Raw genomic sequence first — 72,089 nt, 5'->3', positions numbered from 1 at the left:
AGAAGACAGGTAAGAAGACAGTGACAAATCCGCTCAGCACCTTCCACGCTATTAAATCATGCCCCCTCTTCCAAATCTGCTGGTCAAATTTTAACCTCAATATTAAAAAGAATCTATGTGTAACTGGAGAATGATTGAAAATATTGGTCTATTTTGCTCCTGAATCAAATAAGCAACAATGGTCCTTTATCATCAGAAACATTCTGCACCTTCTCCAATGAATTCACATCCTGCTAAAGTTTGGTGGGCAGATTACACTTCAACACAAATGTAGCCTTATCGGGTTCCTCCTAATCTCCCTCTCTTTCAGCTAGTGCCAGCTAATGGCCTACCTTGTTGAATGACCAAGGTTCTGTGCTGGCAAATCCTTTGCTCCAATACTCAGGGTTATAAAATATTTGATGTATGATGCCCATTGCGAATTCACAAAGTGAACTGTGTACTGGAGGAAATCAAAGAAAGAACTTTTGCTTCCTTAGCCTTCACCCTACAGCAGCTGGAGTTGACCTATGGGAATGCATGACCCTCACAGGCCATGCCTAGAACTCCACCTATCCCACAATGGCCTCCACCCGCAAGAACCTGATCTCCTGAGAGGTAAAAGGTTTCCTGATGCTACAGCACCTGATTTCCAGGGAAGAGAAGCCATGTTGATGGGCACTAACACTGTGACCTTGTGACTGGAACTCACCTATCTCCACCTTATATCATCCTCACTTCCTCCATCTCCCTTAATCTAATCGATATCACCCTGCTTCTTTTTCCAATTATCCTGCAGCTCTGACCATCACTGTTGATCCAGAGTCATTAATCCTGCAATTTCCATCACACTCAATGCTTACTCTTGATCTTTCTACAATCATTTAACCATCCTTCTCCCTGTCCTCTCTTGTTTTCACTATCTCTCCTCCATTCCTTAAGGACCAATGATCTCAAACACCCCTTTCCTGTTGGAACTGCTGTTTTGATGTCGCTTTTCCAAATGATGGCTGTCACCTATTGTGCCACTACCTGCCTTAGGCATACAGGATAAGATGCTGGAAAGATAGACTTCACTCTAATGACTGAAGTCTGATTTTCTTTAGACACTTCCTCTCCACTAATCGACAAACATATTACAGCCTTACTGTGCTACCGCTCAAGAACCCAAGCATAAACACTTCTGTCATCAGTCGAATTACTGCATTTTTTGAAGACCAGACCACAATACCTTTTCTCCACAGTCCTCGCCTGTTCTACTGTAATGGGATGGTCGAGATTCTGCTCCCTGACTTGTGTCACTAAGCTCAACAAAGTCAAAAAAACTTAACATCATAATGAAAGATTAAACAACCATGCTCAGCACACAAATTGAAGCAGTCAGGAAACAGGAGACATAAGTTTCCCCTTTGTCTCTGACTTAATCTTGAAGGTACAACTTAATTCGCTATCCAATTAATGAATATTAATTTTATTTAAATGATCAGTAAATAGAATCCTATCTCACTAATTGGTTATTCCACCAGGCTGCACTTCATAAATTCAACCGGACTTCAGGAAACCAGAATTTTGGTTCCTGTTGAATTAAATCCCTTTGCCCTGATGTTTCCTGTTTTTGCATGTCCCATTAAATATTGTCCTGCCATTACAGAGTTACTTTAAGCTGCAGATGGTGCCACTATTTAAGAAAGGTGGTAATGAAAAGCCAGGGAACAATAGACTGGTGAGTCTGACATCAGAGGTGGGCAAGTTGTTGGAGGGAATCCTGAGGAACAGGATTTACATGTATTTGGACAGACAAGGACTGATTAGGGACAGTCAGCACGGCTTTATGAATAGGAAATCATGCCTCATGAACTTGATTGGGTTTTCTGAAGTAACAAAGAGGTTTGATGAGAGCAGAGAGGTAGATGTGATCTATATGGACTTCAGTAAGGAGATCGACAAGGTTTGTCGTGGGAAACTGGTTGGCAAAGTTAGATCTCATGGAACACAGGGAGAACTAGCCATTTGGATACAGAATTGGCTTGAAGGTAGAAGATAGAGGGTGGTGGTGGAGGGTTGCTTTTCAGACTGGAAGCCTGTGACCAGTGGTGTGCCACAAGGAATGGTACTGGGTCCACTGCTTTTCGTCATTTATAGAAATGATTTGGATGTGAACATAGGTTAGTAAGTTTGTAGATGACACCAAAATTGGAGGGTAGTGGACAACAAAGGTTACCTCAGATTACAACAGGATCTTGATCAGATGAGCCATTGCACTGAGAAGTGGCAGATGGAGTTTAATAAGATAAATGTGAGGTGCTGTATTTTGGAAAAGCCAGTCAAAGCAGTACTTACAAACTTAATGGTAAGGTCCTGGGGAGTGCTGCTGAACAAGGAGACCTTGGAGTGCAGGTTCATAGTTCCTTGAAAGTAGAGTCACAGGAACATAGGATAGTGAAGAAAGCATTTGGTATGCTTTCCTTTCCTGGTCAGAGCCTTGAGTATAGGAGTTGGGAGGTCATGTTACAGCTATACAGGACATTGATTAGGCCAATTTTTGGAATATTGCATGCAATTCTGGTCTCCTTCTGATTGGAAGGATGTTGTAAAACTTGAAAGGGTTTAGAAAAGATTTACAAGGGTTGGAGGATCTGAGCTATAGGGAGAGGCTGAATAGGCTGGGACTCTTTTCCCTGGAGCTTCAGAGGCTGAGGGGTGACCTTTTAGAGGTTTATAAAGTCATGAGGGGCTTGAATAGGATAAGTAGACAAAGTCATTTCCCTTGGTTGGGGAGTCCAGAACTAGAAGGCTTAGGTTTAGGTGAGAGAGGTAAGATATACAAAGGACCTAAGGGCAACTTTTTCACACAGGGTGGTGACTGTATGGGATGTGCTGGCACAGGAAGTGGTGGAGGCTGGTACAATTACAGCATTTAAAAGGCATCTGAATGGGTACATGAATGGGGAGGGTTTAGAGGGATATGGGCCAAGTGCTGGCAAATGGGACTAGATTAGATTAGTATATCTGGTCGGCATGGACAAGTTGGACCGAAGGGTCTGTTCCATGCTGTACATCTCTACGACTCTATAAGTGAATTAGTATCATGTGCAGTAGTGACTTAGGCCTCAGTGTTCGTACAATGTTGTGTGAACAACTGAGATTTCTGGATGCTTTCAGAAGGATTTTGGGAATGTCCATTGCAGAGAAACATTATCCAGTGTGATTTACTGTTGTCCTGAAATCTGCCTTTGTTTCTCGAGTAAATGGTAAATGAAACTATGTTTTTTCTAAAGTAATCTACAGACCTGCTGATGACCAATCTTCTAGATAATCACAATCTCTACTCTGTCAGACTGTACATGGATTTATTGCCAGTTCCTGATGTGCTTCCCAAGGAATTGATACTAAATATTGTCAATGTTCAGTAAACAACAGAGCAACAGTTCTATGCCCATTAGACTCCATCTCCTCTTCAAGAAGGGCAATGATTGGATATTGAGGGAACTGGTTTAAATCTTGATAACCCTTGGAGTTGGATGGCCCTCTTGTGGACAAAGGATGTCCAATAGGGACAGTCAACCACCAACAGCAGCTGGTGTCAGCCAAATAAGTTGATTTGCAATAACTGGTAGCTGGAAGGCTCAGAAGATTCCCAGTGTTAGGAAAGAATTTGCAGATGGGCAGTATGGTCAGTGACTGGAATAGTCTGTGCAGGTAGTACTACTTCTCAGTGCACCAAGTTAGCAAAACATTAATGTTAGCATCCTAATAAATATGACCCCTTGATAAATCCCACAATGATCTTGTGCTGTCAAATATGGCACCAAATAATAAGGCAGCATAAACATTAAAGCACATGTAAATTTACAGCCCTGAGCCAAGACCCCAGCATCAGCTGGACCACAACTGTCTTGTTTCCTTTTCTGTTTCTGCACAGTCTTTGCTCCATTCACAAACAAGATGATTCTGGGATGAACCTGTGGAGTATATTTGTTTGGGGGAAAAAAAATTCTGTTCTTATGCACCATGATGCACATGGAGATGAGGGAGAGAAAAATCAACCACAATACTATATACTGGAGTGCACTGTGAACCTACAGAAGGCCCTGTGATCCCAACAGTGTTCAACAGAACCTGGACTGTATATGGATTTATTGCCTTATGAACTTCCATTAATACCCAAGGCATCACCCTCATGGGCTACAATCATTAAATTACCATTTCATTATTTTCAGAGAGCAAGGTCTCATTGCATGACATCAGGAGGCCTCGTAACAAAGGGCATTACCAACAAAGTCATACCCTAATCCTGACATCACAAGTTGAACATTCATCCTTTGAAGTCTGTCTTTGGCTCAATGCAGGCAAGTATGTTTAAGTACCTTTAAGTCACTTTAGACATTCACTTTGTTCAACTTTTAAATCTAGATCTCCTCCCCAACACTCTAGCTCCTACCTCCCGGTCCACCAAAGAATTTTTGAAAATACGCAATAATGCATCTATTTTAAGACCCAAGAATGGTGTCTGTCAGAATCCATGGACCTGTAACTCAGAGTTCCATTAGTTTGCTCATTACTATTTCTCTAATAATTGTAAATTCACCTCATTCCTTTAAGCCTTCTACCACCTGTTTTACAACTATTATTGATTTTTCTTATCCTCCAAAATAGAGGATGAAGCAAAATATTTTTAATGACGTTTTATTAACATCTACTCTTAGCTCCTCATCCTCACTCTAAAGAACATTCACTTAACTTACTTTTACTTTAAGTACCTAAAGAAAATCTTGCTATATATTTTTCTACATTTCTAGCTAGCTTCCTCGAATTCTAGTTTCTTTCCTGATTAATCTTTTAGTCATTCTCCATCCATTCTTTATATTTTCACTTATCACCTGACCTTATGTATAATTGTTCTTTCAAGTCTTATACCTTCTCTAGCTACTTTAGTTATCATTGATGGTGGGTTCTTCTCTTGCGGTTTTTCTTCAAGTAGGAATATACTTGGAATATCTTGATATAATCCCTTAATGTCTGCCACTGTCCCTGTTGATCTATTCCCTCGACTAGAATTCCTGTTCACTTCATCTAGCTCAGCTATCATGCCCACATAATTGGCCTTGCTAGTCTTATATCCACTGTTCTTCCTTACAAACTGGATGTAAAAGTCATTCATATGATGGTTGCTACTACCTAGGGATGCTTTTACACTTAAGTAATTAAGTGATCCTGTCATATCATAATACCAAGTTTAACGTAATCTGCTTTCGGTTGGTTTCAAAATGTGCTTACCTAAGAAAACCATTCTATGAGCTTTTCATCCAGGTTACCACTGCCAATCTAACACTTCCATTCTACATGTAGATTAAAATAAAGTATGTTTATTGCTGCCCCTGTATTTCAAATACCTAATAATTTACATGTATGCTTTGTCCTTCATTATTGTTACGATAAGGGAACCTGTAGTCTAATCCCTTAATATTCATCATCACAGGGCCCTCTTGTGGTGCGGTGGTATTGCCCCAACCCCTGACTGGGTAGCCCAGGTTGAAGTCCCACCTGCTCCAGAGGTGTGTAATCATACGTTTCATCAGGTTGATCAGAAAAATAGGTTAATGAAAAAAAAACTCATCATCACTACAAATCAGTTCTATATCCCAAACCAAACATCATTGCAAGCTTTAAGAGTGCTACTCCTACACCTTGTATCTATTCCTCTTACATGTCACATATCACTCAATATTCAAGACCCTGTGACATCATGCAGCCAGCTCTCCATAATGGCTATCATTTCACATTTATTTTCTCCCACGTGAATACTAACTATCAGATGGATTCTAATACATAGATATGAGAGATGGTGTACTTTGGCAGAACAGATGGGGTTAAACAATCCAATTGAAATAGTAGGACCACAAGACTCTGGGGGTGCAAATTCATAGATCGTTGAAAGTAGCAGGACAAGTGTTTAGCCAAGGATCCTGGGATCTTGGGCTTCATGAGTAGAGGCACTCAGTACAAAAACGTTATGCTGAAACTTTATGAATTTGTTTAAACCTCAAAAAAAATGCATTTACTCCTGTTCACCTGCTTTCTCCTGTGAGCAGAGGCTCAAGCACTCACTCCAAACTCATGGCCGACCTACGTTGCTCACTGAATTAGAACACCGCTGAGAAGGCGACAGCAACAAACGGCTTGTCAGTCATCTGAGAGCACCGCTCAACTCAGACAGGTCACGGGAACTGGGTGTTTCAATGTGAATGGAGGTAGCCACTCATAGTCCATTGTCTAACTCAAACACACGGCCCCGCATCCCGTGGGTGCCGTTTAGAATTGGGCCTCTAAATTCGTGTCCACTCCTCAGCTGCTAACTTTCTCGGTCATCTCCAAACATTCTGGCTGCCGACGCAGCAAGTTGGGGGAGATGGGAAAAGATCCGCTCTCCATTCCCTCGCCTCCAACGGAGACGTCAATAAACTTGACAATACCCTCGGGCTGCATCTCACTGACCTCCTTTCTAATGGACCCTGTACTCCTCACCACTCAGAAGGCAGAATGCTTCCCGCTCTTCGCCAACCAACCGTTAATCACCACGTGCCCATGGACCCGGATGACCCAGAGAAGCGCGTGCCGTCGGCTCATTCACGCCACGGTAAAATCCAGGACTTTCTGGAAGTTTCCGTCATAAGACGAAGACATTTATGTGGAAGATATTTAACGAACTTAAGACTGGAACTCACTTAAGTTAACGTAAACAAGTAACTAGTTTGAGAAAAAAAGGCACCAAAGATTAACAAATTCCGAAAGACTTGATGATTTGCAGCCAAAAATTTTAAAAGTAGAAAAATAAATCTATAACTAAAGACAAATTTAAAGACAATGTTTAGGAGGGTTTAGCAAACAAGAATGCAGCAGATAAGTAACAGTACTTGGACAACGCCAGGCCACTAGAGGGGAGCCAGCACAGCCATCAAAGGTAAATTGTAATTGCTTTGAGGTTTTTGATTAAGTCTCAGAAGGTGGATGAGGAGGTACTGTTGATGCAAATACGTTTTCAAATGACATTTGACAAATACAGCCATACAGATCTATAGCACAGAAAAAAATCATAGAATCATAGAGATGTACAGCACGGAAATGGACCCTTCGGTCCAACTCGGCCATGCCGACCCGACGTCCTAACTTAATCTAGTACAATTTGCTAGCTCTTGGCCCATATCCCTCTAAACCTTCCTATTCATATACTCATCCAGATGCTATTCAAGTGATTGTAATCGTTCCAGCCTCTGGCAACTCATTCCATACACTGCATGAAAAAGTTGCCCTTAGGTCCCTTTCAAATATTTCCCCTCTCGCCTTAAACCTAAGACCTCTAGTTCTGGATTCCCTCATCCCAGGGAAAAGACATTGTTTATTTACCCTATCCATGCCCCTTTTGATTTAATAACCCATCAGCCTCCTTCACCCAACTGGGTTTGCACAAGTCAAAAACAATTTCCTACCTCTTCTAATCCCATCCACCAAAAACTGGCCCATAGCCTTGCATGTCTTAGCATTGCAAGTGTACATCTAAGTTACGCAAGGATTTTTGCATCTACCATCCTTACAGGCAACGAATTCCAGATGCCCACCACCCTCTAAGTGAAAACAAAAGTCCTCCCATCCTCTAATAACCTCCTGCCCCTTACCTTAAATCAATGCTTCTTGATGACTGATCCCTCCACAAGGGGAAAAGTTTCTTCCTGTCTATCCTACCTATGTCCCTTATAAGTTTATACATTCCAATCATGTCACCCTCAGTGTCCCTTGCCCCAAAGAGAATAGCTCCTGTCTGTTCAATATCTGTTCATAACTTAAACTCTCTAGCTTAGGAAACATCCTGGTAAATCTCCTCTGCACCCACTCCAATGCATTTACATCCCTCCTTAATGCAGATTCCAGACTGCACACAATACTTGAGCTGTGGCCTACAGTTTCAGCATCACCTTCCTTCTCTTAAACTCTCAACTTCAGTTAATAAAGTTAAGTATCCTATATCTCTCCTTAACCACCTTATATTGGTGGACATGCGCATTAAGGTCCCTCTGATTCTCGGTGCTTCATTATGTATTGCTTTTCCTTGTTTGTCTGCCCATGTGCACCACCTCACACTTATCCAGATTGATTTCCTTTTATACTGATCAGCCCATCATTATCCTCCTGCAATTTGAAGCTATCCTCTTCACTATTTACCACCTACTAATTTTCATATCATGCTCAGATGTACTGATCAACCTTCCTAGATTAGATTAGATTACTTACAGTGTGGAAACAGGCCCTTCAGCCCAACAAGTCCACAGCGCCCCGCCGAAGCGTAACCCACCCATACCCCTACACCTACACCTACATCTACCCCTTACCTAACACTACGGGCAATTTAGCATGGCCAATTCACCTGGCCTGCACATCTTTGGACTGTGGGAGGAAACCGGAGCACCCGGAGGAAACCCACGCAGACACGGGGAGAACGTGCAAACTCCACACAGTCAGTCGCCTAAGGCGGGAATTGAACCCGGGTCTCCGGCGCTGTGAGGCAGCAGTGCTAACCACTGTGCCACCGTGCCGCGTCTAAGTCTAAATCATTCATATATACCACAAACAGTGAGAGCCCCAACATTGATCCCTGTGGAATCCCACTGAACACAAGTTTCCAGTCACAAAACCCCATGAGAAATATCCTTTGTTTCCTGCCACTCAGCCAACACTGTATCCAATTTTCCAAATTTCTGTTGCTGTCATGGATTCTTTGCTATCAGTGTCCCTTGCAGGACCTGATCAAAAGTCTTGTTGAAGTCACAAACTACGAAGATGCATTGAAGTCATCTCCACAGCTGGTTACCTCTATATAGGAACTATAGAAACTGCATATCATGCCTGGATACAAAAAGAAATTCACACAACCAGTCAGCTTATAAAAAGGATGGGAAATAAGCCCAGAACAGTAAATCTGAAAGTGATTGATAATGAAGTACAGAGGAACATCATCCCACTCAGACTATACTAGAAGATCTTTCCCAAAAGTTTGGAAGAAAGTGGTTAAGGCACGGTGTTCAAACAGCACACAGGGGAACTGAGATTCAACAGATTGGAACAACCCAAATCAGAGTGACAAAGGAAAAATTGCAAACTGTATGCACTGCATCAGTGAAACAAACAATCCTGCTATCCTGGGGTTGAGCAGAAGTGAAAAGCTACAGATTATCTCTATTAATCATGAAGTGAAGAAGGTGATACTGAAGGTTGAGAATAATACATTCATGAAAAGCACCCTCTGGTCAGAAACAAAGAAGATCTGGTGCAGATTTATCCAGAGTGTTACGATGAGACAGCTGAATCTGAAATTCAGACCAGCAGTGACTCAGCAATGAAACCAATGATTCATCCTCTCCATGTAAACTACCAATAGAACTAAAAGGAAAGATCCAAACAGAGCTGCAACAAATGGCAGCAAAGGTAATTCCTGAAGTCACAGAACCAACAGTGTGACAAAATTGCCTCTTGATGGGAAATATCATAAGAAATAGAAACAGGGGCTGATGGAAGAGGATATAGAATATCAGTGATCAGAGTGACAAGACAGGAATTTCAAAAATTCAAACAGCCAATATGCCAGAAGGCAAATCTCATTTAATGACTGAAATATACTAGCCACTATGCAAATAAATGTTTCTACAAAAGCACTGGGAGCAGCCCTGGTACAAAAAGGAAAGTCAATAGTATTCACACCCTCAGCTTTAACCTCAGCTGAGACCAAATATGTCATCTTAAAAAGAGAGCTTTTCATAGTCATGTATGGCTGTATGAAGTTTGCTAAATATCTGTATGGGAGAAACTTCATAGTGGAAAATGATCATCAATCACTGGAGAAAATCAACAAGATGAATCTATACAAAGCATCGGTATCACTATAGCGATTACCCCATTTCAGTTGTCACCATGGGAGAAACACAAGGGAGAAGGCCTAGATTTAAAGATTTATGAAGGTAATGCCACTAAAAGTGAACTAATTAGAGATGAGACCTGCAAAGATAATAAATGTCAGATGCTTTCTCTGCAAGTCATCCATTGATACAGGAAAGATAGCCAGTAATATGGAAGCTCTGGTCAATTTGGGATGACAGAATCATAGAGATGTACAGCATGGAAACAGACCCTTTGGTCCAACTTGTCCATGCCGACCAGATGTTCCAATTCAATCTAGTCCCACTTGCCAGCACCTGGCCCATATCCTTCCAAACCCTTCCGATTCATATACCCATCCAGATGCCTTGTGGGCGGCACGGTGGGACAGTGGTTAGCATTGCTGCCACACAGCACCAGAGACCCGGGTTCATTTCCCGCCTCAGGCAACTGTCTGTGTGGAGTTTGCACATTCTCCCCGTGTCTGCGTGGGTTTCCTCCAGGTGCTCCGGTTTCCTCCCACAGTCCAAAAATGTGCAGGTTAGGTGAACTGGCCGTGCTAAATTGCCCGTAGTGTTAGGTGAAGGGGTAAGTGTAGGGGAATGGATCTGCGTGGGTTGCACTTCGGAGGGTCGGTGTGGACTTGTTGGGCCAAAGGGCCTGTTTCTACACTGTAAGTAAGTAATCTAAATGTTGCATTTGTACTAGCCTCCACCAATTCCTCTGGCAGCTCATTCTATATACGTACCACCCTCTGCATGAAAAAGTTGCCCTTAGATCTCTTTTATATCTTTCCCCTCTCACCATAAACCTGTGCTCTCTAGTTCAGGACTTCCCCACCCCAGGGAAAAGACTTTGTCTATTTATGATTTAATGATTTTATAAACCTCTATAAGGTCACCCCTCCGATACTCCAGGGAAAACAGCCACAGTCATTTTACTAGAAGATAATGTTCTGCTAGTTGAATCCAGAATAATCAGACATAAAACAATGCAGAAAGAATTTCTCCACAAGATAAATGAAGCCTACTTGTGAATGGAGAAAGGTAAGCTCAGATCAGCTGTTTACTTAGAACCAATTGTATGTGATAGCATCAGCAAACCCATTGAAAGAATGGTTTGTACATGCAATGTATACTAGAAGTACAAAGGTACACTCTAGAGAGGTAATGTCAGTACTTAAGTACTTTCCTAACAATGGCAGTCTATAGATGTAGATTTATTCTCAACAATCAAGAATGGTATATCATAATTGCAGACTATTACTCAAAGTGCCTTTTTGTTTGGACGATGAAAAGGATGAGAACTACAATAATCATCTTAGCAGTACATGTTCATTTTACTAAGCAAGAGTTTCCTGAAAGATTGATTGGTCATAGTGTTGCCCAGTTCACATTTGGAGAACTTAAGACATTTGCCAATAGTAGGGGTTCACAATCATCACTTTATCGTCACATTAAGTTTGAATCATAGAATCCTTACAATGAGGAAAGAGGCCATTCAGCCCAGTGAGTCTGCATTAACCCTCTGTAGAGCATCCCACACAGGCTACTACTCTTCTTTCCCCGTAACCCTGCATTTACCATGATTAATCCACTGAGTCTGCGCATTCCTGGATACAACAGGGCAAGTTAGCATTGCCAATCCACCTAACCCTCATATCTTTGGACTGTAGAGGAAAACAGAGCAACCTGTAGAAACTCAAGCAGACACAGGTAGCATGTACAAACTCCACATGGACAGTCACCTAGGCTGTAATTGAACTTGGGTCCCTGATGCTGTGAGGCAGCAGTGCTAACCACTGAGCTACTCTTTGAGCACATGGATTTATAGAAAGGCATGTCTAGATGGTCAAAAGAATCCTCGAGTAGTGCTGAAAAACGAAGCAAGACCTCAGCCTCACCATATTTCTACTCCCAATCACACATCTCAAAGCTGACGTGAAAACACATCCAGAATTGTTGAAAAAACTTATTTTCTAAGCAAAATAATCTTCCAAGTGAACAGAAGGACAGGAACACAGGAGCGAGGATGCCAGCACTTTAATTATGCCAAATCCTATCTGTCCTGTTGAAAGCTCAAGCAGTTTGTATACAGAATCCAGTCACAAAAGCTTGGAGCCTGTACATAACTGACACTAAAATGAGAAAACAAAAGTGAAGAAACAAAGTCTATATTTGACATACACCGGAACTGGAAAATCAAAAAAATTTCAGAAACATCACTATCCAGGGAGACAACATTAATCCACAGAAAATATGCAACATCAGAAGCAATATGCTCAGCATCACCAATTCAAAGTCCCAGCTCACTGCTGTGAACAATGAATGCCAAATTCACAAGGTGGAAGAACAAAATCTTATTATTCATGTTATGGACCTGGGTAATATGTTTACAGAAAAATACATACTATAAAAAAAACTCCAAAAGGGGCATGTTTATTTCCCAAAACTTAATAATCGTGCAACAGTTTAGAAAAACAAATGACTAGAATAGTTATATTGTTGGGAGGCATTATGGTTTTTAACAAAGAAAGATGCTGTAAATTGTTGTATTGTCTGTAAAGATCTAGGAACTAATTAGCCAGGAACCAATTGCAGATGTAAGTATTCTAGTGGTCAACATTCACAGCTGTACCTGTCCAAGCAGTCTCATAGCCAGCCAACATAGCAAGCTAGAATAAAACAGAAATTGCTGTAACCTTTACAAGCCTAAAGTGTGATTACTTTCAAACATCAGGAAGCCAAAAGACAAGCAGAAAACATAACAGAGACAATACAAGCTAAATTGCTGAATTTTAAAGGGAACAGAGGAAAAGAGTGAATGAATGATGCTAATGAACAACCTATTGAAGATGACAAGAAAGTTAAAAAGAAGCAAAGCTTACGGGATCCAGGTCTTTACAAATAGATATAAGAATACAGAGAACAGAAACTTATGCTCAACCTGGTTAAAAATATTAGTTTGGCCATATCCAGAGTATTATACCCAATCTGGGCACCTTTTAGGAATGAGATAAAGAATTTGCAGAAAAGATAGAACATAGAACATTATAGCGCAGTATTGACCCTTCAGCCGTCCATGTCGCACCAACCATGTTGACCATGTCTCAAGACCATCTATCCTACACTATTCCATTTCATTCATATGCCTATCCAAAGACATTTAAATACCCTTAAATTTGGCGGGTCTACTGTTGTTGTAGGCAGTGTGCTCCACAGCCTTACGACTCTGAGTAAAGAAACTACCTTTGACATCTGTCCTATATCTATCACCCCTCAATTTAAAGCTATGTCCTCTCATGCTAGCCATCAACATCTGAGGAAAAAGGCTCTCACTGTCTACCCTATCTAACCCTCTGATTATCTTGTATGCCTCAATCAAGTCACCTCTCAACCTTCTTCTCCTTAATGAAAACAGCCTCAAGTCCCTCAGCCTTTCCTCGCAAGGCCTTCCCACCATACCAGGCAACATCCTAGTAAACCTCCTCTAAATGCTCTGCAAAGCTTCCACATCCTTCCTACGATGTGAACAGAACTGTACGCAATACTCCAAGTGCAGTGACACCAGAGTTTTGGACAGATGCAGCATGACCTCGTGGCTTGGAAACTCAACTCCTCTACCAATAAAAGCGAACAGACCATATGCCTCAACAACCCTGATCCCCTTTCCAAAGTGAATCACCTCACACGTTGCTGCACTAAACTCCATTTGCCACCTCTCAGCCCAGCTCTGCACTTTATCTATGTTCCTCTGTAACCTGCAACATCCTTCAGCACTATCCAAAACTCCACTGACCTTAGTGTCATCCGCAAATTTTCTAACCCATCCTTCTACACCCTCATCCAGGTCATTTATAAAAATAATAAACAACAGTGGTCCCAAAACAGATCACTCGTGACTGGACTCCAGGATGAACATTTCCTGTCAAGATGTCCTTGAGTATTTCCAGGATGATGAATTAAACTGGAGAAGGAGGGATTGTTCTTCTCTTGAAACAGAAAAAAAGGAAGAGATTTAACAGAGAAGTTTAAAATTATGAAGGATTTAGATAGGTAATGAAAATTTTTTCACTGGTTAAGGGATTGAGAATCAGAAGGCAGATATTTATGATAATTAGCAAAATAACTGTTTTTATCCAATGAGTAGTTAGGAATTAAATTTCATTGTCTGATGGGTTATTGGAAGCAGATCAAACAATTGCTTTTAAAATAGAAATTGGAAAATCTGCAGGAATCTGGAGAAAGAGCAGAGGATTGGAAGTCCTATCCTGCCTCATCTTGTCATTCTATAGTTCTGTGAAGGGAGTAAAGAAATTATAGATGCTTCTGTTATTACCTTCCAAAATGCTGTCAATTCAGGAACCGCGCCTTCAAGTTGGAAAATTGCAAATGTTAGTTCAATTATTTAAAGGTAAAAGAGCGAAACAAGGATTTATAGATCAGATTCTAAAGTCTGCTGTAGAAAAAGTTATTGAGGTTTATGGAATTGAAGGCAAATTATTGAGAATTGGTAATGTAGTAGAAGACATCATAGATAATGGATGTGTCTTTGAATTAGAAGGTATTGATAAACGTCCCACAAGAATTTCTGCTGGGTCAACTGTTCACCATATTTTTGATATGATTAAATTGCAGAATAAAGAGCCTTTTTTCTGATGTCACAAAAAATTTCGATATTGTTAGCAGTCTAGGTGTGAGCATCACATTACAAAGAGAAATTAATGTTTGAGTGAGTGAGTAAACCCCTGTCAAATAGACTTCAACACGGGTAAGGGCAAAATCATCCATTTCAGACCAAAAAAAACCCAAATTTTATTTCAAAAGAGACCAGGCAAGAATTAGTAGACCACAGACCAAGCTGCCACAGAACTTCCAAACATTCAGCATATACACACTGCAATGACACACTATTGAATGGTTTACCTAGTTTCTTGAAAATTAATAAGTGCTGTTTAATGAGAGTGGAGCCAGGGTAACAGGCAGGAAGCGGCTACTGCAACCACCACATGCTGTTATGTTCAGAGTAAAGAAAATTTCCTTGAATTTTCAGTGTTTCATGCTGCGGACAGAAATATCAATTTAATGAGACTAGCACCCCTCCTCCCTTTATCAATTCATACTCCTCCTTTTCTATATAATATTTTTTTCAATCTTTCCATCCCACACATGTCCTGTCTTTCTTTCATCCCATTCTTAAAGCCTTCTTCTGCCCTTCCATAATACCTCATTCCTTCTCAGATTTTGCTTTCCCATTCCTCTTCTCTCCTCTCTTTTTTGCTTGTTTTTACAAAGAGGTTCAATGCTTCAGGATGGGAGCTGCTAATATTTAATAGGGATTGAACAATCTTCACGCTACAAAAGGAAACAATACTACTTTGGAAGTTAACTGTAAAAGGAGAATTACTTTAACCGGATGCTTTGGGCATCCAGAGGTGTGATGGACTAGCTCCCTTTTTGAGCCTCTTCTGTGCAGTTTTCTGATAATTTGCATTCATGCACCACCATGTATAACAAGCACATAAATCACTAACACACAGATGTAATGAAACATATTACATAAAATGGCTGGTGTTTATGGTTACATGAGCTTCTTCTCACCCTGCTTCACCACAACCTACTGTAAAGACTTTTCTTATTTTCAGTATTTTTAGTTGTGGATTGAAATAAGAAAATAACTGTTTCAAAACCTAAAGATGACTGAAAGATTGCTGCATGCTTTGAAAGCAAGTAATCTGACATTCATAGTATGCATCATTTATACAATTTTGTAGTAATTGGAAGTTTAGTTTGTAAATTAACTGAAGCTGAAGGGTTGTGTACAAATACAACTTTGGTTAGGAAGTAGAAGATTGGTTTGTGGACATCACTGAAGGTCTTCCACCTTCAACAATTATCTGTGATTAGTTAACAGGATACTTTTGTGGATGAATCTTAGGTGACGAAGGTTGCTCATAAAATACTTGGCTGCTCATTCTAATATAGAACATAGAACATTACAGCGCAGTACAGGCCTTTCAGCCCTCTATGCTGTGCCGACCTGTGAAACCAATCTGAAGCCCATCTAACCTACACTATTCAATTATCATCCATATGTTTAACCAACGACCCTTTAAATGCCCTTAAAGTTGGCGAGACTACTACTGTTGCAGGCAGCGCGTTCCATACCTACTACTCTGAGTAAAGAAACTACCTCTGACATCTGTCCTATATCTATCACCACTCAATTTAAAGCTATGTCCCCTCATGCTAGCCATCACCACTCAAAGAAAAAGGCTCTCACTGTCCACCCAATTTAGTGGAGTCCTGTTGCACAAAGCATCAGACTGGAAATAAAAATTACTCAGTGCATCTCTATGTGCAACGAGTTGCTTTTACCCCAAAAGTTTCTTGGTGCTTGTTTGCTTTGTTCTCTCGATACCTGGATCAAATGTGGATATAGGCTTATTTTTTGTTCTGGTGTATGAAGTGCCAGCAGTGGATGACCTTTGGGTTGTGGAACTAGGGGGGCCCAGCACAATTTGAGACATATGCATATATGTTGTGACAGTCTGTCTATGAAGCTTGCAACAGTATTTTACCATTGATAAAGAGAAGTTTCAATGTCTTAAATGCTTTGATCAGAATGTCGATAGTGTTCAGACACCAGCTCTTTGACCCTGTCGAGGCCAACCTCCACTTTCCAGCTTATCAGTAGTGGTTGAATGAAGGAAGCATCATTAAACCTTAGAATAACCCTTCGTCTACTTCTAGCCATTCATCTACAGCCTCCTTTCTATTGTTGGCTTTCCTCTGTTTGGCCTATATGACAATTGCATTCAGGCCTTTATACGTAACACTGTTCACCTCCCTGCCAGAACTAGCTCCCTGCTGTCACATGTTGGCCAACATCCCAAGCAAAGGACACTAATTGGTCACATAGTGGATGATCACCTTGGAAGTACCGCAGTCGTCTATGTGGTCATAGAAGTCACAAATAACCCCAGAGTCCGGACTTTGAGCCAGTTGTAGAATTCAGCTCGTTAACGTTTTCTATACTTGCATGCTGGCTCTCTGATTTTTTAAAAATTGCACTTTTTTTTAAATCTCCACTGTCTTCAGTGCTCGGGGTGAGGTCGGAGGAACGGTCAGTCGATCCGAAATGTAACCCTGATTTCTCTCCACAAATGCTGCCAGACCTGCCAAGCTGTTCCAGCAACTCGTTTCTATTTCTGATTTACAGCACCCGCAGTTCTTTCGGTTTTATTTTGAATGTTTTTTTCTCATGGAATGGAGTTGATATTCGCCCATCTCCCTAGCCTGTGTGCCTGGGCTGAGTCCGACCTTAAATATGTACACACCCCTGTATGGTTTGCTGATGGGGACTGGATGCAGGAAAAGCACAGTGTTGTTGTCTCAGAATAGATGTGATTTCCAGCCGAGCTGATGTTTAAAACTGAAAGGGAACAGCTGGAAGTCTGGCATGGACCCGTGCAGGCCTGGTCATAGGCTATAGTTTGGCTATCAGCCACTCTTCTTTCACGCCCCAAGCCAGCAGTAATCAACAACCTTGTTCCTGAATTCATTCCAACAAATATCCCGACTTTCCACACGGGGAAAGGAGATGACAGTTTCAAAAATTATTACGAGAGTTTGTCGGTCCAGAGTTTGCAGGTGGGTAACCCAGAGGAGTTGCTCCGTATCTGACGAGCTACAAATTCCAGAAAAAAACTACTTGTCCACTCAGTGCTTCCCTGTCTTAGAGGTGTCACTTGTCCACTCCGCACTGTTCAGCAGCTGTATGTCCCCATCGAACCGACCTGCCCCAGGGCAACGAGGAATTCAGATCTTAATCACAGGACATATGGAGTGTCATCTATCACTTTAAGTAGAATAACCCTCTCTAAATCACCTTCTAGCTCAAGCACAATGTCTTTGCCGATGAAAGATTACCTACCCTTCTATAAATGTGATTTCTGGTTATATTCGGAGGCAGACGCTCCTGTGTTAAGGAGCCCTAATTTTGGCCTGTCCAACGTTTCAATGCTATAGCAACAAGTTCTCGTTAATGCCCAGCTGACAGCTATAAAACACGATTAGGAACCCTTCCTGTTTGATAGAAATGGTTGACTGGCGCCTGGCAGAATTAGGTTGTGACCAAAAATACTCTGAATGGTCTTAATGAGTATACGAATGCTTCGGGTGTGAGATGGCTCAGAGATTGTATGATGAAGGGGTTTGAAGATTCCTGTCTCAGGTGATTCCGGATCGGCAGGCTGAAACCCCTGTGTCTGTGTCGAACACGCTGTGGCGTGGTCCGTTTCCCGGAGTCCCTGCTGATGCTTGAAGTATTTTGTGTTGTCATTCTCCATCTGTACATGGACCAAATGAGTCATCGATGAAACTATTTCAAAACCACCCGTCATTATTCCCAAGTTTTGTTTTTACCTAAGGTTTATTTCCTGCTTTCAAATAACCTCCGTTCAATGTGGAGTCCTTAACATGTCTAATGTGGGGGTACGACGCAAGATCACAAACACAAGCCACTAACTCTGTACAATAATTTCAACTACATATTTAAATAATACAATATTTAAAAGTATACTCTCAGGCGTACTCCCGATTGAAGATGCTGTTTGCCCTAAGTACAGATCAATGGTCAAGTACAACTGTCCAATGCTGTGTCTATCTTTCATCAGATTATTCGGCAAAGTGACAATGTTTAACCAGCAACGCTCTCAGCTGCTAGGGAGGGAATTCCAGGTTTTTAACCCTGCAATAGTTCTGACTTGTTTCTTGGCGGTAGTGGACAAGCTTTGGACATTTAGGAGGTGAGTTAGTCACCAGCCTCTGACCTAGTACCCCAGCTCTATTAGCCACAGTTTTTATATGGCTGGTCCAGTCAATGGTAACCCCAAGATATTGACAGTGGGAGATTCAGAAAATGGTAAAGTCGTTGAATGTCAAGGAGTAATGGTTAGATCCTTTCCTGATGGAAATGGCCCTTTCTTGAAGCCTATATGATGTGAAGTTACTTACTAACCATCACTCCTAATCTGAAAATTGCCCAGGTCTTATTCATGTAGACACAGATTACTTCAGTATCTGAGTGGTTGCAAATGGTGCTGAATATTGTGTAAACATTCCATTTCTCATCAAACGATAGGGTGAAAATCTTTGATGAAGCAATTGAAGCTGGATGGGTGAAGGATACTATCCTGAGGAATCTTTGCAATGATTTCCTGCAAATGAGATGGTTAACTAACAACCACCAGTATCTTCCTTTGTGTTTGGTACAAATCCAACCAGTGAAGAGTTTTCTTTTGATTCCCAATTACTTTAGTTTTGCTAGGGATCCTTAGTCACTCTGACTTCACCTCAGGAGTTCAGTTCTTTTGTCCATTTTTTGCACCAAGACTAAGGTTGTAATAAGGTCAAGAACTGGGTGACCCTGACCATTGATGCGCACATCATGCAAAAGAACAAAAATAAATGCAATTGTTCCTCACATTTGATGTAGGTGAGGATGAAGGCTTCAGGAGGTATTTCATTGAACTTCTCACAAATAAAACTAATTTAATGGGAGAAGCAGTTAGTTAGTGAGTAGCTGTGGGTTTTCTTTTTATGTATGTACACTAGTAGCTATTATAAAAGCATAGCAGGGCAACTTGGATGGTAGAGTACACATTCTATTCCATTTGTGCATTCTAGGGTGCTTTTCTTCACTTGCAATAGCTTGAGCTCCAAGTTTCAGTAGCTGACCTCATTGTGGCATATTTCGAAGGTCATGAATTCGGAAGAAACCATCATGCCAGTGCCAGCCATATTGTAGTGCAACTCAGCCATTCGTCTTCTCCTGCCTTTAACTGTAACAAATCCCCTTTCTCCACATAATTATCCAATTCCCTTTGAAAGCCGTGATTGAATCTGGCTCCAATGCACACTCAGGCAGGGCATTCCAGATCTAACAACTTGAGCTTAGCCTTTACCTAAACATAACCAAAATTAGTTAAGTACAACATTTTTTTTGGAAAATATGGTGATAGATGTGGTTGCCCTGGAGCTTGATGGAATGCAAGCTGAGAGAAAATGGGAGACTGCTAGACTGTCAAGAAGGACCTGGTAGAAAGTGCACCTCAAGCTGTAACCAGTATTCAGTTCTGAATAGTGATGACGAATGAGTGTACTTGTTCCTCTGGGCAGTACAGCCTAGTTCATGACACCATAGCTATGCTAGCTATATGGGATGAGGGATTGGGGTCTAAGAGGAAGATTACAAAGGCAATAGTGATAGAAGATTTGATAGGGAAATAGACTAGCATTTCTACAGATGCAGAGGTGAGTCCAGGATGAAATGTTTCTTCCATGGTGTCAGTGTCCAGGATATCTTGGCATCAACAGACCATTCTGAGTACAAAACGAGGTCATACCCATATCACTGCCAACAATATGGAACGATAGAGGGATGAAGGGATGAAGGTCCTTAGGCAGAGTTTAGGGAGATCAGAAAGAAACTAGAAGCGGGACTCCAAAGGTACTGATCACTGCATTATTCCCTCTAGATTTCCTAGTGGTTGGTATTAGGTCAATTACTTTCCTTGATCTATACTAATAACCAAATAGAGCAGGGCAAAATTTCAAATTTGCAGGTATCATAAAACTCGAGCATTGTGAATTGTGAAAAGAGTAGTGGTACACATCAAGAAGACACAGATAGCAGTAGATGCAACTTAGCGCACAAAAGAATTATGATTTGACAATGGAATGAGGACATGCCGCAACCCAAAGGACTAGCCACACTATCATACATCAAGAGCATTTCCGAACTGACAGCCAGACTATTGCGATCACTAGGACTCATAACAGCACACAAACCAACAGCCACTCTCAGAAAACAACTCACCAAAACGAAGGACCCGATACCCAGCATGAGCAAAACCAATGTAGTGTACAAAATCCCATGCAAGGACTGCACAAAACACTACATAGGACAAACAGGAAGACAGCTAACGATCCGCATCCATGAACACCAACTAGCCACGAAACGACACGACCAGCTATCCTTAGTAGCCACACACGCAGATGACAAGCAACATGAATTCGACTGGGACAACACTACTATTATAGGACAAGCCAAACAGAGAACAGCCAGGGAATTCCTAGAGGCATGGCACTCATCCACAGATTCGATCAATAAGCACATCGACCTGGACCCAATATACCGGCCACTGCAGCGGACAGCTGGAACTGACAACAGGAAGCGGCAGATTCAAACCACTACAAATGTCGGAGGAAACATCACAGAAGCGCTTCACAGGAGGCTCCCAAGCACTGAGGATGTCACCTAGACAGGGGACGAAACGTCTGCAACACAAATTCCCAGCTCGGCGAACAGAACCACAACAACGAGCAGCCGAGCTACAAATCTTCTCACAGAATTTGCAAAAGAACCAAAAATTAAATGAGGCAAAATATTTTCACAGGAAGTATTGGGGATCTAGAATGTATTACCAGAAAGTACGGTGAAAGCAGATTGAGTTGGAGCTTTCAAAAGGACCACTGGGTGAAAAAAAGGAGTTGGGATTAGCTGAGTGCCCTTGTAGTGGTGCAACAGACTGATTAGTCTCTGTATTATGAGCATTTCATGATTCTGAGATAAATAGGATGTTTAAAGCAGACAATAAGAAACACAAAAGATATAATTGATACATTTGATCATATCACTGTTAAATTTCTATTTGCACATGAGATGTCAGCATTGCTGGTTAGGGAAGCATTTATTGTTCATCCCATAATACCCTTTTAATCTGCCTTCTTTACCACTGAAGTCCGAGGGGCATAAATACATCCAGACTATTGTTATGCAAAGGGTTTCAATATTTTCACTCAATGACAGTAGAGGGACAGCAATATAGTTCTAAGTCAGGATGATGTGTGGCTTTGAGGGAATTTGCAAGAGTGATGTTCCCACGCATCTGATGCCCATGTCCTTCTAGGAGGTGTGTTCTTAAAATACTGTTGAAGCAGCCTTAATAAATTACTGAAATGCATCATTGAAATAATACATATGGCTGCCACTGTCTATTAATGCTGAAGTGTGGTGGATAGGGTGCCAGTAAATTGAACTGGTTTGTTCTGGATGGTATTGAGTTTCTTGGATGTTGTTGGAACTGAAGACCCAGGAGTGTATCCTTAGGATGTCGAGTAGTGGTGTCCTGAGACTGAAGTGATTGGCCTCTAACAATCTCTACCATCTTCCTTTGTGTTAGACATGACTCCAAATGATGGAAAATTTTCCCTAATTCCCATTGATGCAATTTTGCTTGGGCTCCTTGATGTCATACTCAGTCAATATTGCCTTGACATCTAATACAGTCACTCTCACCTCATTTCCTCCTGATTGGACTGAGGTTGTGATAAGAGACCCGGAAGTGAATGGTTCTTTTGGAACTCAAAATGATCATTAGTGATTATACTATTACCATAAAAGCAGTGCCTGATAGCACTTTTGACAACTTTGCTGATGACTAATTGGTTGGGTTGGATTTGTTATGCTTTTCATGGAATGAAATGCATCGGCAATTTTCTACATTATCGGGTAAATGCCATTATTGCATCTATATTGAAAGTTTGGCTAAGAGCATGGTTGGTTTGGGAGCACAAGTCTGCAGTACGTTTACTGGAACGTTGTCAGCGCCCAATGTCTTTGCTGTATCTAATACTGTCAGCCAGTTCTTGAAATTACATGGGATGGAAGACTGACACCTGTGATACTGGTGACGTTGGGAGGAAACCAAGGTGGATCAGCAGTTTGGCACTTCTAGTTATTCAGCCTTGCCTTTTGTACTGAGCTCTCGCACTTTTGAGGATGGTGATATTTGTGGAACCTTCATTTATGTTTGTTTCTCCAGCACCACTGAATTGGATTTGACAGGACTGCCGAGCTTAGATCTGACCCATTGGTTGTGGCATTGCTTCGTGTTATCTATTGCATGCTGCTTTCGCTGTTTTGGCTTACAGTTGTCCTGTGTTGTGGCTTCATCAGATCGACACCTCACTTTTAGATATACATCGTTTTGGATTTTTTTCACGATTGTGCATTATTTTTGAAAATTAGGAGTTAAATTCTTGATGAAAAGGCAGAGTTCGAAAAGTTTAGGAAGTATTTTATCCTGCGAGCAGAGCGACCGCATGTCTCAATGTGCAATACTGTGGGGGTGGGGGATTTTACATAATGAGATATAGACAGCCATTTCTAACGGTAAAAAAGTAACGGCAATAGATTATTTTTAAAGTGTACCCAATAAACATTTTAATATGAACCAGGTACACGTGCACATACAGTTCACATTGTATCTCTCGTCGATAAAAACAGTAGGTTGAGACATTGACGATAAAACTCCCGTAAAATGTCAAAATTGGGAAGGAAATTATGGAAGTACAGAAAATTTGGGATTTCAGTATCTGAACACCTACAGGAGGGACTTCTCGGAGTCTTCACATTGAGACTAGCTGTTCGTACAAGACAAAATCCAGAAGGATTGAGATCCTATTTGGGAAATAAATAAACATGTATTTTGTTACAAGTACAAAATAGAATTTTCTTCATTTTCTGAATAGCAACATTGCTACCGGCCACATTGCGTGTATGTGTTACGAATATTTTCGACATAGACAATAATCTAAGAGATTGTGATCTTCTAATTCCCCGGCTCAAAATTGCCAGTTCAACCATTCAGGAAGCGTTAAGAAAGGATGCTTTCCGATTATTGAAATGAAACGTGTTTTAATAACACTCTTTCCGATTAGTGCTTGACTCAACCCAGTTTTAACTCTGTCCTAATGGAGCGAAAAACAAATCAGCCGATAAATCTCAACCCTCATCAGTTAAAAAGGGAACGGCAAGAGAAAAAAAAGGCCTTGTCGAACAAGAGACTTAGTTGGCTCCGAGCCATTTGGGATTGTAGTAATTCTCCATGCTTACTTAACGCTGAATGGTGCACAAGACAAGCCCTCGTTAGCTGTATCCAGGGGCAGGCAGCGAACGCGCTTCCCTGTGGCTCTGATAGCCTCCAGCTCCTTACAAACTGCATCCCTCCAGCCTGTGACATTGTGGCCTGGGAGCAGGTAATTGATAGAATAATATAGGCCATCCGGAGCCTCTGGCGCCGGCAACACAGGGCAGACCAGCAAAGCGTCTAGATTAGAAAACCATAAAAAGCCCCTTTACACAACCGAATAACAAGCAGCCAGATGGACGTTGAGATCGCCCGCACACTCGGTGAATGAAAAGAAAAGGGGCTATTTGGTCCATCGCGTCTGTACGAACGCAGCAGAAGCAACTCACCTGATATTTTCGGCATGGCTTTATGTGGCAATTAGTGCTTGTTCAATTTCCTTTTGAATCTTCCTCCATTATGCTGTTCAGAAGTCCATTCCATATCCAAAACATGTCACGTTCTGTTTTACCAATCACATGAAATCAATGTTCTTTAATACTCTACCCTTCTACCAATAGGAACATTTTCTTCCCATCTATTATGTCTAGATTCCTCGTGATTTCGAACAGTTCTGTCAATGTCCTCTTAATCTATTTTTTTTAGGTACACCCCAGCTTCTCCAATCTATCCGTACAATTGAAGAGTTTCATTTTTGGAAACATTTTTTTTCTGCAGCCTCTCTGAAGCTTTTACATCCTTCCTAAAGTATGATGCCCAGAATTGGACATAATGTGCGGACTGAGACTAAATCCATGTTTTGTAAAGGTTCAGCATAAATTCTTTGCCTTTGTACACTATGCCTCTGTTTATAAGGCCAGGTTCCCAAATAACTTATTAAGTACTTCTTCAGCCTGCTTACTACCTTTAACAATTTTTGGATATATATTTATACCCCTTCTAGAATGACACTCTTTAGTTGATATTGTCTATCCTCAATTCTCCTGCTAAACTAAACCACTTCACATTCCTCTGCATTAAATTTCATCTTCTACCATTTTGGCTATGTACATTTGAAGTCTATGCAAATGTGGAAACTGTGATCTGTGGCAGATCAACTTCATTAATATAGATCAAGAGAAGCAAAGATCCAAGTACTGATCCCTAGGGAACCCGACTATACACTTTTGCCCAGTCCAAAGAAACAACTATTCACCAGTACTTTGTTCACTCAATCAATTTCATACACAACCAGTATCCTTATTATCATTTCATTGGTTGCAAGTTTGCTGGCAAGCCTATGATGTGGTTTTATATTTCCCTTTGTATTTCCATATATACCCTTCAATGCATTACCCTCATTTAATCTCTCCCTCTGTTACCACATCACATAACTCAATCCAGTTAATTGAATAAAATTTGCTTTTAATTCCTTTTATTAATCTACAGTTGTCCAAGTGACAGTCAATTTTGTCCTGGGTATTATTCCTAAAGGATTTCCCACCACTAAAAGTTAAATTCACTGGTCTGTGGTTGCTACATTTATCTTTTTGTCAATTTTTTTAAAATAAGAAAATTGCAGATTTAATAATATAGTTCTAAGAAAGGATAGGTTTGAAAATGGTGCTATACTGTCATAGAGTCATAGAGCTAGAAAATGATATGAGGTAATAGCTTTAAAGTAAATGCTGAGATTGCAGTTTTTTTAGTAATAGTTTTTCTCTCAATCCCAACTTCACGAGGTCACAATATAACTAATTGTCCATGGTTTTCAATAAATATATTGTCTCAGTTACATAGCACTACCAGGCACAGACCTGATGTAGACATTTCTGACCTTAAAAGATGAATTATTGTGCCTATTAACTCTAGGAGATGTTCTTAGAAAAGATGAGGAATAAGGTTTTTATGTTTCAACGAGGATTTGGGGGCCAAAACATTTAAAACAACAAGAGCTTTAAAATGCAGCATTCATTCTACAAGAAAGCGAGCTGGACTAAACTGTTTCACAACATCACTATATTACATAACTGGGCTCTTAAAATGACAGTCCAACATAAATAAATACACAATATCCCTCCCCTTTACATCATAGATTACTGCAATGAAAATATTTACAATCATATACACAATAGTTCACAGAAATGAAAGAATAATTTACCATTTCACAGGCCTTTGGATTTGGCTTCTGCTTACCAATATTGCTTGGAGTGCGGTAACCATATCTTATTTATTTTAAATGAAGCCAAAATCATATTGCATGACCATTCTAATACATGGGACATACACCCAGTGATGTGCCTATAAGTGTGACAGGCTTAAAATGCTTGCTGTAGTGAATATTACAAAGAAGCCTGTGCACTATAAATTCAAGTTACTTTTTGCCTTAGATAATAAACACACCAAGTTACAAAATTAAAAGGTTGCAACACTTTAACAGGGTTTGAATGCATTCAGTTATATAGCAAGTAATTAAGCTGAGGCAGTGTATAATTTAATCATCATCTTCACCATCAACATCATCATCACAATATGCCTCCTTCTTGGCAAGGGGCTTCTTTGCACTATCCAACTTGGCTTTGGAATGATAATCAGCAATATCTTCTCAGATTTCTCCTTCGGTTTATAAGCTTTGATAATGAACAGCTTCTTCTCTTCTCCATTGGATTTTTCCATCATCAATTTTCGTTGCTACATCAATAATAGAAATGCCAGGATTGTCAGCTTTGATTTTTGGATGATGCTCCTTAGAACAGCAGAAGAAAAACTCTGAGGAGAGTTTTTTTGGTGCTTTGGGGTCTTTCTTCTTGCCACCTTCAACTGCTTTTTTATTTCTCAGTCATAGCATGCCTTATTTACTTCAGCCAGTCTTCAAATTTGTCTTTGGTAGACGTTGTCTTGCATCTTGCACGTTTTTTTAGAGAATTCTGAGAAGTTAATGTGTGTTTTGGGTTTTTCTTTATTGTGTCCTTCACAGCAAACCTGAACAAAGTAAGTATAAGAGGACATCTTGCCTTCTGGTTTCTTAAGGTGACACTTTGCCATTTTGATGTTTTTTCTGGTGGCTGGTTCCTGGTGCTGCTGCTGGTGCCTAGTATAGCTTTTATATTTGAAGGTGACTTGGGTAGTCCTTACCATAAATTACATTGCCTCAATGGAAGGTTTTTAAAATTCCTTTTGTCTTTCTTCACTGTTAGGCCATTATCTTCATATCTGCAGAGTAGTATCTAAATTATGGAGTTGCTCTTTTTTGTTTCTCCCTGTGATTAAAATATTGTCTAGGTAACACTGAACGCCTTCTTAAAATCTGATCCATGGCACCTTGGAATAATGCGGTGAGATTCCAAATGGAAGTCTCTTGTCTTTGAATGGCCCTTCCTGTGTTACAATCATCAAGATTTCTGTGACTCAGGATTTACATTCATCTGGAGAGAGGCTTCATTAAGATCAATTTTACTGAAAGGTGATCTCCAGTTTGTCTAGCAGATAGGTCATCAATTAAAGGCAAAAGACACTGCACAGAGTGTCCGATTAATGGTGACCTTAAAATCTCCACAGATGTGTACGATCCATCTTTCTTTATCACTGATGTAATAGGTGTGGCCTAGTCACGCATATTTACAGATTCAAGGACTCTCGTCTTGACTAGACTCTCTAATTTTGCCTCAATCTTTCGTTTGACTGCATAAGGCACTGATCTTGCCCCTTGCAACATTTTTCTTGATTCTCGACCTTGATTTTCAATTTGACTGTGATTTTTTCCATGCTTCCCAGATCCCCCTTGAAAACAGTGGCATGTTTAGGTAGAAATTGTGGTAGATAAATCAGCATCAGAATCTAACAAGCAATTTACTTCATCCAATTTGAGTTTGATTTTCTCCAACCACATTTTTCCCAATAAAGCTGGAATGTCTTTTAACATGTAAGAACAAATCTTCAGACTTGACTATATAACTGAACCTTCACATTGATAGAATCCCTAAAAGGCACTACTTTGCCTTTGTACACACACTTAGTACAATTTTTGAGAGTTGCAAAACCACGTGACTCAGCTGCTTCTGATACACACTTTCAGATATCAATGAAACTGTTGCTCCGATATCCACCTCCATTCTTTCTGGTTTATAATTGAGTATCAGTTTCACCAGCAATGGTCAGTATGTTTGAAAACAGCTCTTCTTCAGACTGTAGTCAGAGCTTTTCTCAGGCATTTTTTGTACTGTGTAGATTTTCCTCCTACCCTTCCGTTCCTGTAACTTTGCTGTACGTAGTTTGTGCTTCTTCCTCAAATACATTCATTCAATGTGCCCTTTATTTTGCAGTTTCTGCATACAGCTTCTGTATATGAGCAAATTGCTGCTCTGTGATTTGTTTTCCAACAGCAATGGCTGTTTTGTGTCTGTTGGTGCTCATTGTTCAGCCACTGTTTTGTGAGCTCTCACATTTGAGCTTAGTTGTTGAGCTTCTGTGGCTACTAATTCCATTGAAACTGCTATCTCAAGTGCTTTCTTTAGTCTAGGCTCCTTTCCTTCAGCAATATTTTCTGGCTTGCTTCACAAAAACCAGTCTGTCTCTATTAACATAATTTATAAACATAGTAACATAATTGGGGTTTTCTGCTAACACCTTTTAAATTTCTAAGAACTAGTAAATAGATTCACTATCATGCTGGTTGTGTTCATGGAATTTGAACCTCACAGCAATCATCAATGGTTTTGGTGAAAAATGATTCTATTAGGATTCCTAATTTTCTTCAATAGTTTTAGAACCAGACTTCTCTGGCTTAACCAGGTTAAAAGTTCTCCTCCACATAATACTCAGGAATGCAGGTATGGCTATATCAGCTTTAATTTTGTTAGCTTGAACAAAATAATGATGTTTCTCTGTATTGGGGTACCAGCTCTCTGTATTTTCATCATATGGTCCTGCAGCACCAAGATTTCCTGCTATCTTTTAAATTATATTTTTGAAAAGGAAAGAGTCTGCACAAAGTACCATAGAAAGTTTACCACTACCTTTTTCCCATGTAAAACAAGATATTCTTGAGGCTTTTTCTTTGAGTTTACAACCCTAACTCAAAACTTTGTGTAGGGTACTCCTTAGTGACAGTGTGCTACAGGTGAGCTTCTTCTGCATTGTTCACTTCTTCCATGGGGTGAAATTCTACTTTTATCCATGCTGTCTTTCCTTCTTTTCCAAATTCTCTCATGTCCCTCAGGGAAAGAAATTTACCATTCTCAGCTGATCTGGTATCCATGTGAAGCGAGACCCATAGCAATGTGATTGATTCTCAGTTGCTCTCCGAGATGGCCTAGCAAGTCATGTGTCAATCACTACAAAGTCTCAAAGAAATAAAACTGGACAGACCAGACAAGAAACAGGAGAAACAGCCTGTCAAAAGAGGCTTACTTATTAATATCTGCTAATGCCAAAATTGGGAGAGAAACAAGCTGACACAATCATACTCACGAAATCATACCTGACAGACAATGTCCCAGACACCACTATTACCATCCTTGGATATGTCCTGTCACGTTGCAGGACAGACCCAGCAGAGGAAGTGGTATGCTGTTGAGAGGGACCGAGCTGCCCTGTGGGGCCTCTTCATTGACTCTGGACCCCATGAAGTCTCATGGCTTTAGTTAAACACGGGCAAGGAAACCTGCTGATTACCACACACCGTCTGTTGATGAATCAGTACTGCTCCATGTTGACCAATACTTGGAGGAAATACTGAGCATGGCAGGGGCACAAACTGTACCCTGCATGGGAGATTTCAGTGTCCCCCACCAGGGGTGGCTTGGCAGCAGTACTACAGATCAAGCTGGTTGGGTCCGGAAGCACGTAGCTGCTAGACTGAGTCAGCAGCAGTTGGTGAGAGGACAGAACAAACAAGAGGGATAAACATACTTGACCTCATCCTTAACAATCTGCTTGCTGCAGAAGCATCTGTCCATGACAGTTTTGGTAAATGTCACCACTGCACAGTCCTTGTCGAGAAAAGTCCTGCCTTTAAATTGAGAATAACTTCGATTGTGTTGTGTGACACTATAACCGTGCCTAAATGGGACAGACTTCAAATAGATTTAATTACTCCAGACTGGACATTAATGAGATGTTGTGGACCATCAACTCCAGCTGAATTATACTCCAGTACAATCTGTAACCTCATGGTCTGGCAAATCCCCCAATCAACCATTACCTTCAATCCAGGCAATAAACCCTGAGATCAATCTTCAATGGAGAGTGCAGGAAGGCATGCCAGGAGCACCAGGCATGCCAGAAAATGAGGTGTCAACCTGATGAAGCTACCAAACAAGACTATTTGCATGCTGAACAACATGTGTTGCAAGTGACAAACAGAGCTAAGTGATTTCACAGCTAGTGGATCAGATCTATTCCCAGCAGTCTTGTAATATCCAGTTATGAATGGTAGCGGATAATTAAATAACTCACTGGAGGAGGCTCTGCAAATTTCCCCATACTCAATGATGAATGAGCCTGGCACATCAGTGCAAAATATAGGGCTGAAGCATTCACAGCAATCTTCAGCCAGAAGCCTTAACGATCCATCTCAACTTCCTCCAGTGGTCCCCAGCACTACAGATACCAGTCTTCAGTCAATTCGATTCATTCCATATGATATCAAGATACAGTTGGAGACACTGGATTCTGCAAAGTCTATGGGGCCTGATAACATTCTGGCAATAGTACTGTAGACTTGACTGCAGAACTTGCCTCTCCCCTCATCCAGTATAACTACAACACTGGCATCCATCTGACAATGTAGAAAATTGCCCAGGTACTCTTGTTCATAAAAAAAAGCAAGACAACTCCAAACCAGCCAATTACCACTAATCAATCCACTTTCGAATGTCAGTAAAGTAATGGAAAGTGCCATCAACAGTGCTATCAGGCAGCACCTGCCCAGTAATAACCTGCTTAGTAATGCATAGTTTGGTTCAGCCAGGGCCACTCAGTTCCTGACCTCATTACAGCCTTAGTTCAAAAATGGACAAAAGAGCAGAATTTCCAAGGTGAGGTGAGAGTGACAGCCCTTGACATTAATGCTGCATTTAACCAATGTGGCATCAAGGAGCCCTAGCAAACCTGAATCAATGGGTATTGGGGGCAAACTGTCCACGGCTTGAAGTTGTATCAGGCACATAGGAAAATGATCATGATTTTTGGAGGTCAGTCATCTCAGCTCCAGAACAACGCAACAGCAGAACCTCAGGGTAGAGTCTGAGGCCCAGCGATTTCGCGTGCTTCATCAATGACCTTCCTTCCATCATAACGTCAGAATTGGGGATGTTCACTGAAGATTACACAGTGTTCACCATTCGCAACTCCTCAGATACTGAAGCAGTCCATGTTCAAAAGATCTAGACAATGTCCAGGCATGGGCTTGACAAGTGGCAAGAAACATTTGAGACTATGTAATCACCATCCCTTGACAATTAATGGTTTTACCATCACTGAATCTCCCACTATCAACTCCTGAGCATGACTGTTGACCAGAAACTCAACTGGACTCGCCACATAAACACTGTGGCTACAAGAACAGGTCAGAGGCTAGGAACACTCTGGCGAGTAACTCAACTCCTGACTCACCAAAGCCTGTACATCATCTACAAGGCACAAGTCAGAAGTGTGTATGAATAGTCCCCACATACCTGAATGGGTGCAGCTACAATGACACTCAAGAAGCTTGACACCATCCAGGACAAAGCAGCCTGCTTGATTGGCACCACAACCACATACATCCACTTCCTCCACCACCAATGCTCAATTACAGCAGTGTGTACTATTTGCAACATGCATTTCAAAAATTCACCAAAGATCCTGAGACAGCGCCTTCCAAACCCATGACCAGTTCTGTCTAGAAGGTCACAGGCAGTAGCTATATGAGAACACCATCACCTGCAAGTTCCCCTCCAAGCCACTCATCATTCTGACTTGGAAATATATCTCTGTTCCTTCACCATCCTCGGCCAAAATCCTCAAATTCCTTCCCTAATGGCATGGTGGACTGGAACAGTTCAAGAAGGCAGCTCATCACCACCTTCTCAAGGGCAAGTAGGGATGGACAATAAATGCTGGCCATCCAGCGATGCCCACATATCATAAAATAAATTTGTAAAAGTTGTCTGTCTGTAGGGACATATTATTAAGCTGGAGAGGGTTCAGAAGGGATCCATCAAGATGTTTTTGGGAATGGAGGATTTGAGTAATAAGGAGAGGCAGGATAGGCTCGTACTTTTTCACTGGAGTGTTGGAGGTTAAGAGTCAAGAGTGTGGTGCTGGAAAATCACAGCAAGTCAAGGAGCAGGAAAATTGACGTTTCGGAATGAGGCTGGGAGCCTCAGGGGTGGAGAGATAAATGGGAGGGGTGGGGTTGGGGGAGAGGTCACTGAGAGTGCAGTATGTGGATGGAGGTGGGGGTAAAGGTGATAGGTCGGAGTGGAGGGTGGTGCAGACAGGTGGGAAGGAAGGTGGACAGATGGGACAGGTCATAAGGACGGTGCTGAGCTGGAAGGTTGGAACTGGGGTAAGGTGTGGGGAAGGGGAAATGAGGAAACTGGTGAAATCCACATTGATGCCAGAGGTTGGAGAGTCCCGAGGCAGAAAATGAAGCTTTTCTTCCCCCAGGTGTCGGGCGGTAAGGGAGTGGCAATGGAGGAGGCCCAGGACCTGCATGTCCTCGGCAGAGTGGGAGGGGGAGTTGAAGTGTTCGGCCATGGGGCATTGGGGTTGGTTGGTGCTGTCTCTTAAAGATGGCCTCTGAAGCGCTCTGCGAGTAAGCATCCTGTCACCCCAATGTAGGAGGTTAAGAGGTGACCTTATAGAGGTTTATAAAATAGAGGGGTATAGATAAGGTGGCAGGTGTCCCTAGTGTGGGGGGTTTCAAAACTAGTGTGCATATATTTCAAGGTGAGAGGAGAAAGATTAAAAAAAAAGAGGGGCAGTTTTTTGTGCACAGAGAGTGATTCATGTATGGAAATAACTTCCAGAGGAAGTGGTGGATGCGAGTACAGTTACAATGTTTAAAAGATACCTAGATAAATATATACTGTAAATAAGAAATGTTTGGAGAGATATGGGCCAAGTGTAGGCAGGTGGGATTAGTTTAGTTTGGGATCATGGTCAGGATGGACTGGTTGAACAGAAGGTTCTATTTCCATGGTGTATAACTTTATCTGGAGAGAGGACCACGTAATTTGCCTGATTAGTGGATTCCCCTAGTACATTTTAAAGCAAATTTTATCCTTGGTCCATGTTTTCTTCTTGTGGTATGTTTCAAGAAGGACTAGGGGCCGCAGTACTTAAAACAACAAGAGCTTTTATTGAGGACACATTTACTGTACAATGCAGCAAACTAAACTATTACCGTCCATTCGGGCTGATGATATCATCAGGCCACATGATGGACTCTTAAAGTGACAGTCCAACATACACAACAAGGTGATCCAAGAAGCACTAGAAGCTGACAAAATAAATATCTACCTTGGGTATCTATCCCTTGACATTTGCATGGAAAGACATGATTGATATGTAATATTCATCAACTCCCTAAAAGAAAATATGAAAATACGCAGTCAAAAGGGAAAGATCACTTAGGACACAAGAGCTTCTTGAGTTGGATCCATGCTTGCTTCAACCTAACACTCCGATTTGTTCAAGAAGACTGAAAAGAAACCAGACTGTACTTTTGAGATAACTTTCTTCACAGTGCACTACATCACCAATGTTGGTGTCAAGTGCAAAAGCAATAACCATTTCACCTATATTCACATCCAAATCATATGTACATATGACAAAAAGCAGTGGATCCAGCACCAATTCTTGCAGCACACTGCTGGTTACAGGCATCTAATCCAAAAAGCAACCCTCCACCACCACCTTCTATTTCCTACATAAGCCAATTTTGTATCCAAATGGATAACATACTTCTTTCAGTGATGTATCATATTTAAGCTGCCACTTGCTAACAAACTGCCTTAAACCATCAATTGTGACATCAACCTCCGGCTGGGTAACCTGTGGCTTCCAGATCAAATTTTTGCACAATGGTGTAATATTTGCATACCATTCTTGTCTTCAAGGAGAATTGGAGTATTATGGCCAGTGTCTTTGTAATTTCCACTTTTAATTCCCTCAGAAACCAGTGACATGTTTGATCTGGTCCTGATGATTTGATAACTTCAAATACAGAGTCGAAAAGGGTGGTGCTGGAAAAGCACAGCAGGTCAGGCAGCATCTGAGGAGCAGGGAGTCGATGTTTCAGGCATAAGCCCCTCATCAGGAATTTGGAGAGGGAAGAGGGATGAAAGATAAATATGGGGCTTGGGGTGGGGGTGGGGGTGGGTGGAAGGTATGTGGGAAGGCGGTACGTGGATGCAGGTGCAGGGAAATAGTGATAGGTCGGTGGGCAGCGTGGAGTGGATAGGTGGGAAGGAGGTGGACAGGTAGGACAGGTCAAAAGGGTGGTGCCGAGTTGGATCTTGGATGGGGGGGGGTGCGGCGGAGGGAGATTTGGAAACTAGTGAAGTTGATGTTGATGCTGTTTGGTTCAAGGGTCCCAAGGCGGAAGATATAGGGCATTCTTCCTCCAGTTTGCAGGTGACTTTGGTTTGACGGTGGAGGAGGCCCAGGACCTAAATGTCCTTGGGGGAGTTGGAGGGGCATTTGAAGAGATAAGCCACAGGATGGTGGGGTTGTTTGGTGCGTGTGTCCCAGAGATGTTTCCTGAAGCATTCTGCAAGTTGGCATCCTGTCTCCCCGTTGAAGAGGAGACCACCTTGAGAGCAACGGACACAGGAGAAGAAATGTGTGGATGTGCAGGTAAATCTCTGCTGGGTATGAAAAGATTCTTTTGGGGCCCTGAACAGAGGTAAGGGAAGAGGTGTGGGTGCAGGGTTTACACCTTGTGCAGCGGCAAGGGAAGTTGCTGGGAGTGAAGGGTGCTGTTTATCAACTCTAACCAAATAGATTTTGTCCTTCACTCTTCTGTCCAAAAAATATTTCAGGTATACTTGTCCTTTTTTTTGAATTAGATCACTGTCATCACTATGGTATAATGTTCTCATGTGGATGCCTGCGCCTGAAACTCAGCAATTTAATAACACATTTTGTGTACTGACAGATATGCACAGTAAACCTAATGAAGACCTAATTTCCATCACCTCTTAATATGACCTCATTTCATACCTTATTATTTTTCAGGGAGTAAGTGAGGACTGCAGATGCTGGAGATCAGAGCTGAAAATGTGATGCTGGAAAAGCGCTGCAGGTCAGACAGCATCCAAGGAGCAGGAGAATCGATGTTTCGGGCATGAGCCATTCCTGAAGAAGGGCTCATGCCTGAAACGTCGATTCTCCTGCTCCTTGGATGCTGCCTGACCTGCTGCGCTTTTCCAGCAACACATTTTCAGCTGTTATTATTTTTCAGTCTATTTGTCTCTCCCAATCCATTATTTGCCTTTATAAATCCTTAATAATGCTATATCATCATTCTATCCCCTGATAAATCAGTTTAAACCTTCCTTGTTAACAGCAGTGGATCTCTCTGTAAAGATATTGCTCCTGGCTGTGTTGAGGTGTTACCTATCAGGTCTGTATGAGTTCTATTTCCCCAGAACCTGTTTCCATATCCCAGAAGTCTAAAGCCCTGTCTCCTGTACCAAATCTCCATCACAGATTCATCTCTTCTATCTTAATATTTCTGTACTCACTATTGGGTCACATAGAGAGTAATCCATAAGTGACTAAGTTAAAAATCACACAACACCAGGTTATAGTCCAACAGGTTTAATTGGAAACACTAGCTTTCAGAGTGCTGCTCCTTCATCAGGTGGTTGCAGAGGACAGAATTGTAAGACACAGAATTTATTGCTATAAATTCTGTGTCTTACAATTGTGTCCTCCACAACCACTTGATGAAGGAGTGGCGCTCTGAAAGCTAGTGCTTCCAATTAAACCTGTTGGACTATAACCTGGTGTTGTGTGATTTTTAACTTTGTACACCCCAGTCCAACACCGGCATCTCCAAATCATAAATGACTAAGTTTGAGATCTTGCTTGCTTGTCTCCTTCCTAAGCATGTAAAACATGCTTTCAGGATCTCATCACTTTTTATCCTAATATTGTAGGTGTGGATGGAGGTCACAACCTTAAACTGTCATTCTGCCCCTCAGAGTGCATTCAGGGACTTTCTTGACCTTGCACCAGAAAGTCAACACACCATTCAAGTGAGGTCTATGACTGCAGAAATACCTGTCTCTTCCCCTGACTATTAAGTCTTTCCTGTCACTATTTATTTTCCACAATTCTTCCTGCCCTCTCTACAGCTGAGCCAACTGTGAGGCCATGAACTTTTCTCTGGCACTACTCCTTAGAAGTACAATTGCTGTAACTCGTATTCAGAGCAAAATAATAATTGGGGAGCAAGATACATTCAGAAACTTCTACACTCCTTCATGCTCTTGTTGCCAGTCATTCCCTCCCTTCTTGCAAACCCTTAATCTGCAAGATAACTTAACTCTTATTTGTCCTCACCACATAGGTCTCAAACTAATGATTCACTGTTCTGATAATAACAGCGATTCAAGGTTCAGTAACATTTTCTGCACATTTGGTTGTCCAGAGTTCAAAAAGTGTCCTGCGGTTCCTACGTTGAATAGAATGTCAGTCAATGGGATTGAGATGCTTTGCCATCTCTCTCTATTTGAAAATCTAACAAAATAATGTCAGTATATGTAAAACATATGAAGGACATATTATATCTATATAAAAATCTTAGCAGTTATTCATTGATCAGAACATCCTTTCAGCTTATGTCACTTTGAATTTGTTTTTATCTGGTCCCTGACACACTTGTTCACACTGTTCCTCAAAGCTCTCCAAACAACCATTCACCTGCCTGCTGTCCTTGCTGCTACCTTACTCACCTTTTGGCAAGGCTCTGACCCTACAATCAACACAGCTCCAGCTTGACCAATTCACCCCCTATACCATTGTGACATCTAACTACATTCCCAAAACCAACCTCTATTCCCCACTCTCAGCACCTGCCATCCTCTCCAGCTCCACTCCACTCCCAGCCCCCAACACACCTATACATTCATCCCTGATTAAGGGTTTTTACCTGAAACATTGATTTTCCTACTCCTCGGATGCTCCCTGAACTGCTGTGCTTTTCCAGCACCACACTCTCGACTCTAATCTCCTGCATCTGCAGTTCTCACTTTCGTCACACCTATACAGAACTCTAATCTCACTTCCTTGACTCCTTTCTCTCCTCCATTCCTTCTCATCTCATGTACCTTCACTTATTCCTCTCCACCGATCCTTCTCCACCTTTTCATTCACTTCACTCTTCCTACCTCCCTTCACCACAATTCCCCTCTTTGCTGCTATTCCCCCTTTCCCACTACCTCTGTTTCCCTCCCATCTTACTCCCCTCCCTTTCTCCATCTGCCCCCTTCCATCACTCCCTCCCTCCCCACACTTACTCCCCAAAACCTTTCCCTCAGCCACTCACTCTCCCTCAATTCCTCCTTTCCCTCTCCCCTTCTCCGCCCTTTTCTTACCTAGCTTCCCCTTCCATTTCTCTCCCTTATATTTACGTTTCCCTCCTGCATTTATCTTAACCCTCGCGTCTTCCCATTGCCCCGATTCTCCCACTCCCCATTTAATCTCCATTCCTTATTCACTCACTACTTTTTACTCCACCACCGCTCACCCCCCTTTCTTAACCCTCCCCGTATTCACCCCTTCTCTATCTCTTCTCTTTTAAGCATTTCTCTCCCCTTCCCTTTCCCTCACACTGTTTCGGCCTCTATTTTTCTCTGCCTCCCCGGCCCTCCTTCCCTTTCCTTCTCTCATCAAATCTATCCCTTTTCCTCCCTCCCCCTCCGTCCTACATCATCTCTTGGCTTTTCTCCCCCTCCCTCACCTTCCTTCCCCCTCCCTTTCCTCCCACCCCGTATCCTTTCTTCCTTCGGTAGTCCTAGAGTAGTGTTGATGTGTTTTTTTTTCGTATTTATTCTGCGGTTCTTGGTGTGTGTGTGTGAGAGAGAAAGAGAGAGCTGCTGTGTCCATATCCTCATTGATTCTGTATTTTGTGTGTAGATCCCCGGGTAATTAGCCGGTGCCAGTTGCTGTGGGATCGTGTTAGTGCCGAGCTCCAGAGGCGGAGAGATTGTCGTGCGATGGTTGGACAGTGGGGAGCTGAATGATTGATGCTGGTAAATGGCCTGTGACAGCCCTGGCGTCTTCACTGAGCCGACAGGCTTTTTGAATGGAAAGCGATGGCGGGGAGCCCATTGTTCCCTGCCGGGTGATTTCCAAACCGCCGACGGGCTATTTTTCTGGTACAGTTCGGCAAGATAATAGCTAATTCAGATCTCAAAGGGCGAAAAATTATTCCAGGCCACGGAAATAAGCGAGGGCCAGGCTAGGCAATGACATCATGGTCCGGGAGACACAATCGGATTTAAAACGGATATACCACATGATCAAATCAGCTAATATTTGTTCCGAACTTCAAGAGATTGACATCTCATCTCAATGCCTGGCACTAGAATGACACAGTTTGTCTCCAGTAAATAGTCACAAATAGATGTCAGGCCACACTTTAAATCCGAGCACCAACGTGACCGCCTGATTTGGAATGAGAAACATCAAAGTGAATGGGGCGGGTGAAGCTGGAGAGAGACGCGTGTTCAGAGGCATTCGGCGGACATACTGACATTGGAGCCCAGTTGGTTCTGACATAATGGGGCCATTACATAAACTTTTCTGCAATGTCTTATTCCTACCCAAGCAAAGCCATTACACAAACTATAGTATAAGTAAGGACACAAAAATAGAAAAATGCAATTTACATTATCAGGTGATAATTACAAAGTAGGAACATGCATGAGCCTAATAATGAATATAAAACATTAAGGATAGAATTTTATGTCATGTGGCATTGAAATAGAACGAGGGAAGACTGCTTAAATATAAAAAGTGCCACTTCTAAGGTGAAAGCAGACTTCCCCAACTACCCAGCGTTTCCTGAGTCTCTGGAATGATTTTCCCCGGAGAACAGTGGAGGCAGGGCCATTAAGAATTTTTAAGTCACAGTTAGAATCCTGACTAACAATGGATTCAAAGGGTATCTGGAGTATGCAGAAAAAAGTCGAGGCCACAATCAGATCAACCATGATTTTTGTTGGAAGGTTGAAGTATGCACAAGGCTGAACGGCCTAATACTACTCTTAATTTGTATGTTCAGATGTAATGATTTTGCTGAATTAACTGTATTTGGGTAAAAATTGAACAGATGGATTTAATAAACAGTGAAATAATAGCTGGGAAAATACAATGAAATAAACTGATTTATAGTATGCTGTTCTGTGAGAGAGCTGGCCAGACTGCTGGACCTTCAACTGACTGAATTGAATCCAATGGCAGCAATATAGATTCAGCAAACTATTCTAGTGGTGTTCAGTTTCTCAATTACCCACCAGCTGGATATCTGAAGTAGAATAAAATGATATGTGATAATTTTCATAAACAAATGTATTAATAATAATGGCCCAAGAAATTGAGAATAAGGTGAACCAAACTGATGAAATTTCAGTGAGGAACAAAATAGGGTATAAATCATTATATCATAACATTTAGGTGGGTAATGGAAAAGGTCAAGGAGAATCCAGAGTAATAATTATTAATAGCATGGGAAAAGACAAACTCGAGTGGGGTGAGAGCAGTCTAGTTAAATTGGCATCACAGATTCATAAGCAATACTGAAACAGAATAGAACAAAGGAGATAGTTGGATTAAATCAGGTTACATCCCCTTGAGAGGGAAAGATAGGGTAAACAATTCCAGGGCATCCCAGATGATGAAAGAGATAGAGAATTAAATGATGCATAAAGTGGATGATACAGTTGAGAATCACTTAATATAAAGGCTCAGAGGAAAATTATTTGAAACATAAGAAAGCAAGGAGAGAATATAGCAATAGACTGGCAGCTACCATAAAAGGAAAAAAAAATCCAAAGGTCTTCTTTAGACATACAAATAATAAAAGGAGGATTGGGACTAATTCGGGGTGTAACAGGGAATGTTATACATGGAAGCAGAGAGTATAGCTGAGGTACTGAATGAATACATTGCTTCTGTCTTTACAAAGTAAGATAATGCTGCCCAAATGAGTATGAAAGAGAGCGAAGTTTAGACACTTGATGGTGAAAAGTTGAATGAGGAGGTAACAGATATGTTTGCTTTACTTAGGGTTGATTAGTCGTTAGCACTGAAGAAGATGCATCTGAGGATGCTAAAGGAAGTGAGAGGAAATTACCAAGGAATTGATGATAATCTTCTGGTTCTCTGTGAGATATAAGAATTGTACGGGAGGACTGAAAAAATTGGACAAAAAACGGTATGAGGATAGGCTCAACAGGGCTATCATAGAGTCATAGAGATGTACAGCATGGAAAAAGACTCTTTGGTCCAACTCATCCATGCCAACCAGATATCCCAACACAATATAGTCCTGCCTGCCGTCATCTGGCCCATATCTCTCCAAACCCTTCCTATTCATATACCCATCCATATGCCTTTTAAATGTTGCAAATGTACTATCCTCCACTACTTCCCCTGGCAGCTCATTCCATACGCATACCCACCCTCTGCATGAAAAAGTTTCCCCTTAGGTCTCTTTATATCTTTCCCTTCTCACCCTAAACCTATGCCCTCTAGTTCTAGACTCCCCTCTTATCCATGCCACTCATGATTTTATAAACATCCATAAGGTCACCTCTCAGTCTCCAATGCTCCAGGGTAAACAGCCCTAGCCTATTCAACATCTCCCTATAGCTCAAATCCTCCAACCCTGGCAGCATCCTTGTAAATCTTATCTAAACCCTTTCAAGTTTCACAACATCTTTCAGATAGGAAGGAGACCAGAATTGCATGAAATATTCCAACAGTGGCCTAACCAATGTCCTGTACAGCTGCAACATGACCTCCCAACTCCTGTGCTCAATACTCTGACCAATAAAAGAAAGCATACCAAACACCTTCTTCACTATCCTATCTACCTGCGGATCCACTTTCAAGAAGCTATGAACCTGCACTCCAAGGTCTCTTTGTTCAGCAACACTCCCTAGGACCTTACCATTAAGTGTATAAGTCCTGCTAAGATTTGCTTTCCCAAAATACAGCATCAATTTATATTTGGTTGAGGATACTTTTAGAAATAAAAACTTTTGACAAAATTAATAATCACTGGTAAAAATGCAGGTCAATTAAGGAAAGCCAACACAGATTTATTAAAAGCAAATTGTATTCAACTAACTAACTTGAAGTTTTAGTGAAGAAACAGAGAGGGTGAAGGAAAGTTACACGTTTGATGGATAGGATAAATAGACAAAGTCTTTTCCCTGGGGTGGGGGAGTCCAGAACTTGAGGACATAGGTTTAGGGTGAGAGGGGAAAGATATAAAAGAGACCTAAGGGGCAACTTTTCACGCAGAAGATGGTACATGTATGGAATGAGCTGCCAGGGGAAGTGATGGAGGCTAGTACGATTGCAACATTTGAAAGGATCTGGATGGGTATATGAATAGGAAGTGTTTGGAGGGATACAGGCCAAATGCTGGCAGGTGGGACTAGATTGGATTAGGACATCTGGTCGGCATGGATGAGTTGGACTGAAGGATCTGTTTCTGTGCTGTACATCACTATGACTTTACGTAGGATCCTCTAAATAGCCTTTCAACAGACCTTTGACTAAAGGTCGAGCTCATAAAACAAAAGGGAGAATTGCTACATTTGACAATTGACCAACCTCCAGAAAAACACGTAACTGAACAGTGTTTTTTTCAGATTTGTAGCTGTATAAATGGTGTTTTATCAGTTTTAGCAACTCTTGCTGATATATAATATAATATATAGACATATATACTAAAGACCTAGAATTTGGTGTCCAGAACAAAATTTTAAAATTGCAGATGACACAAAATCTGGAAGTACGGTAAATTGCAAGGAAAAGTAGTGTTAAACTTCGATAGGAGATAGACAGGGTGGTGAAAAGCTTGGACAAGTGACAGATTAAATTTAAAACTAGGAAATTTAAAGTGACCCATTTTAGTGGGAAGAATGGAAAGGTAACAAAAATAAAGGTTAGAATCCTAAGGTGCGTGCAGAAGCAGAGGGACCAAGGAAAACCTCTTTTGAGTAACCTGAAACCAATGGAATACCCCATTTGATTGAGGCACTACTGCCTTACTGTAGCAAAAATAAAATCTCCCATTCTAGGGCCACCCAGGAGCACACATAGGTACAGAAAGGAATAGGCAATCTAGGCAAACAACTCCCTTGATTACCCGTTACCTGGACCTGTTAATGACCACTTTGACCAGGCCAAGATCAGTCCAAAAGTGAACTTTTGATCTGCCTGCCCCTTCAGGATTAGGTGGTGAAAGATCAGCAATATAGGGCTGAAATGGAACCAGAAATTCAAAAGTAATCTCTTCAAATAATGAAAGAAGGTCTGCAACTTCACACTGTACACATGCAAGGTTGGACAATTATTGAAAATGGCTAGTCAGGTCAAGAGATTAATCAATAAAGCATAAGTGATCTTGGTCTTTATACAGGGACATAGAATACAAAAGTAAGGAATTTACAATAAACCTGAGTAAAATACTGATTTGGCCTCAGTGGGAGTATTGCATCCAGTTCTGGACAGCACACTTTAGGAAGGATGTGAAACATTACAGAGAGTACAGAAGAGATTCGTAAGAATGTTTTCAGGAAGGAGGAACTTTGTTTTTTTAGATAGAATAGAAATACTGCATCTGTTTTCCTTTAGAGAAGGTTAAGAGAAGATTTGATAGATGCATTCAAAAACACGAAGTGTCTGGTCAGAGGATAGAGGAGAAACTATTACCACAGTTAGAAGGCCAAGAACCAAGGACAATAAAAATAAGCAGTGACAATATGAGGAAAATCATCTTTACACAGCAAGTGGTTATGATCTGGAATGCATTGCCCAAGACTGTGATGGAGGTAAATTCAATTATGCTTTCAAAACAGACTTGGAGCAATTTCTTATAAAGGAAGATTTACAGGGCTACAAGGAAGAGGTAGGGGATTGGGACTAGGTTCATTTTTCTTGTAAAGAGCCAGCACAGATGCAATAGGCCAAATGGCCTCTCTCTGTGCTGTAGCCATTATTTGGTTCTATATTACTAACTACAATCAATTAAAATAAATATAAGAGGAATTAATCAAGAATATCAAAGTAAAATGATGGGGAGGAAACAACTGTGTCAAGTTTTAAGTTGGTAATTGGATTAAACTCAAACATTGAGATAAACGAACACAATTTCTGTCACATCTTCACAAAACACTTTAATACATATTTGCAATATTAAGTGGATCACCTAATGTCATACATCAGTCAGTATCTTTTTGAGAATTACATTACTTGTATTGCAGAGGCTCAGGGATTTGACTTATTCCACCCAGTTTGACTGATTTAGGCCAGAACTGTACCCTGTTGTTTAAACATTGCTGTTCTCAATGATCTCTCTGCTCTTCACTGCTCTTCTAGAATTAAAATTAACATGTTTAAGTAAACATGTTAAATGATATCATACTAGAACTGTTTCACTGGATCCATGTCTGTCTTCTCTCTTTTCCTGATTATTTTCTTCCTTCCACCTCTCCCACTCAGATTATCATAATGAGACTAGAATTTAGTGATCAAATTGAATCACCTTTCACCTCATTCCCACCCTCTTTTCCTACACCGTTCCTTTCCTCCCACAGCTTCTACATTCCAACATTGTTGTGACATCCTGAGTTTCCCTGTATCAAACTCAGCTGCGACACTTTGTCCTCTTATACATGGGGCTTTGAATGACATCATTTTCCAACATTACATTCCCCTCTCCTGCTACCCCCTTTGCATGCCCCCTCCCCAATCCTTTATCCTCTCTATATTTCCACTCTTCCACCCTGTCTCGCTACAATTCCTGTCCCCAAATTGTCGAACTCTAGCCTTGGTTCCAATCTCATTCATTTTCTGCTCACCTTAACTTTTACCTGTTCTGTATCTCCATGTTGGTCTACAATTGGCCTTTACTTGCTCCCACATCCTAACCTCTCTGTTTTTTTTCTGCCTTGCTGCTTTACAATCCTTTCATCATCATCTACTTCCCCCGCTGTACCTTTGACCTTTTCTGACCTCCTTTGTGAAAATCTTCCATCAGCTCTGGTCCAATTGTTCCTAGACTTCTAACCCAGTTTGACCCGAATTGTACTCCATCCTGACTCCCAATGTACCAAACCACAAGAGAATAACTAGTTCACTATTGAAGTCTTTCATGGGTGTGAATTCCATTATAATCCTGTCCCCACATTTATACTGGAAATGAATCTCAGAATAATTTACTGCCTCGGTTCTTTTGGGATGTCTGCTTATAATCATCTGGCTACTCAGCCTGAGAATCTCCTAGTCTCCAAAAAAAACCTTAAAGCTTCTCACATTACTGCACAGTTTGCTAATTAGCTCTAAATGAAAATCAATATATTACAAAAGAATGAGATGAAAGGTGATTCACTTTGATCACTAAATTCTAGTCTCATTATTATAACAATCTGAGTAAAATCACCAATTTTGTGGATCAGTAGTAATCTCATTTCTTAGTTAGAAGTCCACAGGACAAATCAGGATTGACACTCAGGACTGGAGAGTGAGGTGGGATTACACTTTTGGATGTGCCTTTTTTCAGATGACATTAAACTGAAATTCTGTCTCATGCAAACGTGAGATACTACAGCACTATTTTAAAGAATGCAGGAGCTTTCCTTGGGTCCTGATGATTATTTATCCCAGAATTGACGTCATAAAAAACAAATTGTCTGATCATCTGAACAAATTATCTGAACCAGAGGGATACTATTACCCTTGATGGGGGGATTTGCTAATGCTCTTTGGGAGGGTTTAAACTAATTCAGCAGGGGGATGGGAACCTGAATTATAGTTCCAGCTGGAGCTTCAGGAGATTGAGAATAGTGAGGTCATAAATAAGGTTTCAAGGTTACAAGAGTGTACCGGCAGGCAGGAAGGTGGTTTGAAATGTGTCTACTTTAACATCAGGAGCATCCAGAATAAGATGGGTGAACTTACAGCATGGAATTCGATGTTATGGCCATTTCGGAGACGTGAATAGAGCAGGGACAGGAATGGTTGTTGCAGGTTCCGGGGTTTAGATGTTTCAGTAAGAACAGGGAAGATGGTAAAAGAGGGGTAGGTGTGGCATTGTTAGTCAAGGTGGCAGAAAGGACGTTTGATGAGAACTCGTCTACTGAGGTAGTATGGGCTGAGGCTAGAAACAGGAAAGGAGAGTTCACCCTGTTGGGAGTTCTCTATAGGCCCCTGAAAAGTTCCAGAGATGTAGAGGAAAGAATTGCAAAGATGATTATGGATAGGAGTGAAAGTAACAAGGCACTTTAACTTTCCAAATATTGACTGAAAACGCAATAGTTTGAGTACTTTAGATGGGTCAGTTTTTGTCCAATCTGTGTAGGAAGGTTTCTTGACACAGTATGGAGATAGATAGGCCAACAAGAGGCGAGGCCACATCGGATTTGGTATCAGGTAATGAACCAGGCCAGGTGTTAGATTTGGAGGTAGGTGAGCACTTTGGTGATAGTGACCACAATTTGGTTATGTTTACTTTAGTGGTGAAAGGTGATAGGACCACAGGACAAGAGTTATAGCTGGGGAAAAGGCAATTATGATGCGACTAGGCAAGATTTAGGATGCATAGGATGGGGAAGGAAACAGCAGGTAATGGGCACAATTGAAATATGGAGCTTGTTCAAAGAACAGCTACTGAGTGTCCTTGATAAGTATATACCTGTCAGGCAGGAAGGAAGTGGTTGAGTGAGAGAACTGTGGTTTACTAAAGAAGTTGAATCTTTTGTCAAGAAGAAGAAGGAGGCTAATGTAAAAATGAAATGTGCAGGCTAGTTAGGATGCTTGAGAGTTGCAAGTTAGCCGGGAAGGACCTAAAGAGAGAGCTAAGAAGAGCCAGGAGGGGACAAGAGAAGTCTTTGACGGGTGGGATCAAGGAAAACCGTAAAGCTTTCTGTAGGTATGTCATGAATAAAGGAATGACTAGAATAAGTTTAGGACCAGTCAAGGACAATAGTGGGAAGTTGTGCGTGGAGTACGAGGAGACAGGAGAAATACTAAATGAATATTTTTCATCAGTATTCTCACAGGAAACAGACTATGTTGTCAAGGAGAATACTGAGACACAGACTATTATAGTAGACTAGATTGAGAGGTTCATAAGAAGAAGGTGTTAGCACTTCTGGAAAGTGTGAAAATAGATAAGTCTCGTGGGCCAGATGGGATTTATTCTAGAATTCTCTGGGAAGCCAGGGAAGAGATTGCAGAACCTTTGACTTTGATCTTTATGCCATCATTGTCTACAGGAATAGTGCCAGAAGACTGGAGGATAGCAAATGTTGTTGCCTTGTTCAAGAAGAGGAGTAGAGACAACCCTGGTAATTATAGACCAGTGAGCCTAACTTTGGTTGTAGGTAAAGTACTGGAAAGGATTATAAGAGATAGGATTTATAATTATCTAGAAAAGAATAATTTGATTAGGGGTAATCAACATGATTTTGTGATGGGCACCTCACAAACTTTATTCAGTTCTTTGGGAAGATGACAAAACAGGTGGATGAGAGTAAAGGGATTGATGGGGCATATATAGATTTCAGTAAAGCGGTTGATAAGGTTTCCCATGGTAGGCTATTACAGAAAATACAGAGGCATGGGATTGAGGGTGTTTAGCAGTTTGGATCAGAAATTGGCTTATTGTAAGAAGGCAGAGGGTGGTGTTTGATGGGAAATGTTCATCCTGGAGTTCATCCTGGGAAATGTTCATTCTGGAGTACTAGTGGTGTACCACAAGGATCTGTTTTGAGGCCACTGCTGTTTGTCATTTTTATAAATGACCTGATTGAGGGCACAAAAGGAGAGTTAGTAAATGTGTGGATGGCACTAAGGTTGGTGGAGTTGTGGACAGTGTGGAAGGATGTTGCATATTACAGAGGGACATAGATAAGCTGCAGAGCTGAGCTGAGAGGTGGCAAATGCCATTTAATGTGGAAACGTGTGAGGTGATTCACTTTGGAAGCTGTAATAAGAATACAGAGTACAGGATACTGGGGGCTAATGGTAAGATTCTTGGTAGAGCAGAGAAATCTCGGTGTCCATGTGCATAGTTCCCTGTAAGTTGCCACCCGGGTTGGTAGGGTTGTTAAGAAGGCATACAGCTTTTATTGGTAGAGTGATTAAGTTTCAGAACCTGAGGTCATGTTGCAGCTGTGTAAAACGCTGGTGTGGCCACACTTGGAGTATTGCATTGGGTTCTGGTCACCATGTTATAGGAAGTTTGTGGAAGCATTGGAAAGGGTGCAGAGGAGATTTACCGGGATGTTGCCTGGTATGGAGGAAAGGTCTTATGAGGAAAGGCTGAGGGACTTGAGGCTGTTTTCGTTCGAAAGAAGAAGGTTGAGAGGTAACTTAATAGAGACATTCAAAATCATCAAAGGATTACTGTTTAAGAAGGGTGGTAAAGACAAGCCAGGGAACTATAGACCGGTGAGTGGGCAAGTGGTGGGCAAGTTGTTGGAGGGAATCCTGAGGGACAGGATGTACATGTATTTGGAAATGCAAGGACTGATTAGTGATAGTCAACATGGCTTTGTGCATGGGAAATCATGTCTCACAAACTTGATTGAGTTTTTTGAAGAAGTAAGAAAGAAGATTGATGAGGGCAGAGCAGTAGACGTGATCTATATGGACTTCAGTAAGGCGTTCGACAAGCTTCCCCACGGAGACTGATTAGCAAGGTTAGATCTCATGGAATACAGGGAGAACTAGCCATTTGGATACAGAACTGGCTCAAAGGTAGAAGACAGAGGGTGGTGGTGGAGGGTTGTTTTTCAGACTGGAGGCCTATGACCAGTGGAGTACCACAAGGATCGGTGCTGGGTCCTCTACTTTTTGTCATTTACATAAATGATTTGGATGTGAGCATAAGAGGTATAGTTAGTAAGTTTGCAGATGACACCAAAATTGGAGGTGTAGTGGACAGCAAAGAGGGTTACCTCAGATTACAACAGGATCTGGACCAGATGGGCCAATGGGCTGAGAAGTGGCAGATGGAGTTTAATTCAGATAAATGCGAGGTGCTGCATTTTGGGAAAGCAAATCTTGGCAGGACTTATACACTTAATGGTAAGGTCCTAGGGAGTGTTGCTGAACAAAGAGACCTTGGAGTGCAGGTTCATAGTTCCTTGAAAGTGGAGTTGCAGGTAGATAGGATAGTGAAGAAGGCGTTTGGTATGCTTTCCTTTATTGGTCAGAGTATTGAGTACAGGAGTTGGGAGGTCATGTTGCGGCATTGGTTAGGCCACTATTGGAATATTGCATGCAATTCTGGTCTCCTTCCTATCGGAAAGATGTTGTGAAACTTGAAAGGGTTCAGAAAAGATTTACAAGAATGTTGCCAGGGTTGGAGGATTTCAGCTACAGGGAGAGGCTGAACAGGCTGGGGCTGTTTTCCCTGGAGCGTCGGAGGCTGAGGGGTAATGTTATAGAGGTTTACAAAATTATGAGGGGCATGGATAGGATAAATAGACAAAGTCTTTTCCCTGGGGTTGGGGAGTCCAGAACTAGGGGGCATAGGTTTAGGGTGAGAGGGGAACAATATAAAAGAGACCTAAGGGGCAACTTTTCATGCAGAGGGTGGTACGTGTATGGAATGAGCTGCCAGAGGATGTGGTGGAGGCTGGTACAATTGCAACATTTAAGAGGCATTTGGAAGGGTGTATGAATAGGGAGGATTTTGAGGGATATAGGCTGGGTGCTGGCAGATGGGAGTAGATTGGGTTGGGATATCTGGTCGGCATGGACAGGTTGGACCGAAGGGTCTGTTTATAGGATGGACAGTGAGAACCTTTTTACTCAGATGGTGATGGCTAGCCGGAGGTGACATAGCTCTAAATTGATGGGTGATAGATTTAGTAAAGATGTCAGAGTAGTTTCTTTACTCAAGAGTAAAGTAAGGGAGTGGAAAACCCTGCCTGCAACAGTTGTAGACTCACCAACTTAAAGGCCATTTAAATGGCCAATGGAGAAACATATGGATGATAATGGAATAGTGTAGGTTAGATGGGCTTCAGATTGGTTTCCCAGGTTGGCGCAACATTGAGGGCCCAAGGACGTGTACTGCGCTGTAATATTCTATGTTCTATATCACTCCTGTGCGATCTTGTTATAAGCAAATTAGCTGCTGCCTTTTCTACATTATACTAGTAAATAAACTTTTTTTTAAAGCTGTTCAGTGTTTTCGAGCATTGAATGGCCATGAAAGGTGCTACTGAAGTTCGCGTTTTAAAAGAATGTGGTTCAGTCTGTAAGATATGAAACTTTCATTGTGTCAACGTAGACACTTAGTACAGACAACTGAATCACCTCTGTTTTAGAAAAAAAATGGTTTGCTGAAATATTATGACTAGATTTAAAAAGATAGACGCAAAGTAAACGACACAAAATTTCTTTTTTTGTCCTACTACTCATGTTTTAAGATTCAGTGTCTGTGCGTTGAGACAAGGAGGATTAGTGCCGCAGTTATTGCCGATGTGTGTATCGGCTAACACAACTAGTCCATTAATTAATAAATTAATAAATTAATTCAGATGCAAAAATACTATACCACGTAAGTGGATAAGGGACAATTAATTGAACATGGGAAATAACTGAATTAAAACAACAGATGAAGTTATGGGGTTAAACAAAGTTGTGGAGAAACAGTATTGAAAAAGAATGCAGAATAAATTGCATTGTTTTAAAACACCGAGTAATTACAGGCAAATTAATTCATTAAGTAGATTAAAAGTGCTAAAATGTTTGTCGGAGTATTGAACTAATATATGAAATTTAATTGAAAGAAAGTTTATTGGTACCTTCTATCCTGTGCACAAATTAGCCATTCAGGACACAATAAGGCACTATTTAAATATTTGCTTTTTCTGTAAGTTTGTTCGGAATTTTATTGTAACATGATTACTCACTCAGCCACTCGGGTAAATAGTGATGGGGGAGGGTTGTTGGCCAAGACACAAGCTGGATCCCTGATCTTCGAACAACTTCATGTAACAAAACCTAGGGGTGTTGTTTTAACAGAACCTCCAAAAATACAGTTCCAATGTAGGGCTTGCGGAGTCCCGGATTCCCTGGACTGAGCCTACAGACACCTGCTTAGAAATAAAATATGTTTTAAAAACTCTGAACTATTACTGTAATAAAAATAAGCCACTGGGGGTAATTGAGCCATCATAAACCCGCCTGTGAGGGGGGTAATTAGGAGAACAGGTTCAATTTACAAGGGGCAATCATCTAAACGGTAAAAACTAAGTCGACAGTGAAGCAGAATGAATTACACTACGCTAATAATTGGACTGAAAGGAGAAGCTTGCGGGTGGAACCAGGGGACTTCACAGCACCGCGTCTCCAGGATCAGAGCTGCTGACCGCCACATATTCTCCCGGACTCCCATTTCCCAGTTCAGTCATTCGTGGGCTCCAATCCAGAATGTACTTAAAATCGGAAATAATAAAACTCTTACGAGCTTTGATGAGATCATCTGCATTTCAGGCGCCCAAGACCATCCCCGTCCTTTGTAGGCGGATGCCAAACGTTTCATAGCCTCGTCCTGCGGATGTCCAACATTATTGATTTCCCTTGTCACAACTCCAATGGAATATTGCTGCCCTGCCCTCTCTCCGCCCCCTCTGTAGCACTCCTCCTGCCCCCCGCTGCACATTCAGAGTTAGTGCAGAAGTTATCAGCCGCACATGGAGTAAAAAGCAGTTTAACCGCGCACAGAACCAGCGTGAGAAACGTCTAAGACACAGGAAATTAGCAGTGCTCCAGTCTTCATAGAAAATTCCAGGAGTTAAAGCATGACTTTTGAAAATATAGTTTGAAATTGATAGCTGGTCAGCTCCTTATAATTGTACAAACCGTTAGTGTACATAATGTATTAAACTATTGAAGTGCCCAGAGCTGCTTTTCAAGAAGACAGACCGCTCCCACACTCCGGGATCCCTTAGCTGGCAGGAGAGGACCATTTCACACCCCCAGATTTTAGCAGACTACCACACTGCACCGCAGAGTGAAAGTTTATAGCACCGAGACTGGGACGGCTGCCATTGACCAATGCTTTTTATAAACAGTTCGGAATGGCAGTTCCGCCGAACTCCTACTACTTCCTTTGCCCTTTATTTGAAGGGTTACAGTATATGTCACTTTCTCACTGCTTGACACACACAGATCACTATCTCCTCGATATTGAACTGAGGAAAGGCGACGAATGGAGTTCCGCAAGAGGCGGACCTACACACGTCACACGTGTCCTCAGGGTCTTAAAGGTCCTGAAAGCCCGTTCATTATAGAGTTCAATTCCTTAACTCTATTCCTGAATTACTTCTAGACAAAAAATAAAACTCTGCTCCTACTAATGGTGTTTATCACCAAGAGTGACTCCGTGCACCCTGTTGATCGAACTGGCCGTGTCCTGGAGGACAGATCTACCAGCCTGTGCCAGCGAAATAGAGTGAGATAATCAACAAGAGGGAAAAGGGACTTAATCTGACCTCATCAATTGATAGATACTATGCAGTCCTTGTGAAGACAAAATCCTTAACGCACATTGAGGTTACCCTCCATTAGGTTGTGTGGCAGTACTACTCTACTCAATGGGCAGTATTAAGAATAGTTCTGCCAATTCAAACTGAACATCCAAGCGGCATTTTAGATAATCAGCACATCAAAATTGTACTCCAGCACAATTTACTACCTCAGTGGCCCAGTACATACCACATCGAACTATTAACACCAAGCCAGGGAAACAACTTTTGTTCAATGAAGGCATATCAGGAGCAATAGCAGGAATAACTAATCGAAGAGCCAGCTTGGTGAAGCCAAAACACAAGACTACATGCATGCTAAATCATCGAAGAAGCTTGTTAAACATTCCCATAACCAATGGTTCAGATAAAGCTTCTGCTGTCCTGACCCATGCTGCCAAATTTGTGATTGAGGTGTGTAAGAGGGATCTAATTAGAAAGGACAGGACATTTAGAAAGGCCATATTTCTCTTAGCGTTTAGGTTAACTGGCAGTAGATTTAACCTAATTTGTAGAAGAATTAGAGGGGCATTGAGGAGATTTCATTTTATTCAGATATTGGAAAGATCAAGAATTCATCCATTAACTACTTGGATATTTATTTGAAATGCCACAACCTGTGGAGCTACAGAGTAAGTGGACTTAGGCTGGCCTTCTGTTTTCTAGCTGGTACAGGCATGATGGATTGAATACCCTCTTTCTGTAAATGTTTTCTGTATTTTAAATTATAAGATGCACTGCAACAAATTGCCTAGGTTCCTATAACAGTCTGGTATGAAGGGTTGAGTTGGAGGATTGAATTGAATTGAATTGAGTTGAATTTATTGTCATGTTTACCAAGGCAGAGTGAAAAGCTTTGTCTTGCGAGCAATACAGGCAGATCACATAGGTAAATAGCATGGATAAGTAAATAATAGGTAAACAGCAGCAAAAACCAAAACACAGGTACAGGCAAATGCTAACACTTTGTGAGTCCATTCAGTATTCTAACAACAGTAGGGTAGAGACTGTGTCAAAACTGGCTGATGCATGTGTTCAGGCTTCTGTACCTTCTCCCTGATGGTAGAGGTTTGTAGAAAAGCATTGCCAGTTGGGATGGATCATGGAGAATGCTGGCGGCCTTTCTTGACAGCGGGCCTGGTAGATGGATTCTGCAGATGGGAGGTTGGCCTTTGTGATTGTCCAGGCCGAGTTCACCACTCTCTGTAACCGTCTCCGATCTTGAATGGTACAGTTCCCATACCAGGTTGTGATACATCCAGACAGAATGCTCTTGATGGCGTACCTATAAAAGTTGGCAAGGGTATTCGCCGTCATGCCAAATTTCCTCAGCTGCCTGAGGAATAAGAGACGTTGTTGGGCCTTTGTAACCAGTGCATCCTCATGAAGAGTCCAAGAAAGTTTGTTGCTGATGACCACTCCCAGGAACTTTACACTCTCCACTTTTTTCACCTCTGTGCTGTTAATGTGTAGGAGGGCATGAGTAACATGTCTTCGTAAGTCAATGATGAGTCCCTTGGTTTTGCCGGCATTGAGAGTTAGGTTGTTCTCAAGTGCACCATTTTTCCAGGTCTGCTGTCTGTTTCGTTGCCATCTGAGATTCAACTGACTATGGTGGTGTCATCAGCGAACTTGTAAACAGAATTAGTCATGGGTATACAGTGAATACAGTAGGGGGCTAAGTATGCACCTCTAGGGACTCCAGTGTTGAATGTTAGTGAGGATGAAATACTGTCCCCAATCTTCACTAATTGTGGCTTGTGGTGAGGAAACTGAGAATCCAGTTTCAGAGAGTGTGGCTTAGTCTGAGATCACTGAGTTTAGTAATCAGTCTCCAGGAGATAATAGTGTTGAAGGCTGAACTGTAGTCAATGAGTAGGATTCTTACGTAGCTGTTCTTGGTGTCAAGATGTTCTAGGGAGGAGTTGCACTATATTAATATAACTGTGTATGCAACATTCTAAGAAAATGTACACTTAGACTTACAAATTGTCACTGTTTTATATCTCTTCACTATCTCCATCATCATGTGATCTCTCACATCACTACTGACATAGTTTACAATTTACATATTTAAAAATTAACCTTTTCTTCTACATTCCCCCTTCCCCAATCCCAAGTTCATACAATACTTACATGCTCCTACCAACAGCACTTTCCAAAGCCATGACCTCAACCTCATGGGAGAACAAGAGCGGCAGGTTTATGGGAACTCCATCTTCAAATTCCACTTCAAGTCACACACCATGTAACCTATGAATAAATTGCCATTATTTCATCTGGGTCAAAAACCTGGAACTCCCTCCCTAACAGTATTGTGGTGTACCTACACCATGTGGACTGCTGCGGTTTAAATAGCAGTTCATCATTGTGTTCTCAAGGGCAATTAAGGATGGGGAAATTAATGCCATATTTACTTGGAATATCCACATTGCAGGAACAAAGAGAAAATAGTACACAGTGGAGAGCCTCAGCAAACAGAAACAGCTCTTAGGCAGATGTAACAACTAATCCCAGTTCTTTCCTCTTAGCCTTTAGTTCTGCAAGTTTTCACTATCTTAGTTACTCAGCCAGTTCCCTTTTCAAAGTTATTATTGAATTTGCTTCCCCTGCCCTCTCAGACAGTAAGTTCCAGATCATAATAATTTACTGAGTAACTTTTTTTACTCAGGTCATCTCTGGTTCTTCTGCCAATGATCTTAAATCTGTATCTTTTAGTTTCAAAATGTCACGGGAACGTGTGCTAATTGTAATTATCTTATAATGCATTAACCAAGTCGACATTTGGTACTGTAGAGGTCCTATTACTAGTCTAGTAATCCGGATGTCTAGACTAATGATCTGGAGATACACACTTAAAACCCAGCATGGCAAATAAAATTTAAAAATTAATATTTGTAATGGTGACTGTGAAATACTGAATTGTTGTGAAAATTCATCATCCATGAAAGTCCTCTCAAGTAGGAGATCTGCCACCATTACCTAATGTGGCCTACATCCAAATCCAGATGAACAGCAACATGGTTGGCTCTTAACTTTCCTCTGAAGTAATCTAGCAAACCACTCCACAGTATTCAAGAAGTTGATTCACCAGTACTTTCTGAAATATAATGAGGGATTGTCAATAAACTGTGAGCAAACCAGCAGCACCCACATTTTGATATTTCAACATTGTAAGCCTGTTTTGCTTGTCACTCAAATTATTGTCCATCTTTAATTTACCTTAAATCCATTTATTGTCTTTGATCAATATAATTCGAGAGACTCAATAAAAAAAAGTTGATTCCATAACCATCAACCATTTAAAATTGACAATTCCAGGTTTTTATCATCCTTTAAACAAAACAACAGGGTTGTTGTTGTGGTGATTTTAACTTCCCCAGTATTGGCTGGGACTCCTTTACTGCCAAGGTTTAGATCGGACAGACTTTGTTAGGTGCAACCTGAAGGATTTCTTGAAACAATTGGTGGACAGTCCAACTAGGTAAGGGGCCATACTAGACCTTGTACTGGGGATGAGCCTGGCCAGATGATCAATGGCCCCATGGGATAGTTTTAAGATAGTTATCAATAAGAATAATATTGGTCCTTAAGTGAAAGTGCTACACTGGGGGCAGGCTAATTACAACTGTATTAGGCAGAAACTGAAGAAGTTAGATTGGGGCAACTGTTTTGTGGGTAAATCCACATCCGACATGTGGGAGTTGATCAGAGTTCAGGACCAGCATTTTCCTGTCAGGATGAAAGATAAGGATGGCAAGCTTCAGGAACCGTGTTGAAAGTTTAGTCAAAAAGAAAAAGGAAGCATTTGTAAGGTTTAGGAAACAGAAACCAAACAAGCTGGCATGGTAGCTCAGTGGTCAGCACTGCTGCCTCACAGCTCCAGGGACCTGGATCTATTCCACCCACGGAGAGACCATTCTGTCCATGTCTGTGTAAGTTTCATTCCACAGTCCAAAGATGTACCGGTTAGGTGGATTGGCCATGCTAAATTGCCCATAGTGTCCAGGGATGTATAGGTTATGTGGATTAGCTACAGAAATTACAGGGATAGGGTGTGTCTGGGGGGTCGTCTTCAGAGGGTTGGTGTGGACTTGATGGGCCATATGGCCTGCTTCCACACTGTAGGGACTCTATGATGACCTCAGGGCTTTGAAAAATATAAAGGAACAGGAAAGAAATTAAACAAGGAATTAGGAGGGTTAAAAGGGGCAATGAAATGTCCTTGACTTGGAGGATTAAGAAGACTCCGGAGGTGCTGTCCACATACATTAGGAGCAAGAGGGTAGCTAGGGAAACTAAGTCTACTCAAGGACAAAGGAAGACAATTATACGTGGAACCAGAGGAAGTGGGTGAGTTCCTAAATGAAAATTCCACACTGGTATTCACCAAGGAGAGGAAATGGATGATGGTAAGATTAGGGAGGGGTATGTTGGTTTGGGGCATATTGATATTAAGAAGGAACGGGTGTTGAGTGTCTTGAAAGGTAGATAAGTCTCCAAGGCCTGATTTAATCTATCGCACGATACTGAGGGAGTCAAGTAGGAGATTGCTGGTGTTTTGATGGAAATCTTTGTATCCTCTTTAGGCACAGGCAAGGTCCCAAAAGACTGGAGAATAGACAAAGTTGACCCTTTGTTAAAGAAGGGCAACAAGGATAACTCAGGACATTATAGACCTTACACCAGTGGTTGGGAAATTATTGGAGAACATTCTTAGTGATAAGACTTACTCACATTTGGAAAATAATACTTATTAGGGATAATCAGTGTGACTTTATGCAGGGAAAATCTTGTCTCACAAATTTGATTGAGTTTTTGACGAAGTGACAAAGATGATTGATGAGGGCAATGGATGTTGCCAAATGAACTTTATCAGAGCATTTGACAAGGTCCTGCATGGTAGGCTTGTCCAGAAGATTAAGTCACGTTGGAGCCATGGTGAGTTGGTAAGCTGGATACAAAATTGGCTAGAAGACATAGAGTAGTTGTGGAGGGATGTTTTTCTCAGCGGAGGTCTGTGACCAGCGGAGGTGTTCTGCAAGGATCAGTGCTGTGACCTCTGTTATTTGTAATATTTATAAAGGATTTGGTTGAAAATGTTGGTGGTCTGATTAGTAAGTTTGCACATGACACAAAAATTGGTGAAGTTGTGAAAAGCGAGCAAAGTTATCAAATGATACAGCAGGATATAGGTTAATTAGAAAGTTAGGCGGAGAAATGGCAGAAGGGGTTTAATTCAGATGAGTGTGAGCTGATTCATTTTATGAAGTCAAATGCAAGGGGCAAGTATGCAATAAATGCAGCATTAATATACAGAGGGATCTTTAATTACAAGCCCATATCTCCCTGAAAGTGACAACACAAGTTGGTATGGTAGTAAAGAAGGCATTTGGCATGCTTGGAGATAGTGATGTCTTTGCCTTCATTGGTTGGGACATTCAGCATAAAAGTTAGCAAGCCAGTGTTGGAGGCTAAGGGCGATGAAAAAAGTATATAAAAATATGAGAGGCATGAATAGGATTGATAGTTTGAATCTTTTTCCTTGGGAGGAAGTGTCAAACCCTAGGGACATAAGGTTAGGGAGAAAGCTTGAAGGAGATTCATAATGCAAGGGTTTTACACTGAGGCTGGTAAGGGCCTGGAGTGCTTTGCTAGGGGAGGTGGTAGAAGCAGACACAATAGTAATGTTTAAGAGACACTTAGATAGATAGGGAATAGGCAGGGAATAGATGGATATGGACCATGTGCAGGCAGATGGGAATAGTTTAGAATGGCATCATTACAGGTGCACAGACATGGTAGACCGAGGACCTGCTTTTGTGCTGCACTGTTCTATGTTCTATATACGTGAGAAAGTGATTCCTGATTTCTTAATCTCTTGATCTGGATTTCCCAGAAGAAGACAGTATCTCACTAATTAAATTCTTTCATCACTCCAAATACCTCAATTATAGAGTCATAGATAATGTATCAACCTGTTAAATTCAAAGCAGCTTAAGCCAGTTTTATTCAACCTGACTTTTAAGTTCTATTTTTCATCTGCTGAATATGCATTGTACCCATTTCAAGGCCAGTACATCCTTCTGGAGGTGTGTGCCCAAAATGGAACACAATTATTCCATCTGGGCTTTAACTGGAACATTTTTTTAAAAACTGGAACATAAAATTCCCATTTTCATTCTAATATCCTTCAGATTAAAGGCAAGATTTATGAGCAGTTTGATTGGTTTTGCATCCATTCTTTGAAGTGATATTTGAACTAAATAAATTATTGCTTTTCTTGACCAGTCTGCATATAAAGACAGTGTAATAAAGTTGTAATGAAAGATGAGGAGATGGCTTCTTAGAAAGACACCTTTCAAACGTATGACCACTACAAACCAGCAGGATAATTGCATCGAAATACCACCACCTGCAAGTTCCAATCCAAGTCACTCACCATCCTGATATGGAAATACATTTCCATTCCTTTAATGTCAAAAGGAACATCAAAATCCTGGAACTCCCTCCCTAATGAATAATGGATCTACCTATTCCAAATGGACTACAGTGGTTCAAGAAGGTTACCAACCACCCCTTCTCAGAGACAACTAGGGTTCACACACAAATGCTGTTCAGACAGCGACATCCATTTTCCATGAATGAATTCAAAGAAAGAAAGGGCTAAAAATAATTGAAAATGCAATATTAGAATAGTCGGATGTATTTAAAGTTGATAGATCAGATGGGATGCACTTAACAACACTGAGGGAAATAAGGGTGGAAACTGCAAATGCATTCGCCGTCATTTTCCAATCCTCTTTAGATTCAGAGGTGATGGCAGATGACTGAAGAATTGCAAATGTTAACACCCTTGTTCAGAAAAGGATATAAGAATAAAGTCAACAACTACAGATCAAGCAATTTAACTTTGGTAGTGGGAAAGATATTAGCAACTATAATCTGAAGCAAGATTAACAATCATCTGGGCAAATGTGGAATAATTAAGGAAAATGAGCACAGATTTGTTAAAGGCAGGCCATGTTTTAACTAACTTGATAAGGTACGATACTGTAAATAGACTCCCAAAAATATTTTATAAAGTACCACATATTTTGCTTGTTAGCAATGTTGTATCCCAGACAATAAAAGGAACAGTGGTACTTAGATATGAAGTTGGCTGACTGGAGGTTGTTTTTCGGAGTAGAGCATGGTATATAGTTGGGATCCCTTTAAGTCAGTATTAGATCCACAGCCCAATAATTTCTTAATAAATATTAATAATCTGCACTTGAGTTTATTGGTATTATTTCAAAAAATGATGTAGGAATCAGAACTGTGAGGAGAATAATATCATGTATCAAGAGGACATAGACATATAACATTTAATGCAGACAAATATGAAATGATGCAATTTTGTTCAGAAGAATGAGCAGAGACAAAATAAAGAGCATAATTGTTAAATGAGTGCCAAAACAAGGGCACCTGAGAGTGCATAAAGGTGACAGGAGAAATTGGGACAGCAAGACTATAGGATTCTGGACAATATAATTTAGTGATATAATGTACAAAACTAAGGATGTCATTGTGAATCTTTATAAAGACTGGTTCAGCCTCAGCTGCTCTGTACATCACAATTTAGGAAGAATATGAAAGCTATTGAGAGATTGCAGAAAAGATTTATGATAATGGTTCTAAGGATGAGGGACTTCAATTATATGGATAGTTGGAGAATTTGGGCTTGCTCTTCTTAAATATGAAAATGTTGAGAGAAATTTGATAGTGATTGTTGAAAATGATGACATTGAGTACATGTAGAGAAATTGTTCCTTTTGGGAGAAATTAAAATATCAGAGGATATGGATTTACATTGATTGACAAAAGAAGTTGAAGTAACATGAAGCAATTTTTCTTTTAACACTGAATGGTTAAGATCTGGGATGCTTTGCCTAAGGTTGGTGGAGGTAGACTTAGTTGTAGTTTTCAAAAGGGAATTTGAGATGTGCCCAAAGGAAAAAAAATGTCAGGGCTACAAGAAATGGGCAGACTAGTTGAATTTACTCTAGCATGATGGGTAAAATGGCCTCCTCTAAGCTGTAGCCATTCTATGATTCTATGAGGATCCTTGGAATTTGAGACAACCTATTGATTTTGAAAAATAATTGGACACAGCTAGGACATAAAGAGCCAAGGGAGTGGTTAATCACGCCAATGACAGGTGGACAATATGGACTTGCTGACAGCACCAAGTTAGGTAGCAAAAGAAGTAAAGAAAATATGTACAGAAAATGAAATTAATGAATTAAGGAAGTGAGCAAAACTGTGGTATTTACATTTGAATGTGGAAAAGTGGGTAAGAAAGATAGGTCAAAATATGTCACTGGTCTAGTACTTCAGAAGCCGAGAGTAATTTTCAGGCTACATAACTTCAAATATCGCTATCAGAATTGAAAGATAGCCTTAGTAATGATCACCATAAATCTGTCATTAATTGTGATAAAATCCCATCTGGTTCACTAATGTTCTTTCAGAAAAAGAAAGTCTTAAGTGGTCTGATCTATACGTGAATTCAGATCAGCAACAATATGGTTGGCTTATAACTGTTCCCCACAATCATCTCGCCAGCAAGGGCAATTAGGAATAGACAACAAATGCTGTTTTTATTAATAATGTTAGTGTTCAATGAAAGAATAAAGAAAAAAAAAGTTAACAGTTGTTAGAAACTACGATGTGAACAGAGATGTAGGAGTCCATGGACAGAAATTACCAAAAGGTGGAATAGACAATTAACAAAACATAAAAAATCTAATAGACAACTGTCCTTTATCCCAAAGACTTTGGAGTACCAAGAGATGGAAGTAATGTTACAGATATATAGGACTTTTGTAGACCCAATTTGGAGAAACTGTACATTGAGAAGAATATATTTTCCTTTGAGGGGGTGTAGATTCTTCAATTATATCAAAAAAAGTTAACTGATGAAAATGACCAACCATTCCCTCGAGTTTTGAGAATCAACTAGTGATATAACTGAAGCATTTTAGATTATTATAGGATTTTGGAGTAAACAGATTTTAAAAAATCCTCTGGAGGAGGTGTCCAGAACAAGGAAGCATAACCTTAATTTTAAAGTCAAGCATTTTAGAGGTGATTTCAGAAAGATTTCTTTAAACAAGGAGTAGTAGAAACCTAGAACACAATTTGAGCACCAGGTCATATCAACTGAAAATTTCAAAACTGTGATTAATCAATTTTGTTGGGTAATAGTAGTAAAGGTTATGGAACTCATGTGACTAGATCGAGTTAGGATCCAGATGTCCTGAATTCACATTGAATGGTGGAACAGACCTGAGGGCTGAATGACCTACCTTCACAAGTTTCTCTGGTTTAGTGACTGTGTTGAAAGGGGGCCATACAGAAAATGTTAAAACAATGCTAATATTTTCAGGAATAAATGTAAAAAATGTTGGAAGTATGGGAGCACCTGTGCAAAGAAAAATGGAGTTTCAAATGTTTCAAATCCAGTAACTCTTCATTGGAAGTTCAAAAGTTCCAAATTTCTAAAAATGCATTAATTCTATTCCCAGTAATTTTGTTCCCACTATTAAATTGTACTTATATACCTGACCAATATTTCCCACAGCTTAAAGGCACCATTCATGTCGCTCCGCTTTCACTAAATGTTTTGGGCTATTTTCCATTTTAAAAGTATAATTCAGTTGCCTTAATCCCTTGTTTGAGTAAAGCCATGGAATGTGATGGTGTCTCCAGATCAATACTTAAAATCCCAGTATGCATCTATTCCCTCTCAGGAAATTCACACCCATTGATTCCAGAACAATGCTTATTTATGATAAACAAGATGAGAGAATGATGCATTATGTCAAATATAGCAACATTTGTCTGAGGTAAGGCAAGGTTAGTTAAGAAAATTAAAACTAAACTATCACGACAAACATTCCCAGGATAAGGGATTCAGGGTGAGCTTGCCAATTGGATATATAATTGGCTTAATGGCTGGAGACAGAGAGTAATAGTAGAGGGCTGCCTTTTGGACTGGAGTCCTGTGACCAGCAGTGTTCCACAGAGATCAGTTCTGGGTCCTCTTTGTTTGCTGTTTATATAAATGATTTGGATGAGAATATAGCAGGCATGGTTTGTAAGTTTGCGAATGCCAAGATTGGAAACATTGTAGACAGTGAAGAAGGTTTTCTAAGATTACGAAGAGATCTTGATCAAATGGATCAATGGACTGAAAATTGGCAGATGGAGTTCAAACTGCATAAATGTGAGGTATTGCATTTTGGTACAACAAAAAAGGGTAGGGCTTATAAAATTAATGGTAGGTCCTTGGGTAGATTTGTAAAACAGAGGGACCTAGGGGTGGAGGTACATAATTTTTGAAGTTTGCATTACATATAGGCAGGGTGGTTAAAAAGGCATTTGGCACGCTTGGCTTCATTGCTTAGTCCTTAGAGTATAGGAGTTGGGAAGTCATGTTGAGGTTCTACAGGACAGTGGTGAGGCCTCTTCTGGAATACTGTGTCCTGTTCTGTCACCCAGTTAAAGAGGAAGGATATTATCAATTTGGAGAGAGTTCAGAAGAGATTTACCAGTGGGTATGGAAGACGATTTATAAAGAAAGGCGGGTAGACTGAGATTTTTTTTCACTTGAGTGTCAGAGGGTGAGAGGCGACCTGATAGAAGTTTATAAAACAATGAGGTATCGATAGAGTTAATAGTAGATGTCTTTTCACTAGGATGAGGGATTTCAAGATTAAGGGCCACATTTTTAAGGTGAGAGGAGAGAGATTTTAAAAAGGCATGAGAGGCAAATCTATTTACAGAGGGTTGTTCACATTTGAAATGAACTTCCTGAGGAAGCGATGAGTGGGGGTACAATTACAATGTTTAAAGTACATTTGGATAGATACATGAATAGGAAAGGTTTGGAGGAATATGGGCCAGGAGCAGGTAGGTGGGACTAGTTTAGTTTGAGATTATGTTCAGCATGGACTGGTTGGACCGAAGGGTCTGTTTCTGTGCTGTATGACTCTATGACTCTAAGTACAGCACATTAAATAATCCCATTAAACATTCCTAGGGCAGGAACAGTACTGATATGTATAGAGAAACCCTCCTCCACAATGTTCTATACAGCACAGCAGAGACAACACTGGTTAGATATAAAGAATATTTAACTGTGCAAATTATGAGCACAGGTCACCTTGTTCCACCATCCAATAAGATCATGGCTAATCTGATTGTGGACTCAACTCCATAGAGTAACATTCCTCTAGGTCATACCATCAAACACTCCCAGGGCTAGTACAACACTGATTAGATATAGAGTAAAGCTCTATCTGCACCAGCAGTATTAAACAAATGATCTGCCGCCCACCTCCCTTAGAGGCTGACTGGCTGATGAGTAAAGTTCCTGGCTGCTGCGGAATAGAGTGGCCCAGTTTGTCTTCTGTCCTGAAATGCCATCACTCTCTTTGTCCCAGAGCTTTGTTCTGCTGTTAAACAAGTTGGTCAGGAAAATGAAATTGAGAAAAAGTCAAGGGACAGAAATCCTGCTCTGCCCTTGTAAAGGAGCAAAGTAGAAACGTTGAAAGAAAGGAAAGAGCTGAGAGAAAGATGAACAGCTGGTAAGTGAGTGCACTGAGATAGGAAAATGAATTCATTATCTGAGACCAAATTCAGGTCTATACACTAAGAGATTACATCCAGTGATCACTAACACTGAAAGGCCATATTCAGCAATAATTGATGCTCATCAACAAAATTCAGAAATCACTAACAGTATGAGATCAAATCCAAGAATCACTTTAGAATTGCACACTTTGGCTTATTTTGCTTTTCCTTATACTTCACATTTTTCTGCTTTATATTTAATCTCTTATCCTGTCAATTCTATTCCTATCTATAACCTATTGCAATTTACTGCAATCAAAGTTCACAATGCTTTCAAGAATTGTGTCATCTGCAGAATTTTAAATTTTGCCCTGTCCATCCAAGTTTAGATCAGTAATATATATCAAGAAAAAAGAAGCCCTAATCCTTGTCCTAATACCAACTCCTATAGAATACATTTGGATTTCCTTTAATGTTAGCTGCTAGTCTCTTCTCATAATCTTTTTTGTCTCTCATTTCTCCTTTTCCACTTCCCTTTTTAACTTCCTATATTTTGCTGGAATTTTAGATGTATTTTCTATCATAATCGCCTCTGTTTCTGCTTCATCTTATTTTCTTCCCTTATGGAAAGATCACACTTTGGGTGTCTTGCAAGGGAATGTACCTTGACTGTATCCAAATCATCTCCTTTTTAAACAGATCCTGTTGTTCCATTTAGCTTGCCAATCTTTGAAAACAATTTTCTTGGAACAGATCCATTTCTACCCCTTTGAAATTGGTTAACCCCAAATTAATTATATTTACTCCAGATTGTTTCTTGCCCTTTTCTGTAGCTCATCTAGACATTATGATACAATGATCTCTGTTCCTCAATTTTCCATGACTAATGTATTATCTGGTAATGCCTTATTTTTCACTGGGTAAGAGATATATGGATCAAGAAAATTTTTCTGACTACAAATATTAGAAATTATTTCCCCTTCTCTGCTCTTTACACTGTTACTATTTCAGTCTATATTGAGGTAATTAAAATCCTATATTATAGCTATATCGGTTCCACTCCTCTGTAATTTCTCGTCAAAATTTGCTCCTCTGTCTTTCCCACTAATTTGTGGCATATCGAATATGCTCAATTGTGTTATGATACCTCAATTATTACTCACTTCAAGCCAAATAGACCGTTATTGACTCTCCCCACCCTACTGCCACCTCAGACACCCTTACTGTCTAACTCTGACATTCTCTTTAATCAATATCGCCAACCGTCCTCCTTTCTTTCCTTTTATATCTTTACTGAAAACTTTGTATCCAGGGATATTCAAGGTCCATTCTCGCCCCTTTTTGATCCAGCTCTCTGTTATCAGTACAATATCATATTCTCATGTGACTATTTGCACCTTCAGCTCACCAAACTTATGTCTTTATACACAAGCACAATACATACAATTTAGACCTCTAAATTATATACAACAAATACAATGTATTCTGTCTTACCCTTACCCCACTTAACACCTTTTTGTTTTTTTATACCTTACTTAACACCCTAACATTTCTTAACAACTTCTCTTAATTTTTTGTGCACCTTATTTTCTTTTTAAAATGTTACCTGCTGATTCTGATTCCCCCTTTCAAATTCATTTCAACAGTCCGCACCACACTGAACTAGTCTATGAAGATGTTGGCCCTAGTCTTGTTCAGAGGTAACTCGGATGGTCTGTAAAAGCTCCATCTCCCCAAGATATGGTCCTAATGTTCCAATAATCCTCCCTCTTGCATCATCCCCTAGCCATACATTTATTGGCTTTATCCTTCCATTTCTATACTCACTAGCACATGGCAGTAGATGTAACCTGGAGTTTTCTAGCTTTCAGATCCTGCTTGTGAGTTTCATTCCTAGATCCCTAAAATCTGTCTGCAGGATGTCATACCTCTTTTTACTTTACATTATTGAGACTGATCATGATCATTGCTTGCTCACTCTCCATCCTCAGAGTGCTCTACAGCCGCTCAGTGACCTTGGCACTGGCAACATACTGGAGTCATGTCTGCAGCCTTGGAAATGCTTTTCTGTCCTCTAACTATGGGAAACTCTATCATTATTGCTTTTGCAGTCTCCTCCTTCTGCTTGTACAGCTGAGCTAACTGAACGGTGCTTGTACAGTGCCATGGACTTGGCTCTAGTTGCACTATAAAATATTGGATGAAGAGTGAGATATACTCAGGTAACTCTTGCACTGTCTGCCTTGTCTTCTTTAATGATTTGACAGAAACCCATTCCTCCTCTGCCTCACACTGTTAAACTATGGGCTAACCACTTTCAGAAAATTGTTATTCTCGTAAGTCTTGACTTCACAGATGCATTGCTGATGCCAACTGCTGTTAAAGCTCCTTTACATGGATCTCAAGTTGCACCAGTTGACAATGCTTCCTGCATAAGATATTGTTTAGGGTGTGCAATGCATCACGTGCAACAGTAAACACATTCCACTGAAATCCTCACAGAAATGACAAAACTCTATACGTATTAGTCCTGCTTGTCACCCTCCACACTCCTCTCTCTCCAGGTGCCTGCAGCTGGAAATAACAGTGTTGGTTCAACTCTCATGGTGGCAAAGAGAAGACATTCATTGATGAATGTGGGGTTGGTGCATTGGAATATGTATCATGACTAGGAGACCAGACAAAGCTGAGCCTGGAGCTAGTAGAAACCAGGTGTGAAGATCTAAGGACCAGAAATATATGGGTTAAGTGGCCATAAGTGGGCAGTCTTGGAGCAGGGAGGTTATAACACTGGCATTCTAGGTGTCATGAATGTGGTGGGTCGAGAGCAGGAGGAGGGAGTTTGTTGGTCTGAGAGTATGAGGGAGGTGTATGTTGGCCTGGTTGTCTGGGAACTGAGGAAATGCAGGTTTGAGAGCCAGGGGAATGGAGATGTGATCCAATGGACTGGCAGCCAGGTGATTTTGGTGTTTTGGAACCAGGGGTGGAGGAATGGGGACAGTATAGGGTTTGGAAGCTTGATGTGAGTGCATTTAGAGGTTGGGAGCTGGGCAAGTGAAAATTTGAGGATTTGGGAGCCAGGAATGTCTTGTCTGGTGACTGGAGTTCGGAGGGTACGCGTGTGTAAGTTTGAGAGTCAGGAGTGTTAAGTTAGAGCTTTAGGATATGGAAGCTAAGAGAGTTTGGCTTTGGCAATCTGAGGATTTGGGAGCTATGAACATATAGGTTTTGGCTTTTGTAAGCCAGTATGGTGCAGGTTCAAAGTTCAGTAGACAAGGAGGCTGTAGGCTTGGAGTCCTGCAAGCCAGGAGGGTGCAGTTGTAGGGAATCATAGGGGATCATAGAATCCCTACAGTGTGGAAGCAGACCATTCAGCCCGTCAAATCCACACTGACCCTCTGATGAGCACCCCACCCAGACAGCCCCTCATCCCCGTAACCATGCATTTCCCATGGCTAATCCACCTAGACTGCACAGGACTTGGACACTATGGGCAATTTAGCATGGCCAATCCACCTAACCTGCACATCTTTGGACTGTGGGAGGAAACTAGCACTGTGAGGAAACTCACGCAGACACGGGAAGAACGTGCAAACTCCACACATTTACCCAAGGGTGCAATCAAATCCAGGTTCCACTGTGAGGCAGCAGTACTAACCACTGGACCAGTGTGCCACCCAGAAAGCCAACAACGTGCATATTTGGGATTTGGGGTTTTGGGAGCTGGAGTAAGTGCAGGTTTTGGGAGCTGGGAAAGTAGGGTTTGGAAGCTGGTAGCTGTGAAGATGCAATTCTGGAGGTTTGGGAGCAAAGATGATGTGGGGAAGTGTGAATTTATGGAATCAGGAGGATCAGGTTTGGGGGTTAAGTAGATGGGAGTTTGCAGATTTGTACATTTAAGAGCCGGAAGGATGTGAATTTTGGTGTTTGTGAGTAGGCATACAGTAGGTTGGGGTTTGGTAGCCAGGAGGGTATAGAATTGGGAGTGTTCAGAAGTCCAGAAGGTAGGAAAAGTGTAGAATTGGTGATGTGGGAACTGAGAGGGTGTAGGTTTGGGGCTCTGGGTGCCAGTAGGGTGTGAGTTTGAGAATCTGGGAACCAGAAGAATGTAGGATTGGATTTTTGGAAACTGGGAAGTTATAAAGTTATGAGCCAGAAGGATGCTATTTTGTGGGTTTAGGAGCTGGGAAAGTGTGGAGTTGGTGCTTGGGACGTGAACGGGTGAGTGTTTTGGGATTCGGGTGGCGGGAGGGTGTGGATTTTTGGTTTGGGGAGGCAGGGGGTGTGGGTCTGGGGTTTGGGAGCTGCGAGGGTGCCGGATCTGGGGTTCGAGAGCCGGGAGGGTATGGGTCTGGTGTTTTGGCGATGGGAGGATATGGGTTTCGGTACATGGGAGGAGGGAGGGTGCCGGTTTGGGTATTTGGGAGGTGGGACGGTGTGGGTCTGGGTTTTCGTGGTGGGAGGGTATGGGTTTCGGTGTTTGGGAGCCGGGAGGGTGCGGGTTAAGCAGCTGGTGGCTTTGGCGGGAGGGGCAGGCGGAGGGCGGGGGTAGGATGTCAATCAGGATCGGGGCGCCGACCCGGGATTTCGCCTCTCTCCGGGACACGGATATTTAACCTGGAGCCGGAGGCTCGGCATCAGTGCAGCAGCAACAGGGGGCAAGAGGCAGAGACAAGGCGGCCCCCGGCTCAGCACCGGGATCATCCCAGGATCAACCTGGCATCAACACCGGGATCATTCCAGGATCAGCACCGGGATCAACCCGGCATCAACACCGGGATTAACCCGGGATCAATCCAGGATCAGCACTGGGATCAATCCGGGATCCTCGCCGGGATCAGCGCTAACAACCTCGGTGCCGGTGGAGCTGGGGCCGGACGAGCCCCTGTGTCCGGAGTGGAGCCCAGGAAGCGGGCCGGCCTGGGCCGGAGCCGCCGCGCTCTCTCCCGGGCTCCGGGCCGCCTCTCACCCCGGCTCCTGTCATCCCGTCTAGACAGTTTGTGGCGGTGAGTCCTGGCGTTGCCATGGCGACAGGCAGCAAGCCGACGTGAATTTTGGGGTAAAGAAGCTGGAAAAAGGCTGCTTTCTGGTGCTTCTCACTTTCCGGAGGTGGATCGGTGGAAAAAGGCGAGGAGAGAAAAGGAGGCGAGAGAGTGAAAGTGAGAGAGTGAGGGAGAGGCTGCGAGAGACAGCAGCTTAATCCGGCAGCAAAGTTAAACCTCAGCACGTCCTGTACGTGCCCGTCATTCAAAGCCCAGTGTGTTCTATTAAAAGTATCAGTCTGCTCGCTTTGCTGCCTATTTATAAACCTCTGGGCTCGCCGAACTGGCCCGTTTAAAACATGGAGCTGCCACAGTATATGCTAAGCTGCTTCTGCATGCTGCTACTGCAGCACGGACTCTGCCAGCCTTATCTGCACCTCCGGCCCGTCCCCAGTGACAGTTTGCCCGTGGTGGACATTATCGAACACCCGGACCCAGACAACGATCCCAAGGACAACGATCTGGACGAACGGGCTTTGCGGAAGAAGCTCGGCAGCCACTTCGATCCCAACTTCATGTCCATCACTCTGCCCCAACTGGACGACTCTCCGTCCCGGGACCCGAACTCCAGGTTCAAACCGTTGGGCGCCATGCCCAACGACATCAAGAGGTTGGATTTGTCCGAGACCCCTTATGGGAGGAAAATGAAGTTGGGTAAAAAGGCCAGAAGGAAGTTCCAGCAATGGCTTTGGTCCTACACATACTGTCCGGTGATGTACACATGGAAGGACCTGGGAGGCCGCTTCTGGCCTCGATTTGTTAAAGAAGGCAACTGTTACAACGAGAGGTCCTGTTCATTCCCCGAAGGGATGCTGTGTAAACCTGTCAAATCCATTAGCAAGACTTTCTTAAGGTGGTATTGCCAAGGATGGTCAAAACCCAAGTACTGCACGTGGATACCTGTCCAATATCCAGTCATTTCCGAGTGCAAGTGTTCTTGTTAAAGGGAGAAATGTTCTCATGCAGACTGGGTGAATCCTATATACAGATGGTCTATAGTATAACAGCGCCCTATAGTGAAATCTATTTTTATATATCGCATTCTAAAGAAGCGCCAGCTTTGTATCTATATAACACAAAGAGAGTTGCAGAAAATCATGGACTTTTTTGCGGGGGGGAGGTGGGTGAGGGTGGGGTGGGGAGAACTAACGGACCATAATGATGTTCCACTCAGAGGAAAGGGCTATTCGCAATCCACACTGCGGGCCCTGACCGCTGATTTTGAGAACTAGCAGCAGCTCCGAACAACTCTAGCCTGGGTTTCCATTCACTGAATCCTAATAACTGCCTTTAATGCCATGTGCCTAGTTTTTTTGTAAAATAATAATAATTATTATAAAAAGTTGAGGTGAAGATATTACAGAGTGAAATCTCAGCTTTCCAATACAATATAGGAGTGTAGAAGAGTAAAATCTTGTGTCCAATTATTTATTACTTTAACGTTTGTTGATATAATGTAGATGATACCGTGACATTTGGAAATGTTTACTTGAATATTCTTTCTAAAACAAAACATATCAATGTAAATATAATGGTTCAATGTTTTTAGCAATAAAATCTCATCTTTGAAACAAAAAGGTTTGGAAATCTGACAGCATTCAGAGCCTTGGCTTCTTTGAGTGCGAGAGAGTGATTCTGCTGCAGAATAAAACAGTCTTCATGATCTATCTGAACGTAGGCAGCCCTTCATCATTTCAGTCATTCGGAGCTGCCATTGAAACGTCCCGTCCCTGCAGCCTTCACAAGCCGCCCTGTCGGGAATCTATACTGTTCCATCTGCAGCTTTAACGAACTTTATGTGATTGTGTATTCACCCAGTTTTCTAAATGAGATCACAGGTAATGAACAGTTACAAACGGTGCTTAGATTCCAGTCACGGAAGATATGTGTCCACTATAAAGCCGCATGTGTAGCTGCTTATAGTTCGTCTATCAAATAAGTGCTGTCTAGGGAACTAATATCAGTTGCAATAAACAGGACAAAGAGGTTTGTTTTATACAAAATAACAATATTGTTTCAAAGTCTATTCGTTTGTAAAAACTTTGATTTAAAATTTGGGGAATAGAATCATTGCAGCGTTTTTCCTGGAAGAAGCAAGCTCGGGGCAGGTCTGCGGAGATCCCGGCATAAACAGGTGAAAAAAAATCAGACTACTTAAAAAACAAACAAATCAAAAAGATGTTTTTAATTTGGAATGTGTCCAGCAGGATTGGGGACACGTTGTCTGGGCATCTGAGTGGGTTACCCCTCCCCCCCCCCCCTCACACAAACACAGATATTTATACAGCGATGCAGCCTTGTCTCGAACTTACTTGCTAAGAAATGTGTTGAAACTTTACAGGCCGCTTTCACTGGACTAAATGGATAAGGAGTGGGAAACAGCACGGAATGGAATAGGCAGCTGATAGGAGCGCTTTGCTCTGTCTGCTCCCTCGGCGTTTTTCCAATCTCCAGCAAGCCCAAACACTGTAGCTGTTATAACTGGTGCTCGCTAACAGACTTGAACGCGGCTCGGCTGTTTTCTGAGGCGCCGCTTCGTGACTTGTTGCTCAGACTGGAACTCATTCTGCGAATAATTTCGTCACATTGCTAATTTGAAATGTATGTTCAGACTGAGATTAGACCTGATCCTGATTACAGCAAGCACTCGCTGTGCACTTCTTTTCACATAGCTAAATATAATTATTTATTTATTAAAGAAGACTTTTTTTGGGACGCCAAGGCGCGCTGCCAGTTACTGCAGAGAGAATCCTCATACAGGTTTTCTTTCTGAGGGAGAGTCTAGTGACGCCTGGTATTTCTGGGACTGTGAAAGGCTCTCTGATGTATTACGGCGTTGCAAAGCCCCTAGCTTGATCCCTGTGTGCAGTTGGATTGAGAGTCTCAGGCTGGGCTACGAGCAGATGCTGTCGGCTGACTCATAGGCGCCGCTCAGCCGCCCCCTCTCGACAGCTCGGAATGTAGCACTAAGACCCTACACACACAAAAATCTGTTAACCCTCTCCGCACCTTTCTCACACAGCCTTTCCACCGTTGATAGGTTGGGGCTCTCATCCGGAATTACAGTTAATACATGTGTAGTTCCTATAGTTCTGTTAACTCCATCCGCCCAGGAACTTCAACATTCGGCCAGATGTCAAAGGGCGTTCTGAGGATTTGAAAAATTCAATAGCTCAATTTTTATTTGTTTGCAATCTGATTATCTGACGTGACATCTCGAAGGCGCTTGCGGCGGAATGATTAACATTCTCTTTTTCATGTGAAACAGAAAAATTAAATTCAGACAAAATAGCAAGGCTGGCAGGAATCATTTGCGCTTTATGTGCCTCAATATTTTCTGTATATTGATTGGCGGGAGTGTATAGATAGCTGAGGGGAGCAGTCAGCTGCAGTGCCATCGTGCTTAGACCTTCAGCGCTGTAACACCCCATTGAAAAGCAGCTTTATCAGAGACCGTTCAAACCCAGTCCACCTCCTATGTCTGTTGGCTGTGAAGTAACGGCATGAAGTTGGTTTGACCCAATGTTAACCCATTTCCTAGTGGGCATGTTGCCACTGTACAAAACCTTCCCTAATTTAGCACTAAAATGATATTCCTATTCAGAGAGGCCCAAGGAGGGCTGGGAAATGAATAAAAGAAATCACATTGGCGTAATGGGGACGGGGAGGCGCATTGAAGAGATGTTGCTGAGGTATATTGTTCTGGCACTAAAGGAAGCCTTATTTTGGATCTTAACCCTGTGTTGTACCTGCGCTATGAGTATAGGAACAGTGCAAAGGGATTTTTACTCTGTACCTAACCCGTGTTTTACCTATTCAATGAGTTTT

General features: G+C 41.5%; 1 protein-coding gene, 2 long non-coding RNA genes and 1 pseudogene across 3 annotated transcripts; 1 reads left to right on the top strand and 3 right to left on the bottom strand.

Moving 5' to 3' along the window:
• Positions 1 to 23,209: 23,209 nt before the first annotated feature.
• LOC140464496 (uncharacterized) lies at positions 23,210 to 50,653 on the bottom strand. Its single transcript, XR_011954936.1, has 3 exons — positions 50,538 to 50,653; positions 24,229 to 24,341; positions 23,210 to 23,430 (listed from the first exon to the last, which is right to left on the bottom strand). It is a non-coding gene; the product is annotated as an uncharacterized lncRNA (long non-coding RNA).
• Positions 26,181 to 26,863, bottom strand: LOC140464767 (high mobility group protein B3 pseudogene; annotated as a pseudogene).
• Positions 50,654 to 52,466: 1,813 nt separating the features above from the next.
• LOC140464493 (uncharacterized) lies at positions 52,467 to 71,015 on the bottom strand. The gene is made up of 3 exons (XR_011954935.1): positions 70,574 to 71,015; positions 53,737 to 53,853; positions 52,467 to 53,514 (listed from the first exon to the last, which is right to left on the bottom strand). It is a non-coding gene; the product is annotated as an uncharacterized lncRNA (long non-coding RNA).
• nog2 (noggin 2) lies at positions 67,796 to 69,372 on the top strand. Its single transcript, XM_072559617.1, has one exon. It carries the CDS (start codon positions 68,561 to 68,563, stop codon positions 69,203 to 69,205), a length of 645 nt encoding a protein of 214 aa, XP_072415718.1. The 5' UTR covers positions 67,796 to 68,560; the 3' UTR covers positions 69,206 to 69,372.
• Positions 71,016 to 72,089: the final 1,074 nt, after the last annotated feature.

This window comes from Chiloscyllium punctatum, chromosome 40 (genome assembly GCF_047496795.1).
Source record: "Chiloscyllium punctatum isolate Juve2018m chromosome 40, sChiPun1.3, whole genome shotgun sequence".
Lineage (NCBI taxonomy): Eukaryota > Metazoa > Chordata > Chondrichthyes > Orectolobiformes > Hemiscylliidae > Chiloscyllium > Chiloscyllium punctatum.
Note: the sequence above shows the minus strand (reverse complement) of the source record. Positions and strands in the feature narration are given on the sequence as shown.

Coding starts and splice junctions, on each gene's coding strand:
- nog2 (XM_072559617.1), top strand. CDS start 68,561: ATGGAGCTGCCACAGTATATGCTAAGCTGCTTCTGCATGCTGCTACTG.